Source organism: Arachis ipaensis, chromosome B3, assembly GCF_059453495.1.
Source record: "Arachis ipaensis isolate K30076 ecotype BB chromosome B3, ASM5945349v1, whole genome shotgun sequence".
In the NCBI taxonomy this organism is placed as follows: Eukaryota; Viridiplantae; Streptophyta; class Magnoliopsida; order Fabales; family Fabaceae; genus Arachis; species Arachis ipaensis.
Window position 1 is genome coordinate 25,308,060 of NC_142438.1, and position 72,089 is coordinate 25,380,148.

The 72,089-nt window shown below is 38.8% G+C and overlaps 3 protein-coding genes and 2 non-coding genes across 11 annotated transcripts; 1 reads left to right on the plus strand and 4 right to left on the minus strand.

The window, feature by feature from the left end:
• Nucleotides 1-7,661: 7,661 nt before the first annotated feature.
• Nucleotides 7,662-7,769, plus strand: LOC148570094 (small nucleolar RNA R71). Its single transcript, XR_015908545.1, has one exon. It is a non-coding gene; the product is annotated as a small nucleolar RNA R71 (small nucleolar RNA).
• A 17,632-nt stretch (nucleotides 7,770-25,401) lies between these two features.
• LOC148570095 (uncharacterized) lies at nucleotides 25,402-25,884 on the minus strand. The gene has a single exon (XM_088506838.1). The coding sequence runs from the start codon at nucleotides 25,882-25,884 to the stop codon at nucleotides 25,402-25,404; it is 483 nt and encodes a 160-aa protein (XP_088362964.1).
• Nucleotides 25,885-28,451: 2,567 nt separating this feature from the next.
• On the minus strand, nucleotides 28,452-30,239 carry LOC107632743 (uncharacterized). Its single transcript, XM_016336403.1, has one exon. It carries the CDS (start codon nucleotides 30,237-30,239, stop codon nucleotides 28,452-28,454), a length of 1,788 nt encoding a protein of 595 aa, XP_016191889.1.
• Nucleotides 30,240-36,356: 6,117 nt separating this feature from the next.
• On the minus strand, nucleotides 36,357-52,799 carry LOC107630024 (serine/threonine-protein kinase CTR1). 7 transcript variants are annotated; one of them, XM_016333018.3, is made up of 18 exons: nucleotides 52,245-52,760; nucleotides 50,409-50,451; nucleotides 50,051-50,307; nucleotides 48,114-48,317; nucleotides 47,560-47,748; nucleotides 47,236-47,480; nucleotides 46,465-46,578; nucleotides 46,130-46,219; nucleotides 44,046-44,141; nucleotides 43,344-43,439; nucleotides 40,644-40,764; nucleotides 39,739-39,985; nucleotides 38,883-39,006; nucleotides 38,761-38,780; nucleotides 38,325-38,481; nucleotides 37,292-37,580; nucleotides 37,084-37,156; nucleotides 36,357-36,804 (listed from the first exon to the last, which is right to left on the minus strand). In XM_016333018.3, the coding sequence occupies exons 3-18, from the start codon at nucleotides 50,294-50,296 to the stop codon at nucleotides 36,722-36,724; spliced, it is 2,394 nt and encodes a 797-aa protein (XP_016188504.1). In that variant the 5' UTR covers nucleotides 50,297-50,307; nucleotides 50,409-50,451; nucleotides 52,245-52,760; the 3' UTR covers nucleotides 36,357-36,721. The 7 variants fall into 7 exon arrangements, with proteins under 7 accessions (XP_016188504.1, XP_088364828.1, XP_088364830.1 ...); XM_088508702.1 differs by having other exon boundaries at nucleotides 50,051-50,451; nucleotides 52,245-52,799; XM_088508704.1 differs by lacking the exon at nucleotides 46,130-46,219 and having other exon boundaries at nucleotides 52,245-52,745.
• A 15,934-nt stretch (nucleotides 52,800-68,733) lies between these two features.
• Nucleotides 68,734-68,841, minus strand: LOC148570096 (small nucleolar RNA R71). The gene has a single exon (XR_015908271.1). It is a non-coding gene; the product is annotated as a small nucleolar RNA R71 (small nucleolar RNA).
• Between the last annotated feature and the right edge of the window lie 3,248 nt (nucleotides 68,842-72,089).

Below are 72,089 nucleotides of genomic sequence, written 5' to 3' on the forward strand. Positions count from 1 at the left end.
GCTCTTCTCTAACGTGAACTCCAAACACACCCTTAGCGGTGACCGTAAGAAGTGTTCAATGGAGTTATGACATTTTCTGTTCATCTTCAACAACCCAAGATGGGTAATCAATTTAAAAACAAAAACTTCTTAGAATACAAAAAACAATGTCACTTTTCTCTCATGATATAAAGTTTCTGTTTTGGTAATTTTGATTCTTTTAAGTCTTTTGTATATGATTTAACATCGTATTTCGTTAGTTTCATGAAGAGGTTGTCTTGTGAAAACTTTTCGAGACATACATAAGGCTTTGATTATGCAGAAAAAGAAGAATGTTAGTCATGCTTCATTTAGTTTATGACTTTATCAGCCTTTAACAATTAGCATGTAAGTACTGCTGTCTTAGATCCAACTTTCTGCCCTGTTTTATGTAATTAATCTTTCACTGTGTTACACCGTTGATGATAGCAAGGCTCTTATTATTTGATTTGTTATTATAATCTGTTCGTTACCTGATGTTCTCGGGTAGTCGGGTAGTGATGAGTAGGAGAGAGGGTAAGACCCCGCGCTGACGTGGAACGAGGGTCGGAGGGTGCTAGTGAGGTCATGGTTTGAACGGAGCGTGGGGGTTGGTCACCTGCAAGGATACTCCAACGATCAAGTCAGAGTCCGTACCAGAGGATAGCCGAATTAGGTAAAGAGTGACGTACCTCGAGGTGAGAGCTGTCCTCTCCCCTTATATACTATGTTGGGTGGGCCTAGTGATGGTCCAGCCCATTGGTGGAGGAGCTGTGAGCTGTCGCATTCCACGTGGGCAGGTCGTCCCGTACTTCGGATCGGGATGCCGGGCTCCGCCACGAGGACACCGACCCGAGCGATAGCGCGCTTTGGGTGGTAGGTTGGTCGAGCCTTGGGTCGAGTGTTGGGGACCGACCCGTTGGACCCCTTTGCTAGAGGTTTGAGCCGGGGCGGTGTCCCGACCCGGCGACTACTTAGGCTGGACTTGTCAATTCGTAACATTTCCCCAACGCGCCAGCCTTGAGGTTTGGGGCTCGTGGCTAGGCGCGTTTGTCTTATTCGCCAAGGCGGCAAACTTTTCTTCTTCTTCGAGAACTCGTTGGTGGCGTTTTGTTTCCTTCACGCGTGGTCGCCTCCACCCTTGTGCTCCTTTCTTGGCTTTCACGCTGGACATTAAATGCCCATCATTTCATTGATTTGAAATTTTGGGTGAAATGGCGAATATGCCTGGTGCACGGAATTGTGATCTCTGATAATGGCGCTAAAAACTTGGTACGCGCGATCGTGATTCACACTTTTATTCACAACTCCGATGCAACTAACCAGCAAGTGCACTGGGTCGTCCAAGTAATACCTTACGTGAGTAAGGGTCGATCCCACGGAGATTGTCGGCTTGAAGCAAGCTATGGTCATCTTGTAAATCTCAGTCAGGCAGATTCAAATGGTTATGGAGAATTGATAATTAAAAGATAAATAAAATATAAAATAGGATAAAGATACTTATGTAATTCATTGGTATGAATTTCAGATAAGCGTATGAAGATGCTTTGTTCCTCCTGAACTTCTGCTTTCCTATTGCCTTCATCCAATCATTCATACTCCTTTCCATGGCAAGCTGTATATTGGAGGATCACCGTTGTCAATGGCTACCGTCCGTCCTCTCAGTGAAAATGGTCCAAAATGCGCTGTCACCGCACGGCTAATCATCTATCGGTTCCCACTCATGCCGGAATAGGATCCATTGATCCTTTTGCGTCTGTCACTACGCCCAACACTCATGAGTTTGAAGCTCGTCACAGTCATTCCATCCCAGATCCTACTCGGAATACCACAGACAAGGTTTAGACTTTCCGGATCTCAGGAATGCTGCCCATGAAGTCTAGCTTATACCACGAAGATTTTAATATCTCGGACTCGGTTTTCTGTATTAGATATCTAAGAGATATACATTCAAGCTTGTTTTCATGTAGAACAGAAGTGTTTGTCAGGCACGCGTTCATAGGTGAGAATGGTGATGAGTGTCACATAATCATCACATTCATCATGTTCTTGGGTGCGAATGAATATCTTAGAACAAGAATAAGCATGAATTGAACAGAAAAACAGTAGTACTTTGCATTAATTCATGAGGAACAGCAGAGCTCCACACCTTAATCTATAGTGTGTAGAAACTCCACCGTGAAAAATACATAAGAACAAAAGGTCTAGGCATGGCCGTAAGACTAGCCCCAAAAACGTGATCAAGAGATCAAAAGATGAACTAAAGATAGTCTCAAAAATGATCTAAAGATGAAAATACAATAGCAAAAGGTCCTATTTATAATGAACTAGTAACCTAGGGTTTACAGAAATGAGTAAATGATGCAGAAATCCACTTCCGGACCCACTTGGTGTATGCTTGGACTGAGCATTAAAGCTTCCATGTGTATAGGCTTCTCTTGGAGTTAAATGCTAGCTTTTCTGCCAGTTTGGTTGTTTAACTCCAGCTTTTCTGCCAGTTCTGGCATTTAACGCCAGAAAAGGGTCTCTGACCGGCGTTTTGACGCCAATTTGGGCCATCAAATCTTGGGCAAAGTATGGACTATTATATATTATTGGAAAGCCTAAGATGTCTACTTTCCAACTCAATTAAAAGCGCGCCAATTAAGCTTCTTTAGCTCCAGAAAATCCACTTCGAGTGCAGGGAGGTCAGAATCCAACAGCATCTGCAGTCCTTTTTCAGCCTCTGAATCAGATTTTTGCTCAAGTCTCTCAATTTCAGCCAAAAAATACCAGAAATCACAGAAAAACACATAAACTCATAGTAAAGTCCAGAAATGCGATTTTTATTTAAAAACTAATAAAAACATAATAAAACTAACTAAAATATACTAAAAACATACTAAAAACAATGCCAAAAAGCGTATAAATTATCCGCTCATCACAACACCAAACTTAAATTGTTGCTTGTCCCCAAGCAACTAAAAACAAAATAGGATAAAAAGAAGAGAATATACAATAAATTTCAAAAACATCTATGAAGATCAGTCTTAATTAGATGAACGGGGCTCTTAGCTTTTTGCTTCTGAACAGTTTTGGCATCTCACTTTATCCTTTGAAGTTCAGAATGATTCGCATCTATAGGAACTTAGAATTCAGATAGTGTTATTGATTCTCCTAGATACAATATGTTGATTCTTGAATACAGTTACTTTATGAGTCTTGGCCGTGACCCTAAGCATTTTGTTTTCCAGTATTACCACCGGATACATAAATATCACAGACACATAACTGGGTGAACCTTTTCAGATTGTGACTCTGCTTTGCTAGAGTCCCCAATTAGAGGTGTCCAGAGCTCTTAAGCACACTCTTTTTTCTTTGGACCATGACTTTAATCGCTCAGTCTCAAGCTTTTCACTTGACACCTTCACGCCACAAGCACATGGTTAGGGACAGCTTGGTTTAGCCGCTTAGGCCAGGATTTTATTCCCTTCGGCCCTCCTATCCATTAATGCTCAAAGCCTTGGGTCCTTTTTACCCTTGCCTTTTAGTTTAAAGGGCTATTGGCTTTTTCTGCTTGCTTTTTCTTTTTCTTTTATTATTTTTTTCTTTTTTTCGCCATTTTTTTCTATTCACTACTTTTTCTTACTTCAAGAATCAATTTTATGATTTTTCAGATCATCAATAACATTTCTCCTTTTTCATTATTCTTTCAAGAGCCAACAATTTTAACATTCATAAACAACAAATTCAAAAATATGCACTGTTCAAGCATTCATTCAGAAAACAAAAAGTATTGCCACCACAAAATAATTAAACTATTTTAAAATTCGAAATTCATGTACTTCTTGATCTTTTTCAATTAAGACAAAAAAAAAATTTATTTAAGAAAGGTGAAGGATTCATAGGACATTCATAGCTTTAAGGCATAGACACTTAGACACTAGTGATCATGTAATAAGACACAAACATAAATAAAACATAAAGCATAATTTTCGAAAAACAAAAAAATAAAAACAAGGAAATTAAGGAACGGGTCCACCTTAGTGACGGCGGCTTGTTCTTCCTCTTGAAGATCTTATGGAGTGCTTGAGCTCATCAATGTCTCTTCCTTGCCTTTGTTGCTCCTCCCTCATGACTCTTTGGTCTTCTCTAATTTCATGGAGGAGGATGGAATGCTCTTGGTGCTCTACCCTTAGTTGTCCCATATTAGAACTTAATTCTTCTAGGGAGGTGTTGATTTGCTCCCAATAGTTTTATGGAGCAAAGTGCATCCCTTGAGGCATCTCAGGGATTTCATGATGAGGAATTTCCGCATGCTCTTGGTGAGGTCCATGAATGGGCTCTCTTGTTTGCTCCATCCTTTTCTTAGTGATGGGCTTGTCCTCATCAATGAGGATGTCTTCCTCTATGTCAATTCCAGCTGAATTGCAGAGGTGACAAATGAGATGAGGGAAGGCCAACCTTGCCAAAGTAGAGGACTTGTCCACCACCTTGTAAAGTTCTAGGGATATAACCTCATGAACTTCTACTTCCTCTCCAATCATGATGCTATGGATCATGATAGCCCGGTCTATAGTAACTTCAGACCAGTTGCTAGTAGGAATGATTGAGCATTAGATGAACTCTAACCATCCCCTAGCCACGGGCTTGAGGTCATGCCTTCTTAGTTGAACCGGCTTCCCTCTTGAATCTTTCTTCCACTGAGTGCCCTCTTCCCAAATGTCTATAACGACTTGGTCCAACCTTTGATAAAAGTTGACCCTTCTAGTATAGGGGCGTGCATCTCCTTGCATCATTGGCAAGTTGAATTCCAACCTTACATTTTCTGGATTGAAATCTAAGCATTTCCCCCGGACCATTGTAAGCCAATTCTTCGGGTCCGGGTTCACACTTTGATCATGGTTCTTGGTGATCCATGCATTAGCATAGAACTCTTGAACCATTAAGATCCCGACTTGTTGAATGGGGATGGTGAGAATTTTCCAACCTCTTCTTCGAATCTCATGTCAGATCTCCAAATATTCACTCTTTTTGAGCTTAAAGGGAACCTCGGGGATCACCTTCTTCTTGGCCACAACTTCATAGAAGTGGACTTGATGCACCCTTGAGATGAATCTCTCCATCTCCCGTGACTCGGAGGTGGAAGCTTTTGCCTTCCCTTTCCTCTTTCTAGAGGTTTCTCCGGCCTTAGGTGCCATAAGTGGTTATGGAAAAATAAAAAGCAACGCTTTTACCACACCAAACTTAGAAGGTTTTCTCGTCCTCGAGCAAAAGAAGAAAGAAGGACGGAGAAAAAGAAGAAATAGAGGAGATGGAGGGGGTTTAGTGGTTCGGCCAAGGTGGAGAAGTAGTGTTTGTGATATGTGGAAATGAAGGAGTGAAGGGGGTTTTATAGGGTAAGAGAGAGGGTGGGTTCGGTCATGAAGGGGAGGGTTTGGGAGGGAAATGGTTTGAATTTGAATGGTGAGGTAGGTGGGGTTTTATGAAGGATGGATGTGGGTTGGTGAAGAGTTTATGGAGAAGAGGGTAGGATTTGATAGGTGAGGGGTTTTTTGGGGAAGAGGAATGGAGGTGATTGGTGAGGGGTATTTGGGGAAGGGTGTTATGGGAAGGTGTGAAGAAGAGAGAGAGAGTTGAGGTAGGTGGGGATCCTGTGGGGTCCACAGATCCTGAGGTGTCAAGAATTTCTCATCCCTGCACCATTTTGGCGTGTAAACGCCCCCTTGATTGCCAATCCTGGCGTTAAACGCCAGGTTGCTGCCCGTTTCTGGCGTTTAACGCCAGCTTTTCTCCCCTTTTTGGCGTTTAAACGCCAGCTCTGTGCCCCTTTCTGGCGTTTAAACGCCATAAAGCTTCTCCTTCAGGGTGTGCTATTTTTAATACTATTTTTCATTCTGTTTTTACTTTTTCAGTTGTTTTTGTGACTTCACATGATCGTCAACCTACAAAAAACATAAAATAACAATGAAAAATAAATAGATTAAATAAAATTGGGTTGCCTCCCAACAAGCGCTTCTTTAATGTCAATAGCTTGACAGTGGGCTCTCATGGTGCCTCACAGATGCTCAGAGCATGATGATGGCCTCCCAACACCAAACTTAGAGTTTGAATGTGGGGGCTCTGTTTGACTCTGCATTGAGAGAATCTTTTCATGCTTCCTCTCCATTGTTACAGAGGGAGATCCTTGAGCCTTAAACACAAGGGAGTCCTCATTCACGTGAAGGACCAATTCTCCTCTGTCAACATCAATCACAGATTTTGCGGTGGCTAGAAAGGGTCTGCCAAGGATGATGGATTCATCCATACTCTTCCCAATGTCCATGATTATAAAGTCAGCAGGGATGTAAAAGCCTTCAACCTTTACCAAGACATCCTCCACAAGTCCATAAGCCTGTTTCCTTGAATTGTCTGCCATCTCTAGTGAGATTCTTGTAGCTTGCACCTCAAGGATCCCAATTTTCTCCATTACAGAGAGTGGCATGAGGTTTATACCTGACCCCAGGTCACACAGAGCCTTCTCAAAAGTCATGGTGCCTCTGGCACAAGGTATTGAGAATTTTTCAGGATCCTATTTCTTCTAAGGTAATGTCTGCCTAATCAAGTCGTTCAGTTCATTAATGAGCAATGGAGGTCCATCCTCCCAAGTCTTATTACCAAATAACTTGGTATTCAGCTTCATGATTGCTCCAAGGTACACTTGCTCTTCAGCAATGTCTTCATCCTCTTCAGAGAAAAAAATACTCATCAGAGCTCATGAATGACAGAAGTAGGTTCAATGAAATCTCTATGGTCTCTATATGAGCCTCAGATTCCTTTGGTTCCTCATTAGGGAACTCCTTAGAGGCTAGTGGACGTCCATTGAGGTCTTCCTCAGTGGAATTCACTGCCTTTTCCTCCTCTCCAGGTTCGGTCGTGTGGGTTACGTTTATGGCCTTGCACTCTCTCTTTGGATTCTCTTCTGTGTTGCTTAGGAGAGTGCTAGGAGGAGTTTCAGTAATTCTCTTACTCAACTGACCCACTTGTGCCTCCAAATTTCTAATGGAGGACCTTGTTTCAGTCATGAAACTTTGAGTGGTCTTAGTTAGATCAGAGACTATGGTTGCTAAATCAGAGTGGCTCTGCTTAGAATTCTCTGTCTGTTGCTGAGAAGATGATGGAAAAGGTTTTCTATTGCTAAAACTATTTCTTCCACCATTATTGTTGTTGAAGCCTTGTTGAGGCCTCTGTTGGTCCTTCCATGAGAGATTTGGATGATTTCTCTATGAAGGATTATAGGTGTTTCCATAGGGTTCTCCCATGTAATTCACCTCTTCCATTCCAAGATTCTCAGGATCATAAGCTTCTTCTTCAGAGGAAGCTTCCTTAGTACTGCTTATTGCAGGTTGCATTCCAGACAGACTCTGAGAAATCATATTGACTTGCTGAGTCAATATCTTGTTCTGAGCCAATATGGCATTCAGAGTGTTAATCTCAAGAACTCCTTTCTTCTGATTTGTCCCATTATTCACAGGATTCCTTTCAGAAGTGTACATGAATTGGTTATTTGTAACTATTTCAATGAGTTCCTGAGCTTCTGCAGGCGTCTTCTTCAGATGAAGAGATCCTCCAGCAGAGCTGTCCAATGACATCTTGGACAGTTCAGACAGACCATTATAGAAGATACCTATGATACTCCATTCTGAAAGCATGTCAGAAGGATACCTTCTGATCAATTGCTTGTATCTTTCCCAAGCTTCATAGAGGGATTCACCTTCCTTCTGTCTGAAGGTCTAGACTTCCACTCTAAGCTTACTCATCTTCTGAGGTGGAAATAATTTGGCCAGAAAAGCACTGACCAGCTTTTCCCAAGAGTTCAGGCTTTCCTTAGGTTGTGAGTCCAACCATATTCTAGCTCTGTCCCTTACAGCAAAGGGGAAAAGTAATATCCTGTAGACCTCGGGATCAACCCTATTGGTCTTGACAGTGTCACAGATTTGCAAAAATTCAGCCAAAAACTGATGAGGATCTTCCAATGGAAGTCCGTAAAACTTGCAATTCTGTTGCATCAGAGAAACTAATTGAGGTTTAAGCTCAAAGTTGTTTGCTCCAATGGCAGGGATAGAGATGCTTCTCCCATAGAAGTCGGAAGTAGCTGCAGTAAAGTCACCAAGCACCTTCCTTGCATTATTGGCATTGTTGTTGTTTTCGGCTGCCATGGCTTCTTCTTGTTTGAAATTTTCTGTTAGGTCCTCTCCAGAGAGTTGTGCTTTAGCTTCTCTTAACTTTCTCTTCAAGGTCCTTTCAGGTTCAGGATTAGCTTCAACAAGAATGCCTTTGTCTTTGTTCCTGCTCATATGAAAGAGAAGAGAACAAGAAAATATAGAATCCTCTATGTCACAGTATAGAAATTCCTTGAGGTGTCAGAGGAAAAGAAGAATAGAAGGAAGAGGTAGAGAGGAGAGAATTCGAACGTATCAAGAGGGAGAGAGTTCGAATTGCACATTGAGAAGGAGTGTTAGTCCCTTAAATAGAAGAATGTGAAAAAGGGGGGAAGAATTTTCGAAATTAAATTTAAAAAGATTTTGAAATAATTGAAAGAAATTTTGAAAAATTGGTTGATGATTTTCGAAAATTAAAATTGAGAAAGGAGTTAAATGATTTTGAAAAAGATTTTGAAATTAGCAATCAAAAAGATATGATTGAAAATTAATTTTTAAAAAGAGATATGAGTGGGAAGATATGATTGAAAAGCTATGGTTTTAAAAAGATATGATTGAAAGGATATGATTGAAAAATACTTTAAAAAGATTTGATTTTAAAATTAATGACTTGGCTAACAAGAAGTTTAAAAGATATGATTCTAAAATTCAAATATTGAAACCTTTCTTAACAAGAAAGTAATAAACTTGAAATTTCTGAATCAAGTCCTTAAGTGTTAGCAAGGATTTTTGAAAATTGTGAGAAAAAAATTGGAAAGGATTTGATTTTGAAAAGATATGATTGAAAAGATATGATTTGAAAAGGATTTGATTTTGAAAAATTATGAAAAATTGAAAAAGATTTGAATTAAAAACTAACTTACCTCCCTTATGCTGTGTTGGCATTAAACGCCCAGAATGTTAACGCCCAAAATACTACCCTTTTGGGCATTGAACGCCCAGCCAAGTACCCTGGCTGTCGTTTAAACGCCAGATTTCCTTCCTCACTGGGCATTTTGAACGCCCAGCTTTTTCTCTGTAATTCCTCTGCTGAATGTTCTGAATCTTCAATTCTCTATATTATTGACTTGAAAAGACATAATTTTGAAAAAAAAAATTGGATTTTTTTTAATGAGAAACAACAAAATGAAACTAATCATGGAAAACTAAGATCAGATAAGCAATGCATGCAAGACACCAAACTTAAAGATTTTCATATTAGAGACACTAACAAATTGAGAATGCACATGAGAAACAACAAAAGACACAAAACAAGAGAATTTAAAGATCAGAGCAAGGAAATCATCAAGAACAACTTGAAGATTAATGAAGAACATAATTCATATATTCGAAAATGCAAGGAAATAAATAAAACATGCAAGACACCAAACTTAAAAATTGACACTAGACTTAAACAAGAAACACAAATTATTTTTGATTTTCATGATTTTATTAAAAAAAATTTCGAATATTATTTGGAAAAAGAAAATAAGGAATTCAAAATTCTTAATGAGAATTCCAGGAATCATGCAATGTTAGTCTAAAACTCTGGTCTAGGAATTAGACATGGCTTACTAGCCAGCCAGGCTTTTAGTGAAAGCTTCGGTCCAAAACACTAGACATGGCCAATGGCCAGCCAAGCTTTAGCATGTCATTACATTCAACAGCAAGATTGATAGAAATCAACAAGCTCTTGTGATGATAAGTTGAAACCTCGGTCCAAAAGATTAGACATGGCTTCACAGCCAGCCAGACTTCAACAGATCATCATGAAACTCTAGAATTCATTCTTAAAAATTCCGAAGAACAGAATAGAAATTTTTTTTTGAAATTTTTCGAAAATAAAAAGTAAAAAGCTTAAACATAAAATAAAATTACCTAATCTGAGCAACAAGATGAACCGTCAGTTGTCCAAACTCGAACAATCCCCGGCAACGGCGCCAAAAACTTGGTGCACGAAATTGTGATCTCTGATAATGGTGCTGAAAACTTGGTACGCACGATCGTGATTCACACTTTTATTCACAACTCCGATGCAACTAACCAGCAAGTGCACTGGGTCGTCCAAGTAATACCTTACGTGAGTAAGGGTCGATCCCACGGAGATTGTCGGCTTGAAGCAAGCTATGGTCATCTTGTAAATCTCAGTCAGGCAGATTCAAATGGTTATGGAGAATTGATAATTAAAAGATAAATAAAATATAAAATAGGATAAAGATACTTATGTAATTCATTGGTATGAATTTCAGATAAGCGTATGAAGATGCTTTGTTCCTCCTGAACTTCTGCTTTCCTATTGCCTTCATCCAATCATTCATACTCCTTTCCATGGCAAGCTGTATATTGGAGGATCACCGTTGTCAATGGCTACCGTCCGTCCTCTCAGTGAAAATGGTCCAAAATGCGCTGTCACCGCACGGCTAATCATCTATCGGTTCCCACTCATGCCGGAATAGGATCCATTGATCCTTTTTCGTCTGTCATTACGCCCAACACTCGTGAGTTTGAAGCTTGTCACAGTCATCCCATCCCAAATCCTACTCGGAATACCACAGACAAGGTTTAGACTTTCTGGATCTCAAGAATGCTGCCCATGGAGTCTAGCTTATACCACGAAGACTCTAATATCTCGGACTCGATCCCCTGTATTAGATATCTAAGAGATATACATTCAAGCTTGTTTTCATGTAGAACGGAAGTGTTTATCAGGCACGCGTTCATACGTGAGAATGGTGATGAGTGTCACATAATCATCACATTCATCATGTTCTTGGGTGCAAATAAATATCTTAGAACAAGAATAAGCATGAATGGAACAGAAAAACAGTAGTACTTTGCATTAATTCATGAGGAACAGCAGAGCTCCACACCTTAATCTATGGTATGTAGAAACTCCACCGTGAAAAATACATAAGAACAAAAGGTCTAGGCATGGTCGTGAGGCCAGCCCCCAAAACGTGATCAAGAGATCAAAATATGAACTAAAGATAGTCTCAAAAATGATCTAAAGATGAAAATACAATAGCAAAAGGTCCTATTTATAATGAACTAATAGCCTAGAGTTTACAGAAATGAGTAAATGATGAAGAAATCCACTTCTGGGCCCACTTGGTGTGTGCTTGGGCGGAGCATTGAAGCTTCCACGTGCATAGGCTTCTCTTGGAGTTAAACACCAGCTTTTGTGCCAGTTTGGGCGTTTAACTCCAGCTTTTCTACCAGTTTTGGCGTTTAACGCCAGAAAAGAGTCTCTGACCGGCGTTTTGATGCCAATTTGGGCCATCAAATCTCGGGCAAAATATAGACTATTATATATTGTTGGAAAGCCCATGATGTGTACTTTCTAACGCAATTAAGAGTGCACCAATTGGGCTTCTGTAGCTCCAGAAAATCCACTTCGAGTGCAGGGAGGTCAGAATCCAACAGCATCTGCAGTCCTTTTTCAGCCTCTGAATCAGATTTTTGCTCAAGTCCCTCAATTTCAGCCAGAAAATACCTGAAATTACATAAAAACACACAAACTCGTAGTAAAGTCCAGAAATATGATTTTTATTTAAAAACTAATAAAAACATAATAAAAACTAACTAAAATATACTAAAAACATACTAAAAATAATGCCAAAAAGCGTATAAATTATCCGCTCATCAATGCCCCTGCCTTTTGGTGCTCTTCCTTGGCAGTTACACTTTTCTCCCCTTTATTTTTATCTCATAACCCCCTCTCCCCTCTACTTTCCTTTTCCTCATCTTCTAGCTCTTTTGTGTTGCTACTGCTCCTGCTTCTGCTTCTTGCTGTTCTTCGAACACTCTTGCTTCCAGTGTCCTTTCTTCCTTTCTGGGTTCCTCGTTCCTATCTGTTTCTTACAGATTCTGATTTTCCTGGTAAGTTTTCATGGTTTTTCCCCTTTTGGTTGCTTCTTCCTTTTAGTTCTCATGCATTCTTGTTTGTGTATGCCTGGGTTTCTATTTTTCTTGTTGCTTTTTCTTCTAGAGGGGGTGCCACTGGGTTTTTCCTGAATTTTTACTTGCATTTCTGGGTTATAGGGGGCTAGAGGGTGATTCATAGTTTTTCTTTTTGCTTTTACTTTTTTGAGGGTTTCCGGCTTCCCGTCTTGACTAAGTGGTGCCCCCGCTGTAGGTATGGCCGAGCGCCTTGCTTCTTCGAGTCAGGCTCAGCGCCCTCTAGCCGACTTTGTTGACCACTACCCCTGGGTCTCTTCCGATGTGAGAGATACCCCTTCTAGAATTACAAAGGAGGGACTCCGAAAACTGCGCCAGTCAGGGCTCTTGTGTGGAGGGGGTCCCGAGGAGGCGCTTTATCAAGTTTACGTTCCTGCTGGTCGAGAGCGCGTATGCCAGAAAAACTTGGCTTCCCCTCGAGTTGTTGATTGGTTGTGGGTTTATGAGCCCATGTTCACGACCTTGGGGCTTCGTCTGCCTTTCTCCCCTTTCGTTATGGGTTTGTTAAATCGCTGCGATGTTGCTCCGTTGCAGCTTCACCCGAACAGTTGGGCTTCCATCCGATGCTTCGAGATAGTTTGTGAGTACCTGGAGCTGCCGGCCTCAGTGAATGTCTTCCTCTACCTCTTCCTGCTCACGAACCTTTCTAGCCAGGGGAAGGCTATGAAGGGATATATGTCTTTTAGGGCCCAACAAGGCCATAGAATCTTTGGCCTTTTTGAGGATTCCTATCATGGCTTTAAGTCTACCTTCTTTAAAGTTAGGCCAGTTGAAGGTCACCAACCTTTCTAGCTTACGGCTGAAGGAGCTAAGCGGATCCCGACCTACTGGAGTTTTGGGGCGGGATCCGACTATCTAATAAAAGTCTCTTATGATTGGCTGAGTCCAGAAGATCGCAATATTACTGATATTCTGTTGGCCATTTTTGGTGAAAAGAACCTTAATCCCCGTATGGTTATGGGGGATTGGGAGGCCGGTCGGTCGTATGTTGGTGAGCCCCTTTTCTTTTGTACTTTTTCGTGCTTTATCTTTTTATTATTCACACCTTTCCTTTTTCTTTGCTCGCAGTTTCCATGGCTGGCGGGAAGAAGACCTTAACTGATTTGATGAACCTCATCAAGGGGGATGATGAGGGTGATGACGACTCCCCGACGACTCCTACAGCGAGTCAGGATCAGGGGGAAACCGGGGAGGCTAGTGGCCAAGTTGACGGGGCTGACCAGGTTTAGCTGGAGAAGGTCGTTGCTCCTGAGAATACTTCAGGGTCCCATGGTGTGGAGACAAAATTTTTTGAGGAAGATTTTGGGTTTGGTGACGACGATTTGAAAGTCGTGAGCCACCCAAAGAAGAGGAAGCGGGACACCGGAAAGGCGCTCTCGGTTATGGAGAAAAACTTCGATGCTAGGGGCTTCATTGAGTCCCAGTTGCTCCATGGCACCGATGAATTCTTCCATGAGGCCGACCTTTCCAGGCAGGCTAGGTGGATCTACCGCAGTCTTCTCCGAGCTGCTGCTATTGCCAAGAAGGTGGGGCCTGTCTTGGGCAATTATCATGCTATGGAGGTAAAGCTTCGGAACTCCCAAAAAGATCTAACGGACTCACGATCTCGGGAGGAGTCCCTGAATACCAAATTGTCCGAGCAGGAGAAGAAGGCTGAGGAGGATGCCAAGGAGATCAACAGGCTGGTGGATCGGGACATGGCCTTGATGAAAGATCTGAACACCTCCCGTGGTGAGACTGCTGCTGCCAAGAAGAGGGTTGAGGAGTTGGAGGAGAAGCTAAAGTTGGCAGAGAGCTCGGTAGAGGCCGCTCCTCGGGAGATGGCTGCTCTGAAGAAAAAGAACAAGGAGCTTGCAAAGGGGGCCTGTTCATACCTTGGGTCGAGCTATCCGACCTGGGATGATCAACGATGCAGCGACCGACCTGTTAAGGTCAAGCGGACCGACTTCGTTATAAAGAACTCGACCATATCGACATGAAAGCCCAATAAAGGGCCCAAATAGAGGAACACGACCCAAATCTAAAGGCAATCCCAGCCTATAGAGATAAAGGCGGTTCCCCTGAAGATAAGCTGACTTCATCCAAAACAGGATAAGATAAGATAAGATAACTAACTTATCTTATCAGAAAGGTCAGCCCACACTACTATAAATACACTGGAGCACCCAGGTATAACTCATACTCTGATTCTACATAAAACCTGCTTAATACCCATGCTAACTTAAGCATCGGAGTCTCTTGCAGGTACCCCCCACCCTCCGGTGGCCAAGGATCAGCAGTGCAGCAAGTCCAACAAGTCGGACACAGCAGCTCCGGCCGCCACCAGCCAGCCGAACACGTCATCTCCGACCAGTACCAAGGATCTCATCCGAGATCGACCTCCAGTTTCAGGTAACCCTCGGAACATTGGCGCCGTTGCCGGGGAACCTGAGAGTCATCCCAAAACCATGGCGGACGGCCATGACAACGACCATGACTCGGATCTGGAGAACAGAACACCGCACAAGAACGCGGACGCTACACTAAAAGATACTCCGGAATCCAACGGGGACAAAAACTCACCAAATCCGGGAGCCATGGAAGCCCTTCAAAATCGCTTAAAGCAACTTGAGAAAGAAACCCAGCAACAACGGTAGATCGGAAAGGATCTACAAAGAGAGGTACGGCGACGCCGAGAACTGGAAGAAAAACTACATCAATTAGAGGCCGACCTCAAATCAAAAGCTCCTCGGACCACTCCTGAGGAAAATTCGCGCAAAGAACAGGATCCATTCACCAGGGAAATCATGAAGACCAAAATCCCAAAGGATTTCAAGCTCCCGGATATGGTTTTGTATGATGGCACTACAGATCCCAACCATCATCTCAGCAATTTTAGAAGCAGAATGTACCTCACCAATGCCTCAGATGCCGTTCGCTGCAAAGCTTTCCCAACAACTCTCACGAAAACGGCAATCAGATGGTTCGACAACTTACCGCCGAAATCCATCTCAAACTTCGACGACCTGGCCAAAAAATTCCTGGCCAGATTCTCCATCCAGAAAGATAAGGCCAAGCACGCACCTAGCTTACTAGGAATCAAGCAAGGAGATCGGGAGAGCCTCCGCAACTATATGGAAAGATTCAACAAAACATGCATGGACATACAAAATTTACCAACAGAAGCCGCCATCATGGGGCTTATTAATGGCTTACGAGAGGGATCTTTCAGCCAATCTATATCAAAAAAGTATCCTACCTCCTTAGACGAAGTACAGGAGCGAGCAGAAAAATACATCAACATGGAAGAGAACGCTCGGCTGGGAGAAACCTCAAAATCTGGGGCCTCCTACCAAGACAAAGACAAGGACCCCAAAAGGAAAGAAGATCGACAGGGTGAGAAAATCAAAAAATACCACAACTACACTCCTCTCAGAGCATCCCTGGTCGAGGTGTACAAAGAAGTCTGGCATACAGAAAAAATCCCCCAGCGCGGCCACTCAAAGGCAAAAGAGGAGGAGGAAATCGGAAGGAATATTGTGAATACCATCGAGTTCGAGGGCACTCTACCAACGAATGCTTCAACTTGAAAAATATCATAGAAAAATTGGTAAGAGAAGGAAAATTAGATCGATTTCTGGCCACCCGGGATGATGACCAAAGAAAAAGACGAAGAGACGAAGATGATGGACGAGCTGAACGGTCACCTCGGACACCAGAAAGACACGTCCACATGATACACGGCGAATTCGCAGGAGGTGGGATCTCCAAATCGTCCCGAAAGAGACATCTCAAAGAAGTATATCATGTTGAGGGAAAGGAGGAAGCATCCGACATCCCGGCGATAACATTTACTAAAGAGGACGCATCCGGCATCATCTCGGGACACGACGATCCCATGGTCATCACTATTATACTGGCAAATGCCAATCTACACCGCACACTAGTAGACCAAGGGAGTTCTGCCGACATCTTATTCAAAACAGCTTTCGACAAGCTCGGCTTAGACGAAAAGGAACTTAGAGCATACCCGAACAATCTGTTTGGACTAGGAGACACTCCGATACAACCATTGGGATACGTATCGCTACACACTACTTTTGGAAAAGGGAACCAATCTAGGACCCTCAGAATAGACTATATTGTGCTCGACGTAAGTTCAGCCTACAATGCTCTCATAGGTCGGACAACACTCAATCAACTCGGCGCAATAGTCTCAACTCCACACCTATGCATGAAATTCCCAACTACAGAGGGGATAGCCACGATAAAAGCAGATCAAAAGATGGCACGTCGCTGTTATAACAAGAGCTTAAACCTCAAAGGCAGAGGAGAAGAGTTTCATACAATTGAGCTTGGTGGTGGAGCTCAGCGTCGAGAAGAACTCCGTCCGCACCCAGAAGGCGAGGTAGAGAAGGTCCAGATTGGAGACACCTCGGACAAAACGACCAATATCGGCACGGTCTTAAGAGGAGATTCAAAAGAATTACTGATACGATTCTTACGAGATAATGTCGACCTCTTCGCATGGAAAGCCGCAAACATGCCAGGCATAGACCCTAAGCTAATGTGCCACAAGTTGGCGGTCTATCCAGGATCTCGGCCGGTGCAGCAGAAGCGAAGAAAACTCGGACCAGAACGATCCCAAGCTGTGGAAGAACAAGTACAAACGTTACTGGAAGCAGGATTCATAAGAGAAGTCAAGTACCCACTATGGCTAGCCAACGTCGTCTTGGTGAAAAAATCAAACGGGAAGTGGCGCATGTGTACCGATTACACCGATCTCAACAAAGCCTGCCCAAAAGATCCATACCCACTCCCAAGTATTGACGCTCTGGTAGATGCTTCCTCTGGATATAGATACCTCTCGTTTATGGATGCCTATTCGGGATACAACTAAATCCCCATGTATCCACCAGATCAAGAAAAGACCTCGTTCAAGGCGAACTACTGCTACATCGTGATGCCTTTCGGTCTCAAGAATACGGGAGCTACCTATCAAAGGCTAATGAATAAAGTCTTCTCGGATCACATCGGAAAAATCATGGAAGTCTATGTGGACGACATGTTGATAAAAACACAAAGCGAAGATACATGATTGTCCAACCTGGCTCAAGTGTTTGACACTATAAGGAAGCATAACATACGACTCAACCCCGCAAAATGCACCTTCGCAGTTGAAGCAGGCAAATTCTTGGGTTTCATGCTCACACAAAGGGGAATTGAAGCAAATCCAGACAAATGCCAAGCTATACCCAACATGAAGAGCCCAACCTGTGTCAAAGAAGTACAACAACTCAACGGGAGATTGGCCGCCCTATCCCGATTCTTAGCAGGAGCTGCGATAAGATCTCTCCCTTTCTATGCTACGTTAAGAAAGGGAAAACAGTTCGAATGGATGACAGAATGTGAGCAAGCTTTCCGAGACTTCAAGGAATTCTTAGGATGGCCACCTATCCTATCTCGACCACGAGAAGGAGAACCACTCATATTATATCTCGCAGTAGGAAGCCGGGCGATAGCTTCAGCACTAGTCAGAGAAGACGAAAATGGGCAACAACCCATCTACTTCATTAGCAAAGCACTACAGGGATCTGAGCTGAACTACCAGAAAATAGAAAAATTTGCCTATACTCTCATCCTAACATCTCGACGACTCCGCCCGTACTTCCAGGCTCACACCATTAAGGTTAGAACTAACCAGCCCATAAAAGGAATATTGCAGAAAATAGATTTAGCATGCAGAATTCTACAATGGGCAGTCGAGTTGTCAGAATTCGACCTCCAATATGAAGCTCGGACAGCCATCAAATCACAGTATCTGGCCGACTTCATCGCAGAATTCACAGATACCCTGAAAACCCCCCACAGAATGGAATCTATACGTGGACGGTTCCTCAAATAAAACTGAAAGCGGCGTAGGCGTGATAATAGAAAGCAACCAAGGAACCCAAGTTGAGCTCTCCCTCAAGTTCGGGTTCCCGGCCTCCAATAACCAAGCGGAATATGAAGCATTATTAGCTGGTTTGAAGCTAGCTAAAGAGGTCAGAACTAAAAAACTCAACATTTACAACGATTCACAAGTGGTCACATCACAAATAACAGGGAGCTATCAAGCCAAAGACCCCACCATGAAAAAATATTTGGATAAAACCAAGGAACTACTCGGACAAATCGGGGAATATAAGATCTGCCACATACCCCGCGAACAAAATGCCCGAGCTGATGCACTCTCAAAACTAGCCAGCACCAAACCAGGGGACAACAATAGAAGCCCCATCCAGGAAATGTTGCAAAACCCGTCAATCTCGGAAGAGGAAAAAGTCCTGGCCATAACAAGTCAGGACCAAGGATGGATGACCCCCATAATCAACTACCTCAAAGAAGGAACACTCCCCGCAGAAGAAAAGGAGGCAAAGAAGTTAAAAAGGGAGGCACAGTACTACACCATCATAAACAACATCCTGTACAAAAGAGGAATCTCAATACCTTTACTAAAATGCGTGCCGACCTCCAACACAAGGGAAGTGCTAGAAGAAATACACGGCGGCATTTGTGGCAATCATCTCGGAGCACGAGCTCTCGCCAAAAAAGTACTCCGGACGGGATTTTATTGGCCAACTCTACAGAAAGAAGCCACAGAATTTGTAAAGACATGTCCACCATGTCAAAAACACGCCAACTTTTACATCGCCCCGCCAGAGGAGCTCATCAGCGTGCCTTCGCCTTGGCCATTTGCAAAATGGGGACTCGATCTTCTCGGCCCCTTCCCACAGGGATCAGGACAGGTTAAATTTCTCATAGTGGGAGTAGATTAGTTTACAAAGTGGATCGAGGCAGAGCCCCTAGCCAATGCCACCGCTCAAAGAAGCCGGAAATTCTTATATCGAAACATTGTCACAAGGTTCGGGGTTCCATATTCAATAACCACAGACAACGGCACCCAATTCACAGATGCAGGCTTCAGAAAACTAGTAGCCGACTTGAATATAAAGCACCAGTACACCTCCGTCGAACATCCACAAGCCAATGGGCAGGCCGAAGCTGCTAACAAAGTCATATTGGCTGGATTAAAACGGAGATTACAAGATGCAAAGGGAGCCTGGGCAGAAGAGCTCCCACAGGTCCTGTGGGCATATCGAACAACGCCACATTCCACCACGAAGGAATCCCCCATCCGATTAGAATACGAAACAGAGGCGATGATTCCAATAGAGATTGAAGAAGGGTCGCTCAGAGTAGTTCACTACAATGAGGAAGCAAACTTCCAACTTCAGAGGGAAGAGCTCGACTTGCTACCCGAAATCCAAGAAAGAGCTCAGATCAGGGAAGAAGCTCTAAAACGCCGAATGGCTTCCAGATATAATCAAAAGGTAGTGCCGAGAAATTTCACAGAAAATGATCTCATACTAATCCGAAATGATATCGGAACAACTCGACCAGGAGAGGGAAAGCTGGCAGCGAACTGGAAAGGGCCTTACCGAATTGTAGAAGTACTTGGAAAGGGCTACTACAGACTGTCTGAACTCGATGGACGAGAGTTTCCCAGGTTATGGCACGCCTGCAACCTCAGAAGGTACTACAGTTAGAAAAGATAAAAGATCTCATCATTGGATGCACTCTTTTTCCTGAAAAGGTTTTTTAATGAGGTACCAAGTTGAGACTCAGACAATCTCATATGTATATACTTGCACTCTTCCTTTAAATAAAATATATTTTAGATATTCTACAAAGATTTCAAGACGCATTAATCTGAAGCATTCATCGTCCGATTATAAAGCAACAGATCGGCAGAAAGTGAAAAACAATTTCACTGCACAATCACGATAAAGACAACCGTCCGATAAAGGTGAAAACGCGATTCACCCAAAGGACGATCTAGAAATGACAACCACTTTCTACAGATCGGCAAAGATGAACACAGAATAATGTAAGAAGTTATCGAAAGCGATCCAAAAAAGAACCTGACGAGGTCTTACGGATTGCTAAAATAATAACATAAAGACTGGCCGACGTTGAGAGGTCGGACCAAGTCAACCCAAGTTATAAGTAATCCCTGGAAAGAGGTCTGGCCAACCCTATTAAAGAGGATTACTTTAACTTAGAAGGGCTCGACATGACAAAGTCGGCCCAAAATGAGAAGTTATCAAAGTAGTCCCTGAAAGAGATCTGACAAAGATCCAAGAAAGAGGACTACAAATAACTTAAAGGAGACCGATATAACCAAGTCGGACTCCTACTACTTAAAAGTTATCAAAGTAGTCCCTGAAAGAGATCTGACAAAGATCCAAGAAAGAGGACTATAAATAACTTAAAGGAGACCGATATAACCAAGTCGGACTCCTACTACTTAAAAGTTATCAAAGTAGTCCCTGAAAGAGATTTGACAAAGATCCAAGAAAGAGGACTACAAATAACTTAAAGGAGACCGATATAACCAAGTCGGACTCCTACTACTTAAAAGTTATCAAAGTAGTCCCTGAAAGAGATCTGACAAAGATCCAAGAAAGAGGACTACAAATAACTTAAAGGAGACCGATATAACCAAGTCGGACTCCTACTACTTAAAAGTTATCAAAGTAGTCCCTGAAAGAGATCTGACAAAGATCCAAGAAAGAGGACTACAAATAACTTAAAGGAGACCGATATAACCAAGTCGGACTCCTACTACTTAAAAGTTATCAAAGTAGTCCCTGAAAGAGATCTGACCAAGATCCAAGAAAGAGGACTACAAATAACTTAAAGGAGACCGATATAACCAAGTCGGACTCCTACAACTAAAAAGTTATAAAAGTAATCCCTGAAAGAGATCGGACAAAGATCCAAGAAAGAGGATCACAAAAATAACTTAAAAAAGGACTGCGAAAACAACTCGGAGGACTAACTTGAAGAAATCGGCTACAAATCGTCAGAAATGCAAGCTGGAGCGAGAAAGAAAAAAGCAAGTTAGACCTACCTAGTCACAACCACAAAGGATTCAAGATACAAAGTACAAAGCAATCCAAAAAAGGTTAAGCAGCAAGGTTCCAATATTCGCAGAAAGAGATACCAAAGTCAAGCACAAAAAGCGCAATATCATCCACAAGGTTATAACAGCCTCAGAGGCCACCAAAACCTATCTCAAAAAAGCTAAAGCATGCTACCATTTGTTTTTCATAAAAAACAAAAGTTGCTAGGCAAGCAACGGGAAAGTGTCAGCAAACTAACAAAACATAAAGAGTTTAAAAAAGCCCACAAGCCGGGCCAACTACATATCCAGAATAAAGATAAAGCTAAGGGTCAGAAGATTTTTTAGCAGCATCAGGCCGAGGAGACGGAGGCCGAGTCTGGAGAGGAATGGCATCTACAGTACTGTCATCCCGGTTCAAGATCTGGCAGTCGGGATCAGAAGCGGGAGGACCAACCTCGGCAGGGGCAGCAGAAGTCGACACCTTGGTAGAGGTTACAGGGGGAGGATCGACATCATCCTCATCCTCGTCATCAGGGACAACCTTGCCATCCCTGACAATGTTCTCCAAGCTAAAGAGGGTCAGGTCGGCCTCGGGAGCAATAACCCGAACTTGTTCCTTCAGGTTCTCATAGGCAGTAGTTACACTGCCAACAAGATGACCTTGGAGTTCAGAATAATTCTCCCGGGCATTCCCCAACTCTTCGCTCCTGTTTGGCCTCCTTCATAAAAGCTTTAGTGGCATGGAGAGGAAGACTTTGAGCAGTTCGATATAGGGCCACCCCCATATGTGCCAACTTGATACCACTCCGGGTGATATAATCAAAATGATGAAGAATCGACACATCGTCCATAGGAAGAACACCATAAGGGCCGATTTGTTGATCTACAAACTCAACCGCATCAAAGTCAGGAGCATCAAGGTTGAAAGGCTCAGTTGTTCTTTGCTTTTTACTAGGAGGGGCACCGGAAGCTGCAACGGACGATTGTGGAGGATCGACCAGACGGACCCGAGGAGTAGGAATTGCTCTCCTCGGCCCGGGAGAACTCGGTATAGGAGGTTTAACTAGAGGCTGAGAAGACCCCTCTCCGGCCGCCTTGGCCGAGATGTTTAAAGCAGCGGTCGCCTTCTTTGACATCTCTGAAAAACACAAAAAACAAAGACAAGTTACAACACAGGAGAAACAAAGCTCGGGAGCAAGTATAAAAATAAATCAGGCAGTACCCAAAGCAGCCCGAACCAAAGATGGATCACTCAAAAATCTCTTCGTGTCCAGGTGGGGTGGCTTCCCCCACAACTTCAAGAACAACTACAAAGGCCCGCTCAACCTCACTAAGCATTTTTCATGTGTAACGTGGCACTCTTACATTCTTTTGCCACTCCAGAGGAAAAGCAGGCTCATCATTTTCATCAAGAAAAAAGGGGCGAACCCCCTCAACGACACGGACTCGGAAAAAATAGTTCTTAAAATCTTTAAACGACTCATCATACATGGCAAAAACTTTATGCCCCTGGGCCGACCTGAAAGAGACCCAGGAAGCTTTCTTTTTGGAGGAACCTCCAGGTTTGGCCGAGACAAAAAGATAAAGGAAAAGAGTTTCAGAAGGTGTTATGTCCAACCCCTGACAAAGAAGTTGAAATATTTTGATAAAACCCCAAGAGTTTGGATGAAGTTGGGACGGAGCAACATTGCAGGACCACAACAAGTCAGTTTCAAAAGCAGTAAAAGGGAAAGTAACGTTCAGTTGGCTGAAGAAGTATTCATAAGCATAGAAAGAGGGACGCTCCCGCTCGACGGAAGTCGGAAAACAAGCTCTCTCATCGGAATCAGGAGCAACAAGCTCATAATCACCCTCGCAGGCACTGTTAGCACAAATCCTATGGCGCTTCCTCAGCTCTGTGCAAAATTCAACATCCACAATAGAAACACACAACAAAACAAGGGAGTCCAGCCAATCGGACATCCCCTCGGGAACTCTGGAAGACATCTCTACAATGTTATTGCGAGAAGACATGAGGCCAACTAATCCTACAAGTAAGAAAAGAAGAGGGGATTACTAAAAATATCTCGGACAAGGGAGAAAACAACTCAATACGATGCAGGTGATCACACAAAAAAGGAAAACCCCAAGACTCAAACCAAAATCTTGGGGCATCCTTTGGAGGCAGTAACAAAGCAAGGTTTCCAGGAAAATCTACAGCTCTCACCCCAGCATCTTACAAACAAGAAAAAGACTTCAAAGAAGCAAGCATTTCCAGAAGCATAAGTCATCACAGTCAACCAAGCAAAAAGCATTCCCAAAACATCAAAACACGTCAAATGGAAATCATCAAAGGTATGAACTTTTGAGAAATCAGACAAAAAGCAATCAAGCAAAGCAAGGAACGGATGCAGAGTTTCTATCAGATAGTAAAAAATCAGAAGCAACAAACAAAAACCATATAAAGCCTCGACAGGAAATGCCAGAGGAACACAAAAGAAAGCCAAGAAAAACGCATTTAAAGCGACAAACAGATGCAAAATCACGAAAAGGTTCAAACTTTCAAAACATGCAAATCCAAAAGCTTCACCAAAAAACTAAAGATGAAGCTGTGAAAGAAGCAAGAAAGTTAGTACCAACCTGAAAAGGCAGCAAGACTTCAGGGAAGGTGAAGAGGGACGGCAAAATCTGGAATCACTACCTCGAAGCAAAAGAAAAGACACGAGCAAAAGAAAATGTCGCTGGGCTGAAACGCGAAACCACGAACTCCAGGCAGAGGCTTCAAAAAAATCAAACAAACGCCGCAACACAAAGAAAAGTTGAAAGCGAGAATGAAAGGAAAAATGCGAAGAAGTTACAAAAAGGGCGAAAGAAGAGAAACCATTTCTGGGTTTTCAAAATTAAAGAGCCAAAAGGAAACGGGGCAATTAATGCTAAAATTAAAAGGCATTAAACCCTCGCACGTTCCCAAAGCACCGATATAAAAGCGCGCGCTTGTAGAGGAAAACGTTCTACATTCAAAAGCTGCTACAAAAGAAGTCGACAAAATGCTTGAGTTCGGCTTCGCTACGAGAAGGACCGAAGTCAAGGACTCGACCTCGACAAAGAAGACCGAGCTCAAGCAGGGGCACTGTTCATACCCTGGGTCGAGCTATCCGACCTGGGATGATCAACGATGCAGCGACTGACCTGTTAAGGTCAAGCGGACCGACTTCGTTACAAAGAACTCGGCCATATCGACAGGAAAGCCCAATAAAGGGCCCAAATAGAGGAACACGACCCAAATCTAAAGGCAATCTCAGCCTATAGAGATAAAGGCGGTTCCCCTGAAGATAAGCTGACTTCATCCAAAACATGATAAGATAAGATAAGATAACTAACTTATCTTATCAGAAAGGTCAGCCCACACTACTATAAATACACTGGAGCACCCAGGTATAACTCATACTCTGATTCTACATAAAACCTGCTTAATACCCATGCTAACTTAAGCATCGGAGTCTCTTGCAGGTACCCCCCACCCTCCGGTGGCCTAGGATTAGCAGTGCAGCAAGTCCAACAAGTCGGACACAACAGCTCTGGCCGCCACCAGCCAGCCGGACACGTCATCTCCGACCAGTACCAAGGATCTCATCCGAGATCGACCTCCAGTTTCAGGTAACCCTCGGAACAGGGCCCGTGAGGCCATTATGCTGACCGAGGAAAGGATTAAGCTCCAACTGGCCATGCTGGCTCCCGACCTCGACCTTTCCCAAGTTGGTGCGATGAAGACAGTGGAGGGTAGGAAGATCATTGACATCCTTAAGCGCTAGGTGGATATTTCCCGACTTTCATGCCCTTCGCTTTATCTTGTAACTTGCTTTTTATTCTGGGGCCTATTATAAGGCGCCCTTTGGTTGTATCGAATACTTTTGCCTTTATTTTAAACTGCCGTTTTTGGTTATTGCTTGTTATGTTCGGGCCGTCGTGGCTTTGCTTTACTGTTTTGTTTGCTCGGGCCGTTGCGGCCTTTTGGTTTACCGTTTTTCGTGGTATTTATTATTCTTGCTGCTTGTCTGAGCCGTTTTTTTTTGTCCCTACGGTTTCCGGGGTGATCAGTCCCGGATTTTCGTTAGGTCGATTGTTCGCCTTTTTACGTTTCTTGTTATGTTCGATTCGAGACTTATGAAAAGTAAAATTTATCATATTGTTAGGATTCTAAAACAAGGAAATAATGTAATGCATAATTAAATGAAAGATAATAGAAGAGGAAAATGATGTGACTGTAAAAAAGAGGAACATAAAAGGAGAATATAAAGTTGAAACAAGAGGGGAGTTGAGGTCGTCAGGTCGTGTGGTCGTCCCTTCTTATGGGTAGAACCTCTTGAGGTTTGCCATGTTTCATGTTCTCGGCACCTCGTTTCCATCCAATTTTTCTAGCTTGTAGCCTCCCTTGCCAAGGACTTCTCTTACTCTGTAAGGGCCTTCCCAGTTCGCAGCTAGCTTGCCTTCCCCTGGGGTTGGTGGCCCTATGTCGTTGCATCGTAAGACCAAGACGCCTTCTCCTAGGCTTCTCTTTAGCACTTTGCCATTGTACCTTAGGGCTACTCTTTGCTTTATTGCTGCTTCTGCTAAGTGTGCCATTTGCCTCGTCTCGTTGACCAGGTCCTTTTCGATTGCCTCACTCCCTCCTCCGAGGAGTAACCTTAGGCTTGGTTCCCCGACCTCGACTGGGATGACTGCGTCGACCCCATATGTGAGTCGGAAGGGGGTTTCGCCGGTAGATGATTGGGGGGTGGTCCTATATGACCACAAGACTGAGGCTAGCTCGTCTGCCCATGAGCCATTCTTTCCTTCAAGTCGCTTCTTTAACCCTTTTAGCATAACTTTGTTGGCTGCTTCCACCTGGCCGTTGGTTTGGGGGTGCTCGACTGAGGAGAACCTCTATCTGATCTTTAGTCCTTCTAGGAATCCTTTAAACTTCTTGTCGGTGAACTGTGTCCCGTTGTTCGATATGACGGTCTCCGGGATCCCAAACCTAGTGACCACCTGCTTCCACATAAACTTTTGGCAATTTACTGCGGATATGCTAGCTAGTGGTTCTACTTTCACCCATTTGGTGTAATAGTCTATGGCTACTATCAAGTACTTCACTTGCCCAGGCCCTGGTGGGAATGGCCCCAAGAAGTCGACTCCCCATTGGGCGAAAGGTCGGGGAGCCATCATTAGACTGAGCTCCTCGGGAGGTGCTTTGTGGAAGTTGTCATTTTCTTGGTATTTTTTGCATTTTTCTCACGAACTCCTGGGCGTCCGACATCATTGTAGGCCAGTAATATCCTGCTCGGATGATCTTTCTTGCTAAAGATCTTCCCCCGATGTGGTGACTACAGCACCCTTCGTGGACTTTTTTTAGGACGTAGTCCATCTGGTCGGGGTGCAGACATTTGAGTAGGGGCTGGTGGAGCCCTTGTTTGTACAACTACCCCTGTATAATTGTATATTTGGGAGCTTCCCTCTTGACAGCTTGTGCTTCCTTCTCATCTGGGGGTGTTTTTGCATGCTCCAGATATCGGGAGATAGGATCTATCCATGAGGGGGGGTTCGGCACCTGGGTTGTGCACATGACGATTGCAAGTTCCGTTGCTAGCCCTTGGATTAGGGATCTGTTCCCTATGCCGGGTTTGGTGCTTGCTAGCTTACAAAGGAGGTCGGCTCGGGCATTTCTTTCTCTGGGGACGTGCTGGATTATGACTTCTTCGAAGCTTTTGCATAGCTCTTTTACCTTTTCCAGGTATTTTTGTAGTAGCACGTCCCTGGCTTGGTAGCTGCCATTTACCTGGGAGGTGACGACTTGGGAGTCGCTACTGACTTCCACCCTTGATGCTCCGACTTCTTTGGCTAGTATCAGTCTCCCTATCAGGGCTTCATACTCGGCCTGGTTATTGAAGACCTGGAAGTCGAACTTGACGGATTGCTCGTAGGCTACTCCTGCCGAGTTTTCGAGGATGATTCCGGCTCCTCCGAACGCTTGGTTAGATGCTCCGTCAACGTGGAGTTTCCACCGTGTGTTCGGTGTGTCGGGAGTCTCTCCTGTGACTTCTACGAGGAAGTCTGCCATGGCTTGGGCTTTGATTGCCTGTCTTGGCTCATATTGCAAATCATATTGGGACAGTTCTATTGCCCATGCCATCATTCTTCCCGCCAGGTCGGGTTTTCGGAGGACTTGTCGGATGGCTTGGTCGGTTCTTAGAATGATTATATGCCCTTAAAAGTATTGCTTTAGCCTTCTAGATGAGATCAGTAGGGCGTAGGCCAGCTTTTCCAACTTGGTGTACCTCATCTCTGCCCCTTGGAGTATTTTGCTGATGAAGTACATTGGGCGCTGAGTTTTGTCCTCTTCTTGGACTAGGACTGCCACCATCGCTTGCGCAGTCACGACCAAGTACAAGTATAGGGGCTCCCCTTCTCTAGGCTTGCTGAGTACGGGAGGTTCCGAGAGTATCTTCTTGAAATGGCTGAACGCTTCTTCGTATGTCGGGGTCCACTCAAAGGTGATTCCTTTCTTCATTAGGTTGAAGAATGGGATGGCCCTTTCTGCCGATGCTCCGAGAAATCGAGACAGAGCCGTGAGCTTTTCGGTGAGTCGTTGCACATCTTTGATGCACCCAGGGCTTGTCATTTTGAGGATGGCTTTGCATTTGTCCGGGTTGGTTCTACCCCTCTTTGTGTTATCATGAACCCCAGGAATTTCCCTGCTTCCATGGCGAATGCGCATTTAAGCGGGTTAAGCCTCATGTTGAATTTCCTTAGTGCCTTGAAGACAGCCTGGAGGTCGTCTATTAGTTTATTTAGCTCTGCTATTTTTACCAGGATGTCGTCGATATACACCTCTATCGATTTGCCGGTGAGGTCGTGGAAGACTTTGCTCATCAGTCTTTGGTAGGTGGCCCCTGCATTCTTCAGTCTGAAAGGCATTATTTTGTAGCAATAGGTTTCCCCTGGTGTTATGAATGCCGTTTTGTCCTCATCAGGTCGGTGCATCGGGATTTGGTTATAGCCGGAATAGGCATCCATGAAGCTGAGGAAATGATATCCTGCCGCCGAGTCAACCAAGGTGTCAATGTTGGGGAGGGAAAAGGAGTCTTTTGGACATGCTTTGTTCAGGTCAGAGTAATCGACGCACATCCTCCATTTTCCACTGGCTTTTTTAACTAGGACAACATTGGACAGCCATGTCGAGTACTCGAGTTCCTTGATGAACCCTGCTTCTAGCAATTCTGCTGTTTGTTTGGCAACTTCTTCAGCCCTTTCTTGCAACATCTTTCTTTGCCGCTGGGCTACCGGTTTGGCCTCGGGCTTTATGGCTAGCCGGTGGGACATGACCTCGGGATCCAATCCCGGCATGTCTGATGGGGTCCATGCGAAGAGGTCACCGTTTGCCCTTACGATCTCTATGAGGGGCCCTTGAGTTCATGGGGTAGGTTCCTGTTTATGAAGGTAAACTGATCTGCTGATTTTCCTATTTGGAACTTTTTCATGTCCCCTTCTGGTTCATGTCTTGGCTTGTCCTCTATCCTGACGTCCAAATCTGCTAGGAATACGCCAGCTACCCTCTTAGATTCTTTCCTTAAGGAGAGACTTGCGTTGTCGCAGGCAACTGCCGTCTCTAGGTCTCCCCTTATGGAACCAACTGTTCCCTTGTCCGTTATGAACTTCATTGTTAGGAACTTGGTGCATATTACAGCTGAGAATTTATTGATAGTTTTTCTCCCTAGGATGATGTTATAGGCAGTGGAGTCTCTGAGGACTACGAAGTCTGTCATAACCGATTTCCTGGTGTCACCGGTTCCTAGGCTGATTGGGAGGGAGATCGTCCCGTCGGGTTTGATGTAGTTATCTCCTAGTCCCATGACTCCATGCTGGTGATTTTTGAGGTCGGATTCCTTGAGCCCCATGGCGTCGAATACGTTTCTAAATAGGATATTAGAATCGGCTCCCGTGTCGATGAGGATGCGCCTAACCAGTCCTGTCCCGACCATTGCGGTAACTACCATGGGGGGGTTTTCGGGGAGGTCATTGAACCATTTATCTTCTGAGCCAAAAGATATTGTGGGATGCCTTTTGTTGGCGGCGGGACCATCTGTCGAGATGGAGAGTATGCGGGTGTCCCTTTTCGCTGCCGACTTGGATTTAGGGGGGCTGTCGCGCCCGACCACAATGTTGACCACAAAAGTTGGGGGGTTACTGGCATCCCATGTGGGTTCTTGTCTTGGCTTAACAGTTCGGCTCCGGTCTTCCTCGGAGCGTTCCCTTTCCCGCCTCCTCGGTTCCCTGATGAGCCGGGAGAATTTGCTCAGCTTTCCCTCTCTGATGGCCTGTTCCAAGGCATCTTTGAGGTCGAAGCAGTCTTGTGTTTTGTGACCAAATCCCTTGTGGTAATCACAGTAAAGGCTTTTGTTGCCTCCCGTTCTCTCTTTCAATGGTCTAGGTCTGGATAGGATTCCCTTGTGTGCAATTTGTTGGTAGATTTCTACTATAGGCGCCGTAAGTGGCGTGTAGTTCGTGAACCTTCCTACCCGTGGATGCTTGGGTAACTTGTTTAGGGTGCCGTCCCTGGGAGCTTCTTTGTACCTGTCGACTTGAGGGGCCTGTCGGGCTGGCGGGTTAGGGAGCTGCCGTTTATTGGCTGCTACAACCTGACTGACCTCTTCATCATTGATGTATTCTTTGGCTACGCTTTGGATTTCCTGCATGGTCCATACAGGCTTGGTTGTGAGGTGCTTCCTAAAGTCTTCGTTTAGCAGGCCATTTGTTAGGCATAAGCTAGCGACTAAGTCCGTGAGGCCGTCGATCTCCAAACACTCGTCGTTGAACCTATCTAGGAACTTTCTAGTCGGCCCCCCAGGTTTTTGGGTAACCCCCAATAAGTTGATTGGGTGCTTTGCCTTGGCTATGCGCATCGTGAACCGAGCTAGAAAGCTCTGGGATATGTCTGCGAAAGTTGTGACGGACCCCTGTGGGAGGGCGTTGAACCATCGGATCGCTGGTCCGGCCAGTGTCACGGGGAATGCCCGGCATCTGACCGCGTCGCCTACCCCTTCCAAGTTCATCCTTGCTTCAAAGGCTGTGACATGCTCCTGGGGGTCCTTGGTCCCATCATACCTCATGTCCGTCGGTTTGTCGAAGTTTCTCGGGAGCCAAACCTTGAGGATTGAGGGGTGAAAAGGGGTGGCTCCCATGATAATGGGATCTTGTTGTCTCCTGGCCTCCCCCTTCTGAGATCCCCAGCGGCTTTCCGACTTGCTTCGAGTAGGCCTGGAAGTCGCTTGCGTGTGCGCCTCTTCGTGCCTTGCTAGACTTCTCCCTTGGCTGTCGTGTGCTCGGGAAGGGGAGCAGGTGTGGGCGTGGGAGCGGCTGACGCCGCCGTGCGAGTGGCTGGCGTCTTCGCGAGATTAGCCCCTCGCCGCCAGCTCCCGTTCAAGATTTTGTACTCTATGCCTGAGCTCTTGCATGATATTGGCGCTGTCGGCCCCGTCCCCCCGAAGGGGCGTCTTTCGGGGGTCTTGGTGTACATTTGTTGGTTGGTTGAACGGAGGATCTCGGCTGTTTGGCAGCGCGGGCTGTCGAACTCGCCCTGCTCAAACGAGCCCCGCCTCTTTCACGGAGCTCCTCCGAAGTGATGGGTCGCTCCATGTCTGCGCCGGGTCCCCACAGACGGCGCCAATGTTCGTTACCTGATATTCTCGGGTAGTCAGGTGGTGATGAGTAGGAGAGAGGGTAAGACCCCGCGCTGACGTGGAACGAGGGTCGGAGGGTGCTAGCGAGGTCATGGTTTGAACGGAACGTTGGGGGGTGGCCACCTGCAAGGACACTCTGACGATCAAGTCAGAGTCCATACCAGAGGATAGCCGAATTAGGTAAAGAGTGACGTACCTCGGGGGGAGAGCTGTCCTCTCCCCTTATATACTATGTTGGGTGGGCCTAGTGATGGTCTAGCCCATTGGTGGAGGAGCTGTGAGCTGTCGCATTCTATGTGGGCAGGTCATCCCGTAGTTCGGATCGGGATGCCGGGCTCCGCCCCGTGGACACCGACCCGAGCGATAGCGTGCTTTAGGTGGTAGGTCGGTCGGGCCTTGGGTCGGATGTTGGGGACCGACACGTTGGACCCCTTTGCTGGAGGTTTAGGCCGGAGCAGTGCCCCGACTCGGCGACTACTTGGGCTGGACTTGTGAGTCCGTAACATAATCCATTTAATCTTTCTTTATAATTTGAAGTCGAAATCATTATTTTTTGGCAATACTGATAAAACATCCATGGAGTCACTGCTATTTGGTGCACTCATATAATATCATTTTTTTTTCAATTTGATGAGAATAACTACATGAGTTTTGTATAGTTAAATGGATGAAACTTTGGTGGCCTTATATAAAAACTTTATATCAATTATTCTCTTTTATTCTCATATTTACTAGTGCATTTATATTTGTATTACTTTGATATCTATATTCTTTGGGTTCATCTTTGTGATCTTTACTTTATTGACAAAAATGATTTCAAGTCTTTAGGTATGGTGATTTTTTGGCAATTTGTTTGGTATAAAGAATGGTTACGTATGCCTATTTTCAATGTTTGTGGATAATTTTTGTAATATTTTAAAGTTAAAGCTAAACTTCATCATTTCTGACAAACATCTTGGGGTCAATATAAATTAAGCTGTAAGAAATTTATTAGCAAAATATAAGAAATGGGCTATAGTAACGGAGGAATGTGATTGATCTCTTAGCAAATAATATATCATTGAGTTATTTGAATTCTTTCTAGAACTTGTATGTTATTTTATGTTTGGTATTTTTTAGCTTGAGGTTTAGAATACTGTCTCCTATTTGAATGAGTATTTTACTAAAGTGCTAATTGTTTTCAACAAATCATGTTAAAGACCTTATTACCTGCATCTCAAAGTATCTAAGCCAGATTGTTACTGTAGACAACAATCTCTTCATCTTGATAAAATTGTGAAAGAATAAGAAAAGAGAGAGGAAGAATATTATACTTTATATTTCTTGATTGAATTGAATTGAAGTATGAAGGTAAAACTATATATATATATATATATATATATATATATATATATATAAAGCATTAGTCTAAGAAAGATAAAAGCAAATAAAGATAAGATAAGAACAAGTGAACAACTAAAGATAAGATAAGATAAAATAATAAAGACTAAAATTGTAATTGAATTATGTATTCTATTGGGTTGAATTTGTAGACCACAAGACTTCTTTATTGTTGTTATAGGCTAAGGTGGAAGAATAGTTTAATATATCTTTTCATAACCAATGAATGGTATTTCATGCATTGCCTTTTTTGTAGGACAACTACATGACACACAGGTACAAAGATCTTTGCTATTTAACATTGAAATTTAAAGTCTTCAAAGTCAAAAATATAAAAAACTTCAAACCTCCCATATTAAATTGTGAGTAATTTTGAAGCACAAACTTTGATAAGAAGCAAACGACAATAGTGCAGTATCTGTTGCATTTGGAATTTTGGAAAGTCATATAACATTTAGTTGTTATAGTTTTTTTTCATTATTATTATTTTTGGTAGTTGTAGTAGTAGCAGTAGTAGATTAATATTATGAAAAACTTAGATGTCCATAAAAGTTACATGGGATTAGTTTTATATATGTATAAAAAAGGTAAAGATTTTCATTTTTCAAGATAAAATTGATATTGATTTTAACATGGTCTAAATAAGGAATTAATTAATAAATATTTTCTAGAACATTTGTTAAGTAGATAATAATAGTAACTTTTGAATCACCAACAAACAAAGTGCTTCTTTAACAAATTTAACAAGCGCATAGTTTGTTAATCAAACTCTTGAAAACATATTTTTTCTTTGCTCAAATAGAGTCCATACGTCCATGCCTATGAAGAACATATTAGTGTTAATAATAATAACAGTTCCTTAAGACTTATATTTATTATCTTTGAGTGATCTATGGATATTCACATTTTGGTTCCCCATCAAAAATCCAATTTTTTCCCTCTTTTTTTGGGTCGTGCCATCAAAGATTCGATTAAACTAGAGAATGATGTTAGGTGTAACAATTATGTACAAATATGTATAGACTTCTAAGATGAGAGTTTGGACCATTTAAAAAAAGTTTAATGAACAAAACGGGCTAACGAGTTTAGTTTTTATTTTTCTTTTGTCTGAATTGGTAATTTTTTATTTAAATAAAAAAAATTATATTACGGACTAAAAATCTAAAATATTAATGTTCGAATAATTTTTTTGCCTTTTAATAGATAAGATTGGAATTTGAGTTGTTTTTTATTAGAAGTAAAGATATCTGAATTAGATTGCTAAGAAAAAAATTGTTAAGAAATTAACAAAAATAGGAAAAAAGAATAAGAAAAAAATAAAAAAAATTAAACGAGTAAATAAGTCAATTCATTTATTTCGTAGACCAACTGTTTGATCAAGCACCTTAAACAACTCTAAATGAGCCAATCCTAATGGACCCAATCCATTTTAACTGTTCTAATTAAAATTTCGTAATGTTATGGTTAAGTAATGTGAACGAATTCGGTCTTAGTGTTTTAAAAAGAAAAAATAAAGAGGAATATAGTTCTAATTAACGAAAGAAAATATAATTTAAATCTTAAGTGTAATTTAGTTTTATTTTTATGAACAAAAAATATTATTCTATAATACATCAAACTTCTTTTATTTTGTGCTTAATATATATTTAGACTAACATTGAAAATCTTTAGTACAATAGAATATTTTATTAACATCGAACGAACTCAGATTTTGAACGAACTCAGATTTTGAAATTATACCTATGTACGACATTTTGATATAATGAAAAGTTAAAAATATTATCTAAAATAAATAATTTTTGTGGTGAAAATAAATTCTGTAGTCTTGTGTTGTTGCACCGGTCAAATGCTAGTAGACATTGAGAAAAGGAAATTTGAATCAAGGTCTTCTTTTTCAAGTACAAAACGGATTTTGATATCATTGACTCATTGAGTGCAAGAGCCTTTTTCATTTTGTCTAACAAATCTGAACGAGTAAGAACATAAGGCAAAAAATAAAAGTGAATTCTATGGTGTAGAAAGAGAGAATCTTTTATACCTATATATATTTATTGTCAATAGAAAAAACTATTAAGTGTTTAAAAAGAAAAAACTTAAAAGATAATATCTGTCATTGTTTTAATAAGTTGCGAAATTTTTTTTTTTATTTTTTTTTGCTATTCCTTAAGACACGTGAAGGGATTTAGTAACTAAATGTAGTAAATATTTATTTAATTAGTGATTATAAAAATGATGTTAGACTTTTATTTGTTTTTTGTTTTTGTTTTTGTGAATTTCATTTATTTTGGTCAGACCACATTTATAAATAAAAATTAAAAATAGACCTAATATATTAGTATTTTTTCACAAAAAATACATAAAAAATTTCATGGTAATTAAACACATTTTTTAGAATAATAATTAACAAAAATTATATTAAAATACTAATTAAATTAAATAATTATTTGAAATAACTGTCAAAATTTATTAGAAATATCAAAAGGGTAATAATTTGGTTAAAAATTTGAGAAAGTAATATATATTTTAAAAAATAATAATGATTACGGTTTAAAAGGTTAAAACATTTTCATAAATAATAATTATAGTAAACAATATAAAATTTGTAATATACGTCAATATAATTCTTAATTAATATGTGCGATTTGAATACTAATTTAAATTTAAATTTAAATTTATCTACTTTATAATATTAAACTGTATTTTATACCGTATTTTGATTTTTAAGTTGATAAATTAATAATTAATTATTTTTAATTTATTATGTACTAATTTTTAATTATGAGATAAATTTGATTATTTTACATATCAAGTGTTAAACCTAATCAGATTTTAATACCGACAATACAAAATTTTAAATTCACAACACACTTTTTTTTCTCTTAGTAGTGAACCTTGCACCATTTATCTATTAGTAATATATTAAAAGAGAGCTAAATGTAGCTTTCTAAGAGGCTAAGAATGAATATGAAAGTTTTCTTTAACTTTCTTTTAATATATTACTAATAAATAGATGGTGCAAGTTATTTTCCCTCTCTTGAGTTCACTACTCTTTAAGGTAGTAAGAGAAAAAAAAAAAAGTATCTTGTGCTTTGAGATTTGGTGTTGTCCGTATTAAGATTCAATACTTGATATGTGAAATAATCAAATTCATCTCACAATTAAAAATTAACACATAATAAATTAAAAATAATTAATTATTCATTTATCAACTTAAAAATCAAAATACAATATAAAATACTGTTTAATATTATAAAATAGATAATTTAAATTTAAATTAATATTCAAATCACATATATTAATTAAAAATTATATTTACGTATATCACAAATTTTATATTATTTACTAGAAATATTATTTATGAAAATTTTTTAACCTTTTAAACCTTAATCATATTGTTTTTCTAAATATATATTACTTTCTCAAATTTTTTAACTAAATGATTACTCTTTTGATATTTCTAATAAATTTTAACAGTTATTTTAAATAATTATTTAATTTAAGTAGTATTTTAAAATAAATTTTGTTAATTATTATTCCAAAAAATTATCTAATTACTATAGAATTTTTTTATGTATTTTTTGTGAACATTTTGGAAAGACTTTTTTTTCTTCCTGCACCATACTTAATACATGCTTTAATACATATAAAAAGTTAATGAATTTTTTTTATAAGTCTTGTAATTTATAAAATTTAGGTCTGTATTTTCAATTTTTATTTATAAATATGGTCTGACCGAAAATAAATAAAATTTTAAAAAAACAAAAAAAATTTCAAATAAAAGTCTAATATTATTTTTATAACTACTAATTAAATAAATATTTATTATTTCACGTACATCAAAGAATAAAAAATAGAAAAAATTTAGCAACTTATCAAGATAATGTCTTTAAATTTTTCTCTTTGGACACTTGGTAGCTTTTTCTATTGACAACAAATATATATACACTAGAAAATTCTTTCTTTCTACACTATAGAATCCACCTAAAAATAATATTGATTCAATCCACCACTTTCTGAAGGTCCATAAGTGTTAGCTTTTGAAAATTTCCACTATTCACATCAAAATATTGTAGTATATTTGCAAATTCAGATTTTGAATGTATTTGTTAAATAGAAAAAATAGTATTTCTCACAATTTCTTAATTCATATACCTTATTACCAAAATAGAATTGTTACTCCTATTTTGATAATGCTATTCCTTTTTTAAAATTTATGTAAACATACAACACACACAAAAATTACTTGTGAAAAAACCGAATGGTATTATTACTTCTCAAAGTTACATAATCCGTAAAAGATTATAGAATCTCTCCTTTTAGACCTGGACCAGAAATATTTTTTTCTTATTTGTCGTAAAGACGAGGCGAGAATAGGATAGAACGCAACTTTCTTTATTACCCCCGCTTAACAGATTTGGTTGAAAAAACACAAAAAGAAAGTTAAGGTAGGGAATCCGGGAATGAACTGACCGATGCAAATTACATGTTTCCCCACCCTCGAGAGAAAAACAGAACAAAATTCATTAAGACGACGACAACGTTAGCCTATGTAATAACTCTACCCAAGTTCACTATGTAGTATGTACAAGACATGAAGCAATGCGTCAAGACATTGAGTACTCAATGTCTACCAAACGAGAGAGGATCTCCTCGCAACTTGGTCGCTCATGCGGTTCTGCCCAACAATCTGCACGCAAGAAAGAACACAAGGAAATACCGAGTTAATCGATGGAATCAAAATAATGCCATTAACATATATTTCATCCATTTCTTTTTATCCAGCACCGTCATTGTCACTTTTTGGTACATCTTTTTACACTGATCAAAGATATGAGATATCCTAAAAGTGATAAGTGCAGTGGTAGTGAAACACCACCCCCACCCCCCTTTTCTCGCTTGCTCTCGCTCTCTCGAAAAAAAAATTGAGAAATAAAACAAATCATTAATGTTTTGCACTTTTAGACACCTGATATCAGCCTGCCCATTGGGCCTTCAGGAAGTTCCAATCTGGAACCCTCGTGAGCTACAGCATAAACAACCTAATCAGAAGAATGAGAAAAAAATAGAAGTCAATAAAAAAAATTCTTAAGAGTTTGATGAATCAATAAAGAAAAATTCAATGAAGCAGCATGACAGATAGAAGATCATGAAAAAGAATAAATCTGTCAACATACCCTCTCTGGCGGTACACCTTCCCATGGCCTACTCAAGGTGCAGAGCTCCCACATTATCACCCCAAGACTAAAGATGTCACATTTTTCAGTGAATGGTTCATTTCGAATGAGTTCAGGAGCCATCCACTCTGGAGTTCCGGCTGACGAAGAATCTCTCATGGGAGTCTCTGTCACTATTCTTGAGAGTCCAAAATCACAGATTTTCACTGTCCAATGCTTGTCTACAAGACAATTTGCACTTTTTACATCACGGTGAATAATCTTCATACGATGGATGTGCATCAAGCCCCTGTATGCCGCCAAGGTGTTCTTTTCAGCATTAACATATCAAAAGAAATCTCACAAATATTGATATTTCAACGAAAATGACAGTTACAATCCTTTTGTTGGCACATTACGTCACATCCTATGGAAGGAAAGTGGGGAAGGCGAAAGAAAGACTGTATATTGAAACTTTTATTTTGCTGTTTGTTTCAAAAAATGAAATAGCACAAGAACGGTATAATAAAAATTGTGTGCAAATGCATTTAATCGGGACAATCGAGGTCGTACTGCACTTGAAAATTTCTTGTCTTGTGATGCTCAAAGTTCCTGTCTTTCCGATAGTGGTAAATTCCATTTATCCTGATCTGACAAAAACTTCCAAAGTAAATCTTTCCATTTGTCTTATGCTTACTAAAGTAGGGTTCATCTCACTTTTCCAATTTGTTGATTGAACAGATGTTATCTTCCTAAGTCTAGTCTTACAAATATTGCGGGTTTTAATGGAACCAGATACAAGTCCAGTCTGTCCAGTCAACAATTGAAAATAAGTAAATAAGTTTTGGCCCAGTATGTGAGTTTGCTTAAATGATTTATTACACTTTACTATCATAAACTGTATTGAAGAAAAGAGTTTGAAAGACAGAAGCAAGAAGATGTATCACATACTCACATCAACATGAACGGACAATACAAACCATATAGCTTCGTAGAAAACTAAGGCGTTATGATGGAGAAGAGATATTGAAAGATGCAGAAACAGAATACTTACCGGCATATGCCACGCAACATCTTTAGCCTTTTCTTCCAGTTAAGCTTCTTCTTTTGATCACTCATATGAAGCAAGAAATACAAAGATCCCACCTCCATATATTCCGTAACCATTGACAAACGTGGAGGCTTTGTGCATGCACCAAGAAACAGAATAACTGCATAAAATTTAATCACCTGATAAATATTAGCAGATTCCAAACAAAAACAGACTACCTAAAGAATTTACAACTATATGAACAACATTGTCCTTATAATTGAGCGGTGAAGAATTTGATAAAATGATTACTCCAGTCTTCGTCATCATAATTTTTTTTTTTAAGGATTTAGTTTGTCTTGTATCAAATACCATCTATATACCCCCCAAAAAAAAGTGCAGGACCAGTTAGTGAGAGACCATAACTGTAAAAACAACTAGTTTGGATGTTTGAGAGTACCGTTAGGATGTCGCAGCCGGCTAGAGGAAAACAAAATCACATACAAAAAGGAGAGATGAGGCGTCAGCAAATACTCTCAAAGTACCAGAATTGCCGAGGAACAGAAAAACAACACAAAATACCTGAGAATGCTTATCTCATTGCAGAAATCTTCCATATTTTCAGCAGTTAAATCTTGCTCAAGAAAAACCTTGATTGCAACATTTGTGCCGTTCCACATGCCACGGAAAACCTCGCCAAAGAACCCTGGGAAAGAAGGATACAGAGAATAAATCCAACTAAATTTGTCAAATATGGTGCAGTTTTTATGGGAAGGGGAGTCTTGGAACAACTAAGTTGTTTCCATTTGACCCAAGGTCATAGATTCAAGCCGTGACTTGTATTAGGTTAAGTTTGCCAACATTTTACCCTTTGGGTGTGTGTGCAGCCCTTCCCCGAACCTTGTATACACCGGGATGCTTTGCACCGGATTTGGGATGCTTTGCAGCCTTTTCCCAAACTTTGCATACAATCGTCAATTGTATCATATTGTGAGTTAGTAACAAATTGAAATTAGCTAAAATAGTGTGTTCATAATTATAACAGGATATCCAAATTTCTAATTTTACTTTTTATTTCTCAAATGCTGAGGCTCCTATTTCTATTTCGTTTTTTGCATTAATTCCAAAACTTCAATTCTTTTCCTTCCTAAGAATGAATAGTTGTCAGGTTGAAATAAACTAGGGAATTTTTCAATCTGCTATGACAAATTTGCTCCAGAGCAGTCTAGATCTGTCACAACCAAGCACAAATATGTGGTGGGAAAACAAAGTCAAAAATTAATAAAAGCCAAGTGATTCATAATCAATTCAAAAAACCACCATGACTAACCCTTGTAAACAATCTGTAGCATATACCATGAGAACGATACTGAATAACACCATGAAAATTATAGATAGTATAACTTTAATAATCTAATAAATAAGAAGCAAAACATACCAATCCCAACACGAGTTCCAACGGTTAATTCCGAGAAGTCAATATTCCATTCTTCAAATGGTAACAGAGGTTTATTGTTGAACATTTGTGATTCGAGAACTTTATTCCAAGTCAACTCCAGTTTAGCATTCACTCCATATCCAGATGGCCCACCTCTCTCAGGCGCTTGTCCTCTATAATCATGCGGTGAAGACGGTAATGACATTGCTTTCTGAGAACTGTCACCACGACCATGGAAATTTGACAGCTGTGATAATGGAGAGGGAATGACGTGAAGATATTGGAAGCTAGTTAAACTGAAAGGAATGATACACCCTTTCCTCTTCTTTTTCTATTAAAAGAATCACAAGGATGGAACACGTAGAAGCTAGTCCATATATTAGGCCAAAGTCACATATAAACACCAGCTCTCTTTAAAATTCTAGCATTCTGCCATATTAAAGGTATATCTGCCTAAGTACTCTGCTACATGATATATAATAGAGCTAGAATCACATGAAAAACTCGGAAAGATCAAGAAAGAACACATGTAGAGGCTAATCCAAATGTTCATTTAAAAAGAGTGATTATTATATATATTTATTTTAAATCAAAAGTAATTCTTTTGTAAGAAAGAAAAGAGTAGATAGAGGATAATGTGATGTAATCTTTATAAAATGATGAAATTTGCAGATATTGTAATTTAAATCATTTGTAATATATTCATGAACAAATAAATATATGTAATGTTTTTTTCTTTATATAAAAAAGATCATTATTGCAATAGCATATTGCTCTCTTATACTTTTAATTATGCAATAAAATCTTAGCTCTGTTGCACAGGAGATGCTGAAAGATGCATAGACAGAGAAAGAAGATTAAAAAGATAGCATACTCCATTGTTAGGGGAAAATTTGCGGACATACATTTCTCTGAAGATCTGGACCACTAGTTCTATCATTCAGAGAATTGGACAAAGAACTATGATCCCCATGTTCTCTTAGACGACGAGTTTGCTTAAGTGCTTCATTCATTGCCCGTACAGCCCTACAAAAATCAGATCCTGTGTTATCACAGTATTAAAACAGCTTACAAATCAATTCCACACCTTGTTTTTTGTTGTTCTATGGTGATTTTCTTTGGGTTACATTGGCTGGTATCCTTAGTGTGTGTGCTGAGTGTGGCAGAAAGCTTTGGCCCAGTTCTTGTTGACTAACATTGTTGGTTTGGGGAGAATGACAGAAACTTGATCTTTGAGGAAGTGTACTATCTGTTTGACCATGCCATTATTTGGGTATTTGATTGGAGCTCAATACTCACATTTATAATGGCAAGCATTCGGACAAGAACTCCTTATGGGATAAAGTTAGCATCTTGCTTCTGTTTCGAGCAAGGTAAAGCTTTCCTCTCTTAAATTGTTTCCCCTCCTTATATTAATCATCTTATTAGAAGTCTGTAAGCTAGGTACCACAAATACTAGGACTAGGCAGTGACAACAGAATAATAACAGAATGTGTAAGAATGGATATAGAATTATGAAAGGTAGAGTAGAAGAAAGAGTAGAAGAGTGCACGGATAAGAAATAGAGGAGCTGAAGATATCAGGGTGATACTCTCCAGTCTCTGATATATTATAATGGAAGAGCAAAATACTTAAAAGTAGATAACAATGTAGCATTAGAGAGCCACCACTCTCCTCAGGCCCTGCCCAGCCTAAATCCTTCCTTTCTCTATTGCCTTCAGCCCCCTTAAAGTCCCACTTTGATGAAAGATATGATCTAGATAGAGATAGAGATACTAAGGAAAAATCAAAGTCCTAAAGACTTCATATAATTCTATTAGTGTCTCATCTATATTAGACATAAGACCTAAAGAGCCTTAGTAAGTTCTTGGACAACCATCCCTCATAAGTGCATGCAAACACTATATTGGGTTATTAGTAGATGTTTGGTCTTGCAATAATAGAGTAAGTTAGCTTAGTGATAGTGAAGCCTATGGAGAATAGAGTAGAGGCTATTAGTTGTAACTGCTGAGTCCACTAGGAAAGGACAGCTCCGAATACCTAACAGTTTTCATGACTAACTTAAGATATAAAGGACTATTTGACCCCTTAGGATAGATTGTACAGCAAGCTATTAAAGTATTAATCCTTGTATAGTTGTATATAAGCACAGTTCAGTGTTAAACTTGGTCATAATACAGATTACACATTTCTGAACTACTCTCTGTTACTCTAAATTCTGTCATCTTAACTATTATGGTGTCCAGAAATTATAAGAGCTAAAGGATGGATCCTCCCCTTTGTCTCCACCTCCAGAAAACTCATCATCTTTGGTGGTTCCTCCTCTTCCACATTTGTGCCCTATCCCGAACATGTTACTCAATCTTGATGATTGGTGCTTTGTTCTTTGGTGCCATCAAATTCTTGCAGCGACCAACTGCAATCGCCTCCTCAGTCTTGTCTATCATTTTGCGCCTCATCCAGCGAGTATGAACTCTGTGAAGAGAAGGATCGAACTCTCCTCACATGGCTCATGTCATCCATTACTGAGTTGGTTCTTACTCTAATTGTTGATTCCAAGTTCTCCTGACACGATAGTGAAGTGATAGTAAAGTCGATAGAAAATAAAGTAGAGGCTATTAGTATTAGTTGTAACTGCTGAGCCAACTAGGATGGAACAGCTGTAACTACTTAACAGCTTTCAAAACTAACTTAAGATGGAAAGAACTATTCTGCCCCTTAGGCTTGCTTGTACAACAAGCTATTCATCCTTGTATATATGCACAGTTCAGTGCTAAACTCATTCATAATGCACATTACACATTTCTGAACTTCTCTCTGTCTCTCTCAAAACTCTAATAAGCAAGCTTCACACTTTAGATGTCTAGTCTTGGGTGTGATTGGGCGTGTAAGTAACTTTGGATAATACATCCACTAGAGACATGGTCTGAACAGCCTTTCTAGGTTCATGAGCAAGTTTTTACGATTGATTTAGAACTTCTAAATTCAAAGACATCTAAAAGCAACTACATACTTGATAAACATGGTTGCTATAGTGTCACCATTAATTTTCAACTAATGTGATCCAGGATCAGGTAGTAAGGTCTCAGTTTTGCTATATATGATTAACTGACAACATGATCCAGGCCGCCAGGAAATCTATCATTTTTAACACAATAAAAGATCTCCATGAGCATGCATATGTCCAAAATAAATGAAACATGTGCTGGTAAAACATAAATATTAAAATATAGGAAATAGACAATTCACTCAACAATTGAAAACAGAAAACAAAATGAATCATTAAAAATATGAAGGAACCAGAGCCATGGTAAGGGTCATATATATGTTATCTTATTTTGCTTCTAAAAACACTTCTAATTAAACATTTAAAGATAGAATTTGTGCATTAAGTTGCCATTTCACTTACACGAGAGATTTTGGCTGAAAAGCCATTTTTTAATGTAAACTACCATCATACTGGGGGAAAACCGTGTAATCAACCAAATTCATAAAAATTAAAAAAAGTTAAAAGAAAAAAAAAACACAAAATAAATCTGATCAGCACCAAGGATGGAACACTCAACATGTACAAAATTGAGAAGCATAATAGAATAATAGTCAACCTTACGATATCATCACCAATCTCAGGAGTAACACTGACACTTCTTCGTATCCTGCGAGCTTGTGAAGATGATGCACCATCTGACCTATAGCTGGATCTGAAAATTTTTACAAATTCATCTATTCAAAAATTAGGAAAAATATACTTGCATAAAGGTGCAAAACAACATATAATGAACTTAATAAACATATGCATGGCAAGTAACAACCCACATTAACCAACGAAAAGTTGAGAAGGAAATAGATCCCTAAGCACCAGTTCACCACGACACTTGGTGATGGAAATCTATGTCTATCCATTTTTCTGTTCTCTCTATTTTTATCAGTTTACAATGGCAGCTCTTCTAGAATGAAATCAAACTAAGCAACATAATTACTTCATCAAAACTTGAACTGAAACCAATTCTGAAGCTACTTATGATATACCCAACAATGTTTCGATAGAGGAAAGTAACTTCATAAGTCCAGAACCAACAAAAGTGAAGTACATGCTGACGTAAAATTGTTTCATATACACAATATAAATAAAAAATGTGAAAAACATGATATCACAAACTGGGATAGAAACAAACTAGAAAGGTTAACAAGCAACTATTTTTCATTTAGTAAATAATGAAACTTTAGAAGCCAAAAATGAAGAACAACAAAAAAGACCTGCCATCACAAAGTAGAAGAAAATATAAAGGGAACAAAAAGGAATAAACCTTAATGTGCTCTGGTCATCAGCAAAATCTCTAAATCCTAACCTATCACCGCTAAGCATGGATCGCCGATGTGCTCGAAATGATTGATGTTCTGGACTGTGAAAGCATAAACGTTTACAACACAAACAGAAAAGTGAACAAATTATTAATTATAAGGGATTTTTGCACATGAAGTTTTGAGATCAAATAGATAGGTTTGCCACTAATTTCACAAAATGATAATGCACAGACCGATTTTTGGGAAGACAGTGGCCAAGGGCTCCATCAATAAGTGATGTGCTTGTGATAACATTTCCATCCATTAGCAATCGTAAAACATTATTATTAAATTGGTTCTTAGATATAATTGGTTTCAAAGAAATATGGTCACAACAGCAATACTATAAAAAAGTACTACTCTGCTCCTCATAAAACTCAGACAGCAGCAATGTTATTTGTGCTGCAAATTTGTACCAATTCAACATCTATTATTGCATTGTTCTATGTCTGACATTTTATAAATGCTTTAGTTAGTATATGGTAATTGCTGGGTGAATCCTATGACTTCATACCAGTCATTGTTGACTAGTTTTGCTAGTTTTGGGAGAAGCACAGAAGCCAAATCTTTGTGACGGTATTCAGACTATGCAATTTCTTGGTGAAATTGAATGGAGTATAACCCTTGCATCTTTAACGGCAGGCATTGTGAATTTGTGACAACTTCGTGTGTGATATGATTAGGCATTTGACCTCTACTTGCTATAGAAGTGTATGATCATTTCAGAGGAGTTTCTCTCCCACCCTTAAGTATGCAGAGAGATTAGAAAAACTTGCACTTTTGACGTCTTCTTTTGTTAGTTCATGATTTTGTGATGAGGACCTCTTCTCCTTTTCTCTTTGTAATATTCTTCTCTTCCTGTTCATAAAATTATTTTATCCCAAAAAAAAATGTAACTGCGTTCTTGGTTTCACTTTGTTAGTTCTAAAAAACTACTTGTCATTTTGTGCCAGATCCCATAGAAGTCAAAAGACATTCAGAAGTCTCAATAATCTAACCAAGATTATAGTGACTGTACAGTCACTTCCAAATCACAGATTTCTCAAGACAAATAAAACCTTTTCCCTAAACTAGCAATAGTGATGTCTTTCAGAAATAACCCTTTTCCATTTATCATCATATTCTACTCTCTATCAATTTTTTTTCCTGGCCAAACCAAGTATATCATTATGTAATGTAAGGAATCATTTTGAAAACACAATTAGGTCCAGGCAGAGGAATAACTAATTTCATAAATAAAGACATACCAACCAGGAATATTTATAACTTTAAAATATGAGAAGTAACACATTCAGAAGGACTAATCATTGATGACTTCGGGGCATCAACAAATCTATCACAACCTTGGTTGTTCCTTGCCAAAAATATCATGTAGCTAAGCATAGTGTCTAGTACTTAAGGCTATTGACAGTCCTATACCTTAGAATTCTGACAAATACCAACAGTCAATCTGTAGTCAAGAAAATACTCATAGTGCTCGCAATCAAACTTAAAATGTTTATCTTATTAGATCCTTAATTGGAGTTCATCTTTTGTTGCATTTGCCTATGGTGAGATCTCTTTATATCAACCCCTTGGTTATCTTTGAGGAATCATGAGTTTACCCTACAGGGTTATATCAGTTTCTATTTTCTACTCACTAAGCAGCAAAGTTTCTATGGCTATTCCAAGTTTTTAGTGCTTTGCTGTACTTGGCTGGAAAAGAATTCTAGGAACTTTGGTGATTCCTTTTAAACTATTGATTTTATTTGGAAGGAACTCTAATTGCTAGGCTTCCCTTTGAAGCTCAGCTGATATCCTGTCACATAGTTTATTATCCCTTTAGGACACTGGACATAGTTGTTTCTTTTGTATATATGACAATTTTTATCCTCTATGTATATTCTCCTCTCTAATAAAGTAACCCGTTCTATTAGAAGAAGGTGAAAAAAGGTCATCATGATAAACAATGTATACAAAATCAAGGTTATAAATACTATCAATAATTTCTTCTTAACCTAGCATGTATACTCATATTCATCTTAAACAATAGAGAATAATGAATAACCTTGAATTAGCAGTCCTCTGTTCAGCAATGACCTTTCTCCTACTATGCCGACCAAATGCAGTTGCAATGTTGGGTTCACTATGAGACAAACTGAGAGAATTGACAAAACCATTCAACAATAAACAGTTGGTATTCTACATCTTTGAGATATTCTAGGCAAAAGGGTTCACATATGATACCAAGAAAAGAAAAAAGTTATCCTAATCAAACAAATTGAAGTAGAACAGGGAAAAGAAACAAGCGAAACTAAGAGAAGAAAACCTTCAACTGAAAGGAAAACAATGAATTAGTGAAACAGCCAAACAGAACATCTCTATAAGGAATGGAGTTATCACCTCATTTTCCTTTCAAGACTGGGATATCGTAACATCAAATTTCTCAAGGAGAGGCCTGACACATTTGAAGACCCTTCAAATTTTCTTCGGAACTGAAAGTTTTCCCTTTCAACACTACAAGAAGTTACCAAGAAATCAATACTCGCCAGTTGACAATACTTATAACTATAACAGATAGAGAAGCTAGTCACAAATTGCAACCAAAAAGAGGGGGGGGGGGGGTTGAGGAGGCTTAATTATAAGTCCGGTTCTGTTAGTTTCATGATGACCAGTTTTAGTCCAATAATGTTATCCTTAGTTCTCAATTTGTTGAATTAAATCGCTCTGTCAGTTTGATGCTGATGTGACTAGCTTTGCCGATAGCTGTTTTGCACACATGGCATAAATTTGGTGATGTATCATTCCTTTTATTCACCTCACTAACTTGGATATGTGGTGCAATCCCACATGTGTACCATATCAATCTAAACCTCACAAAAGGGTTTAATTGCATAAAAGGGCAGCCTAGTGTACAAGCATCCAGCGTTAAGTAGGTTCCAAGAAAATGTCGCACCCAAAGATGTAATGTAAGCAACCTAACCTAATAAATGCATCAATGGCTATTCCAAGGCTTGAACAAAACATAAGAACTTGCATGAATATGAAAAATAGGACAAGATTGTTACAACTAAAATTAGTGAACAGGTGACAACCAAAACACTAAAGAAAGTAAAAGGGCAGTTAAGCCAAGGGCAAAAATGACAATAGGCTGCAAACTTCTCAGGATCTAACCTCTCTGAAACCCCATACAAAGGACTGTTTGGTTCCAATGGTGAATCACAAGAATCATTTTCGGCTGAATCACTCTCTCCTGCTGCAGATATATGTGTCATAAAAATTGACTTGGTTGATCGTGGTAACAATTGGCCAGGAAAACGCATGAGATCAACCAGCAGCTCCACAGAATTTAATACAACCATCACAGACATATGCTTGTAAGAGTCTATACATTCAGCAGCTCCATCATTTGGGAAACCCTGATAAGGAAATTGGTGAAACAAGACATATTGACATTGTAGAGAACAACTGCAACAGTGAAAAGAAAACATAGCTTACCATCATAAGCCTACTTTCAAGACCTACAGTGTCTGCTAATACTTTAAATAAGATAGCTCGAGGACGGCATGAACCATGCCTTATCTGCCCCAGCAACTGGACACCACAATTTTCAAACACATGGGAGGGCTCCTCTAGTGCAGCTTTTGCGGGACTTTCTGCATTTGGTCGCTTATAAAAATCAGAAACCTGTATAAAAATCAAGGTCAAAACAAATTGACATCACCGTTTACTATGCATAGGAAAACTGAATAATGCATGTAGGCAATAAAAAGAAAGTCCAGAGAGTGAATGTACACTAATCTCATTAATGCAGGCCAACAAACTTGTATTTTATAATTAACATTGAATGGTTCATTTCAAGAAAGGTGGCAATTGATGTTATTGAAAAAGCAGAAAGCATGCATAACAGCATCGAAATGAACAATGTTTCTTTCAACCTAATACTGGAAAGTATTTGACATTGTACAATACATTTTTATACAGCAGAGAATCTTAATGCTGGATAACAATGATCAATAATCTAGGATAGAAGATACAATGAGAGTACTTACTAATCCAGCTATCTTCTTAATCGTTGCAGCTGGATTTGAGTTCAATCCTTTGACCAATGTCACAATTAGTTGCTTCAACATGGATAACTTTCTATCTTTCTCTGTGTCCACAAGAATGATATCAGCCTTAAAACCATCTATACTCAAAGCCTGAAGCTCATCCAAAGTAGGAATATCATCGAAATATTTCTTGAGTCTTTTCTCCTGCATCGTAGCAGATTAATCAATGATAATAAATGTGTTGGAAGAAAACATTTTACCTATGCATGAGAACAAGCATACCACCTGTGAACTAAAACAATAATGCAAACCATAACTTAGCATAAGGTTATTGCAAAGCATTTATTAGATACTAAATAACTAAAACCACTCATAAGTCTTCGCATAACATGTTATCTCCTAGCATGGTACCAAAACCTCTATGGTCAAGTGGTTAGAAGTTAAATATTAGCAACTTGTGTTTTTTCCAAAAACCTAAATTTCAGCATAATATAAGGTAAGCCTCTTAATTATTCACGTTTCAAGTGAACTATATAAAAACCAGTCATAAGTGTTGACCTAGCAACCTAAAGAAGAGTTGGTTCCAGATTAATAGGTAATTCTAAATGCAGCAAGCCTAAACATTTCTACCACATTTTCCAGTTTCTCCACTCTCACACTTCTCTTTTATTTCAGTAAGCCTAAACTTGTACTTATTCTTCAATGGATATATATACTGTTGCTGCTGCTATCTATGTTAAGAAAGAATTAAACCTCAACATTTCTATCAGTGCTAATCTTTTCTCGATTTTCACTTCTAGCTTCTCTTCCATTTCCTACAAATTCACAATAGCAATCATGATATATGTACTAAAAAATAGTTATCAATAACGGAAAGAAAAAAAATTATTAGAAGGGAATAAAAGAGCACAAAAGAGGATAAGACATCGTCACAAAAATACAAGACCAAGTCCTATAAGGACAAAAACATGCAACAAAGTATGAGAACCCCTTTGTATATCATATTGGCCAAAGGAAAACCATCAAACCAATCATGTGGAAAGCACCAAAAGCATTCCAAAAAATTAATCCCCTCCAATAAAATCAAGCGAAAATGGAATCAATTAAAACTATTGAAAATAAGCTAGATGCACCAAACCGACCAAGCTATAAGAAAAGATGCAAGGCCCATAAGGCCAACCGCAACACTCCCAAGATTTCAAAAAATCCTTCAAAGGAGATCTAACCATAGGAATTACAAATTGATAAGTCCCTGATTCTGAATCTAAATCACACAACTTTTAGGGACAAAACAATGAGAGGCCTACAATTCTTTAGCAAAAGTAAATTGAGTCAATACTATTTTATATGTATAAAGTATAAATCCCATCTTATGGAATGTTGAGTTGAACATAATTAAGCTTGACCCGATGAATGAATTCAAATCCTTATCTCGAGCTTGATTCTTAAGCCCAGCTTATTAAGGTATTAATTGAATTGCAAATGATATGATATGGCCTGACTCACTTTCACTCCCACAACTAAATAACTTAAGAATTTAATATGGTATATATATTAATTGAGATAACCCAAGCGTGAATATTTGTACCATGAATGAATCAAAATGTGTCATGCCAAGAAAGAAAAAAAAAAAATATATATATATATATATAGACACACACACTCTCTTTAAATTGTAAAGAAAATGCAAGCACTAAATTAACACAATAATATTTCTTCTAAAGAATAAATGCCAAACACAAAAGAAAACTTCAGGGGAAAATTTCACTTTTACAATTCAACCTTGGTATATATCTCTACTATCTAAAAGTATTTATTTCACTTTTCTGCAATGATTATTATTTACAATTCAACATAATAAATTATTATTTACTAGAAACTTTAGAAGATAATGTATATATCCACATTGAGAGGGTAAAGTATGAATCAATCCTCACCGGAATAACTGAATAAAAACCATTTGGTATTGGTTCTGAAAGCATTCCAGTGTGCCAGAGAATCTGTGATGCTTTATGCGGTGACATGACATCTTCATTAGAATGTCTATGTGAGTCACTATCATTTAAGGTTTCTTGAGAACCCAAAGAAACAGATCCAAATTTTCCAGCAAAATCTGAAGGCCACGCTGACATGCTGGATGGCCTTTGCGTTGCCTGCCCTGCATCTTCTTGTGTCTCCTCCATGTTCTTATATACTTGGAATGAAAAACCATTTTGCCACACTTCTTAACCCATAAAAGATGTACGAAAGTTTAAGGAAGTTATTAAACCACAAATCATTGAATTGAATGCCTACTTGTTTTGTAGCCTCAACCATTTCAAGTTGAGGGCCATGCAACCTGCATCAACCAAATAAAAAGATGTCAGGAAGTTTAGGATGAGAAAACCATATCACAATATAGCATCCAAATCAAAGAAATTTCAAATCATTAAATGATAAATACCAAATAAAACAAAACATTTCCTACCATGAGCTGGTAAAGTTTCACCTTAAAAAATAAGAGAGAATTTTTTTAAAATAGCCTAGCTCCTCCTTTGCAATAATCTCTCTATGAACTATACATCCACAAGTCACAACAGACACTACTAGGTAAGCCACTAAAATTGATCCCAAGAGTAATCACACAAGGCAAATACAAAACAGAATTTATCAATAGTGACGAGCTCAGGGGAAATAGAGAACAGGGATGACGCGAGTCTAAAACATGCAAAAGACAAGTAAACATTAAACAGTCGTTAGTCATGGATAAACCCGTCTGCATGTTTGGCACCCCCATCATGTCTTTTCTATGGGTATGCCACAGAGAAACAAAATATATTGAAGCCAGAATCTATCCTCACAAAACAGATTTAGACATCATATGAGTATAAGAGGACCAAGACACTTCCATTAACAGATTCAATTATCTAGGTTAAAAAGTAGCACTTATCTTCAATACTAGGCTTCGATAGAATTATACTATGGTTATGGTTATATCAAATAGCATTCTTGTGGGTGACAAAAATGTAACATTTGATCCTTGCAGATCTTGTTTTGAACCCTGACAGTATCATTTTATGTATTAATCATGTAAAATTGAAACTCCAAGACACATGCATCTATATTGGAATTCCATACATTTTTTATTTAGATTATTTTGAAAACAAAATATAAAACTCCCGCGACAAAATTGGTAAAATGTGTGTTGCCTTTATTTGGTATATCAAGATTCTCTACCAAAGTTTCTCCATTCAGGTTTTTATTATATATAAGCTTCATTCAAGATTTTCAATTTCAATTTTCTTTCCAAACACAATTTCTACACACAATTTGGTAAAATGGCATAACAAAAGGGAAAGATTTTTCATATTAAATCCTCTCCTATTTATATTTCATCCTTCATTCATTAATGTATTTTTAATTTTCTATGATTTATTGATGCATTTCTAGGATTTAGTGTATGTTTGGATTAGCTTACTTTACATTCAAAAAGGCCTACAAAAAATATCTTATGGACATAACTTTTATATACTGCATGATTCTTTTGTAATCAAGCAATCTAAACAAAAAGTTAGGGAAAAGAATAACACCACCACTACCATGCATCTCGTGAGGGGAAAAATCATAAAAACTAATTACTCGGACATCAAAGGCGCAGCTAGCACCCAGGATTTGCAAGAACAGCAGAAAAATCAAGAAATATAAACAAAACTTCACAACCACGCAATGTCAAAATTCCATGTTCTACTAGTCATGTTTCAAAATTGACAGTAAGCAAGAGTGACAATTTCAAAGTGCATATATATATATATATATATATAAGGCAAATAATATCTTCTTTTTTCCTCAATTGAAACTAAAGCAAGCTTAACCCCAACGCGGGCTCAACTTCATTCAATACAAAATCTAAATCACTAATAAGCATGCTTAAAAATAAAAACGGAATATAAAAAATTACAAAACCACATCAAGGATTATACGAAAAAAAAAAAAGCATCAATGATCAAACATCCAATGCAGAAAAGGAGGATAAAGAAATTATGAAGGTAACTGAATTAAAATTGCCGCCAACAGAATCGCTAAAATCCAAAAGGGGATAAATGATGATTATTACAAAGAAGAGAGAGAGAGAGAGAGAGAGAGAGGTTATACCGCCAGGCACGAGATCCAAGCATTCGGTTTGAAACGCAAAACGGGGTTTGTCCTTCAGTGGCATTCGATTTTCAGTGGCTAATCATTATTCTAACGACGACTTGCGGCCAAGGCATTAAACACGCGTGCGGACGCCCAAGTGAAGAGTGGTTATAGAAAACGACAGGAACAAGGTGTGATGTGATGCAAACAAGGAAACGTATAGAGAGAGAGAGAGAGAGAGAGAGAGAGAGAGAGAGAATTGTTTGTATGGGTTAATAACGGATTTGGAATTTTGGATTAATGGAAAGCGATGGGCTTTTGGTGGGTTTGGGAGAGAAGTCAGAGAACAGAGAAGTAAATAACTAATAAGATTGAGTCAAGAGAGAGCGAAAGGGGTGGTGGCCTGCTGGGGAGCTGACGGGTGGTGAGTCACGTGCTTGGGGTGATTGGAGTCTTGGAGATGTAAGAGGGAAGGGATCTCCCATGCCCATTGCCCAGCCAGCTAGCTCAATAGTCAATAGCCGCTGCTTCATTAGCGTGAAAATTGAAATACTGGTTATTAAATTCCACTTCGTAATCCGTGATCAAGTTATTGATTTATTGACTATTGACTCCACCACTGAATTATTAGCTAAACGGACAATAATTAAATAAATATATAAAATTATATAACTTTTAAAATTAAATAATAAAAATAAAACATTTCGATAGTAACTTAAAATTGAGAAAGAATATTTATTTAAATTGGTGTCTAAGAATTTTTTTTTTTTTTTTGAAAGAAAGAATTTAACATTTGAAGCGGAACATACAAAGACAAAGACAAAAAAAATAAAAGACGAACCAACTTTTATGTTATCTTTGGCATAACCATCAACAACATGAGTTAGTTACCACACCACTCTATAGCACATAAAAACGATTGAGTCGCACAATCTACAACGTCTGTTGTCTTGTTCTGGAATATTACATCATTCTTTCGTAGCCAAATGTTCTATATAATTGAGAAAAACCCAACTAACCAATACTTGCGCACCTCCTTTCTTATAGGCATGGATCTCCAACTCTCAAAGTGATCTTTCAAAGTGCCGGGAGCTGTCCACACCTGACCAAATTCCGTGATCCATGCATACTACACCTACCAAGAGTACTCATAAATAACAAACAGGTGCCGAACATTTTCAATTTTTTTGTTACACAACACACACATATTATCATTTTGTTATAGGATTCCCAACCTACTCAGTCGGTCCTTTGTATTGACCCGATCAACCAATGCAAACCAAGTGAACAACTTAACTCGAAGCGGAACTAAGCCTCTCCAAATTTCTTTTGTGAATCTGTAGCTGAGAATCTCCTCGTCCAAAGTCGCTTCCTGAAAAACCTGCACAAATGAGTTAGTAGTATAAACGTCTTCCTTGTCAAATTTTCACACCACTTTATCTTGCACTTCTGCTATCAGTCTAACAGATTGCACTTCTGTTTCCCATTGGCTGAGCTCCCGCCTCCACTGAAAATGTCAAACCCACTCTATCCCATCCCAAAACCCACAATCCCCAATTGATGATCCTTTTTTGCTTGAAATCAAGAAGAGTCTCGGATAAAAGTCTTTCAACTTTCCCACTAGGAGCCACGTATCCACCCAAAATCTGGTGGTCCTACCATCCCCTACCTCTATAGCAAGGCCATCAATCATCTTCTACTTTACTTGTTGCTCCTTTATTTGTAGTTGACATATGTCTCTCCATGGGCCACCTCTCTCTGGTAAAGTCTGAGTAAACAACAACTGATTTGGGTTCAAACTATTACAAGAACACACAATCTTCTTCTAAAGCGGACAGTCCGCCTTTGAGAACTACCACCACCATTTAAACAGTAAAGCAGTATTACAAACCACTACATCACCCACCCCCAGTCCTCCTAACTTCTTTGGTGCCTGGATCCTCTCCCACTTTACAAGAGCTATACTAGGTCGTCCGTCATCCTTCCCCTAGAAGAACCTCCTCTGCAAAGAGATGATTCTTCGTGCAACCGCATTTGTCATCTTATACAAGCTCAGGTAATAAGTTGGTAGGTTATTTATGACAGATTTAATGAGTACCAGCTTTTCAATCTTACTTAGGACCTTCGCTTTCTATAAGCTGAGCTTCTCTTCCACCTTATCTATCACCGGCTTCCAAGGTTTTACTAATCACGGATTCGCTCCTAGGCTAATACCAAGATACCTCACCAGTAGGGCTGCCTCCTGGCAACCAAGCATCTGACACATCCGACTAGTCCACTCCTGACTGCAATTCACTGGTATCAAGCTGGACGTCTCAAAGTTAATGCTCAATCCCGACATAATCGCGAAGCACCTCAGAAGTCTCTTATAATTTCTCATTGTCTCCTCCTTGGGCGGACAAAATAATATTGTGTCATCCGCAAATTATAAGTGTGATAACTCAATATCATCCCTACCGATTAAAAGTGGAGATATTCGACCATTCCTTACTGCCTCCCTGATCATTCTGTTGAGCACATCCACCACCAGAACAAACAAAAACAGCAATAATGGGTCGCCTTGACGAAGTCCCCTCTCCATTTTGAAAGCTTTTATTGGTGACCCATTAACCAGAATAGAGATAGATGCCGACCTAATACACTCCTTGACCCGTACCCTCCATGTACTACCGAATCCCATCTTCTCTAACACAGTATCGACAAAGCACCATTTAACTCTATCATAGGCTTTGTGGAAATCCAGTTTGATAATCGCTGATGCCTTTCTTTTCAGTTTTAACCAGTGCACAATTTCACATGCAATTAAAGCTCCATTGTGTATCTTTCTCCCCTTCACAAAGGCACTCTGGAATTCTCCAACTAAACCTGGCATGACACTCCTCATTCTTCGTGTCAGCAGTTTAGAAATAACTTTATAAATACATCCAACCATGCTGATAGGTCTGAGGTCTTTTATCTCTTTTGCCCCAACGAATTTCGGAGCCAACACTACCCATGTGACATTGGAGTTTGTTGGTAGTCTTGCAGTCGCAAAAAAGCTCATCACAGCTATAGTGAATTCCGATACAATCTCACTCCAACACTTTATAAAATTTATGTTGCATCTATCACTCCCTGGAGCCTTAGAAGATTTGCAGTCCCATACTGCCTCTTTCACTTCCTCTACTGATGGCATCACCTCTAGGGCTTCAGTTTCCTCCCTCTCCAAACGGTTGACTAATCCATCCGTAAAGCTCAAAGCTGGGGAGACTTCCTGGTGGTACAGACGTTTATAAAAGTATCGAATCGCCACCTTGATTCTCGCTTGATTCCTTACTAGTCTCCCATTAATAACCACTGACTCTATCCTGTTATTCTTTCTTCTTGCCGAAGCAATATTGTGAAAATACCTTGTATTCCTATCCATCTCATTAGCATGCCGAGCCCTAGACATTTTCTTCCAGTGAACATCCTGTCTGACATACCACTTCTCACAGCATCTCACTAATGCCCTTCTTCTTGCCTGTTGTACCATCATACACTCCACACTACTAACCATATCATCCACCTTCTTTATCTCTTCCTCAAATTTCCTTATCTTCTCAGCTATATCCCCAAAATGCTGCTTATGCCATCTCCGTAGTGGTACTGATAGCGCTTTCATCTTGTCTAAGAATTGCACATCACCTGATTCCCCTCCACTCTTCCTTCACCATTCTTAGAAAGCCTTCATGTGTGAACCACGAGTCCAAGCTTCGAAAAGGTCTTGGGCCATCAAACTTTCTGCTATTTTTCATTATCAATGGATAGTGATCTGATAAGCCTCTTAGACCTCCCTTTAGTCGTGTCCCTGGATACATCTCAAGCCACCCTAAGGTAACAAGGCTTCTATCAATACGACTGCACGAATACCCCCTAAATTATGTATACTTTCGATCATTTAACGCCAGATCAACCAGCTTCATATCATTTATCCATGCTCTAAAATCCTCAGCAAACGCTGATAAGCTAGTCGCTTCTTTTCTTTCTTTCAAATGCATAATTTCATTAAAATCACCCAAATAACCGAACGGCACTGACGGAGGAAAAATGTCGGTAAAGATTTTCACAAAAATAATGCGTTACAAGTATAGTTTTAAACTGACAATAAAACCTCAGTCAATATTTAAATTGTTTGTCACTTAAGCAAACCCAATAAAATTAACCGAAGTATTCAACCTCGGGTCGTCTCTCAAGAAATTGCAGGGAAGTGTACTTACTATTGATTATGGGAAAACGTTTTTGGGGTTTTTGAATTAAGAGACAAGAAAGTAAAAATGGCAAGAAAATAAAGTAATAACTACGAAAGCTCTTAACAAGGAAAGAGGATTAGAAGTCCTATCCTTATTATCATTATCAATTGTGATGGTAAATGTGAATTGCCTTCACTTAGTTAACCTCTAACCAATGGAGGAAGGTCAAATGCATACAATCAACTTGAGTTCACAAGTCCTAGCCAACACATAGTGAGAGACTAGCTTTGGTGAAGTTCAAGCTAACCGGCAATCTTCAATCACCAATCAACAAAAGACTTTTGATAACTCAAGAGTCTCTAAATAATCAATCCAAGTCAAGAACGTAAAAAGTTAAATTAAAATCCACCCAAGCATTTTATCAAACAATTGGTAGGCACAAAATAAAAGTATGATAAAATTAACAAGGAATATTAAATCTAAACAACTAATTGCAAACATCAATGGCTAACAATTAAAGAGAGTAACAATAAACATAGAAAATATAAATTGTATTAACAGAAATCAAATGTAACAAGAGCTCATAAACATAAAAATGACAAAAAAAAAGAAAATTAACAAGAGAAGAAGATGAACTAAAGTGGTTAAACAAATAAAAGTAAGACAAAAACTAAATTAAAGGAAAATTGAACCTGAACCTAAAGAAAAATTGAAAGAAGAAACCCTAAACCTAGAGAAAGGAGAGAGCATCTCTCTCTAGAAAACTATATCTAAAAACTAAATTTGTGTGAATGAGAAGTGAATGATTGATTCTCCCCTTCTAGCTCTACTCTACAGCCTCTAATCTGTATTTTTGGGCCTGAAACTGGGTCAAAAACAGCCTAGAAATCGCCCCCAGCGAATTCTGTAAATTGCAGCACGTGACGCTCATCACGCGTACGCGTCAGCCACGCTTGCGCGTCATTTGGACATTGGCTCGGTCACGTGTACGCGTCATCCACGCGTGCGCGTCGCTACTAGATTCTCAAAACTTCACTTTTCTGTGTTCCTTCCACTTTTACATGCTTCTTTTCCATCCTCTAAGCCATTCCTGCCCTAGAAAACCTGAAAACACTTAACAAACATATCAGGACATCGATGGTAATAAAAGAGGATTAAAACTTAGCAATTTTAAGGCCAAAGAAGCATATTTTTAATCATAGCATAAAATTAGGAAGGAAAATGTAAAACATGCGAATTATATGCATAAGTGTGAGAATAATGGATAAAATCCACTCAATTCAATACAAAATAAATCGCAAAATAGTGGTTTATCAATCTCCCCACACTTAAACATTAGGATATCCTCATGCTAAGCTCAAAAGAAGCTATAAAGAAGGTGAAGAGGAATGGTAGAATTTATGAAATACAACCTATCTATATGAATGCAACTAAATGCAAAATGCTTTTACCTACTTGGTTAAAAGTAAATAAATCTTCCAAAAAAAAAACAAATATGAACTCACTAATTCAAATCATAAAATGAAGTACAAATAGACTTGCAAGAAGAAAGCTCGTGAAAGCCGGGAACAAAGAATCGAGCATCGAACCCTCACAGGAAGTGTATACACTCTAATCACTCAAGTGTTTAAGGTTCGATTCTCTCAATTCTCTACTAACCTTGCTTTCTAAGGCTTGCTCTTCTTCTACCAATCAAAAAAAATTTAATGTACAAATACATATCAAGAGGTCTTTTAAGGGTTGTAATGGGGTTAGGGTCAAGGTAGGATTGTATTTGGTCAAGTGGACTAAAATCTGAATCCTTAATTAACCTAATTTTTTCACCTAACTTAAGACAATCCATGTAATCAGAATATAAAGTCTAACTACCCATTAACTATGTTTTCCACATATTCATGCATTCCGATTTGAGTACAACTCATATGCATTGCTACTACCGTTTACTTTGGGGCATTTTGTCCTCTTTTATTTTCTTTTGCTCTTTTTCTTTTCTTTTTCTCTGTTTTTTTTCTTTTTATTTTTTTCTTTTCTTTTGTTTTTCTCAATATATATGATTAAGATATTGAATGCATGAATATGTCCTCAACATTTTTTTCACATTTTCACAGAAAAGTCTAACATACTCAATTTTCAAACCAAATTTTTCTAAACCCAACTTTCCCACACTTAAATCATGAACACTTTCACTAGTTTAAACTAACTAAGGATTCAAATTAAGGACATTATTATTTTTCCGCTTAGAGTTAGTGATGAGCTAAAGTAAAGAATAAATGGGATAAAATAAGCTCAAATTGGTTTCCAAAGGATAATGAAAGGGTAAGGCCATATGGATATGTAAGCTTAGTGAAACAAGGGCCTCAATCAAGTGTATGCATACATCAAACAATGGAAATATAGAATCAAGCAAGACAAATATCACAATTTTAGAGAGAACAACACACACCAAAAATAAACATTGGTTGATAAGAAGCAACCAATCAAATAGGTTCAAAATCTCGCTGGTTTTGTGTGTTCGAGCTCTAAACCATGTTCCAAAATAAAATTCTTGAAGCAAGTTCAAAAAGTTTTAATTCAAATTAGTGAAATGCTATAAAATAGTTTCTTGGAAGAGAATTCATCACTTCAACCAAGTAGTATATACATACAAGCAACTAACTATACATGAAATCTATCATGCAATGCAACAACGAATCTAATAAAGAAAAGTAAACATTAGTGTTGGAAAGAAAGTAACTAACCCACGGAAGTCGGTATCGACCTCCCCACACTTATAGATTACACCGTCCTCGGTGCATGCAAAGATGTGCAAATGGACTAGGGTTGCTACAACTGATGCTTTTTTCTCCAAAGATTGTGCACAAAAACTTGTTTGTCCACCCCATTTAGAAGTTTTCCGCTTCCCTTCTTGGTGGCCATCCTGAAAGAAAAGGAAAAGGAAGAAGAATAACCCACAAACAAGGATATGCAAACAAATAAAATATGGGTGGGCGAATGTCAAATAATAATGAGGTTCTCAACTACATGGTAGCTACAACATGCAAGTGAGAAAGCAGTATAAGCAAATGGCATATCAATAGTGCAAGAATTACAACAATAAGGGAGAGAGAGGGGGTCATGAAAGACAATATAAGTTCATATCAATGCAAAAGGAATACAAGTGTGATAAAAGATTAGCATTGACCTACAAATAATATCACCCAACAATATAAAACAAGTCACTAAGCACCAAAACAATGCCAGAATATTTAACAGGTGAGTAAGAAAATTTAACACCAATGAAAAAAAAGCAAGCTTAGAAAAGAGAATAAAAATATGCACAGAGTTAAAATACAATGAATGAAAGTATGCAAATGCAATAAGTAAAAGAGAATAAGGATGAGAAAGGGGGAGAAGAAAGTGAGAAAGGAATGGGGTAGAGAAGCGACGCGTGGGTTGCAGAATGGGGAAGCAACGCGTACGCGTGAAGAGCAGAAATTACAAAGTGACGCATACGCGTCAGTCACGCGTACGTGTGGAGGTGATTTGTGCTCCTCGCACAACACTCGCATAGTACCCGCAAAAATCTTGGGTTTTAGTACTGGAGGTGGCATCATTAACATACGATGTGTGCGCGTTGTCCACGCTCACGCGTGGGTTGGGCTGTGCGCCTGGCACCCCACCAGCGTGGTCCTGGCACAACTTATTGTCCAGGCCACGCTGTCATGCTGTTTCAGCACAGTTTAGGCACAAACCAAATTCAGGCGTTGACGCGTACGTGTCGGTCATGCGTACGCTTGACATCCTCTTTTTTTTTTAATATAAGAAACTAACAAGCTATAAAAGTAATGCCAACCATTATTAAACAAGTAAAACCATAACTTAAACTAAATAAACCTAACGAAAAATAAAAATGCAACTTATTACCAATATAAACAAAAACGGAAAATAGGAAGAATTTACCATGGTGAGGTGTCTTCTAGCTAGCACTTTTAGTTAAAGTCCTTAAGTTGGACATTTGGTGAGCTCCTTGTCATGGTGGCTTGTGCTTGAACTCATTTTGAAACTTCCACCAATGCTTGGACTTCCAGTAAGCTCTAACATTTCCAAATGAGTTCACCAAGCCTTGATGAAGTTTCTCACAAGCTTTGAGCTCCCAAAGTTGATCCTCTTGTATGCCAGGATCCCAAATCTTGTTTCTACACTCCTCTTTAAGTTGACCATCATTGTTCCAACCGGGTGACAAGTAATCCGAATTCTCAATGAAGTACCAAACTCTTCTCTTAGATCCAACCAATTGATCACTAGTCCAACCCTTGCATCTACCTCTTGAAATCTCAACCTCGATGAGTCTTGATTTGCAACTCCAACTACTAAACATCCTTCTCTTATGCTTCATTCCACAAAGCCTCCTAAGTTGGCCATTTGTTTCAAGAATACCATACTCAAGTGGGATAGTAAAGCTAATAGAGATAAGTTTTACCCACTCAAATGAAGGAGTAGACAACAACCTAGGTAGAGAAGTCTCCAACGATCTTGACAAAGCATATTCAACTCCCGTCTAACCTTTCCGAAGGACTTTCACCTTTTGAAAAGATTCTTCACTTTCAAGCTCTTCATCACCGAATTCATCCAACTCTTCTCCATCACTCAAATCATAAATATGAGGTTGAGAAGAATCTACCTCAACGTCGCTTCCAATGTCACCGGGAGAAGGCTCTTCTAACTCAAGGGGTTCACTTGTGGATGCAAATTCATTACTAGGATGGCTTGATTCATGATCATCATCACCAAAGGAACTTGCCATTTGATCTATTCTGTCCAATTCTTCATAGGAAATATGCCTTGGAGGTTGTGCACTAGCCTCCTCAACATCGATTTCAAGCTTCTTAGAGGAATACTCTGCAACTCTAGATTCCCATGGAGGTTCAGCATCTCCTAAGTCTTCAACCACATCTTCCTCTTCAACAATTACGGCCTGCTCCAATTATTCTAATACAAAGCCACATTCCTCACTTTCCATCAGAGTTTCTAGTATCTCCTTCATGCTACACTCTTTTATTGATTCTCCACATGCGGCCATAGAAGTACTTTGAGTGTTAAAGTACAGTGAAGCTAAATTATCTACTACCTCGGTCAAGGTAGCTATAAATTCCAGTGGCGTCCTTTGCATCTCTCTTTGCCCTTGAAGTAGTAAAGTGAGAGAATCATCTATTGGGGCTTGGGGTGGATAGGAGGGTTCATTATATGGGAGAAAGGGTTCATGATAGGAAGGTGGTTCATCTTGATAAGGATGTGGCGGTTCAACACTCTATCTTTTCCACTTGTTGTACAACACACTCCAGTCCCTTGTTCTCAAGTCGAGATTTGTTAGCCATGAGAGCTTCGTGTGCTTTTCAACTTTCCTTACGCTCCATTTGATGGATGGTTACTTGAAGTCGATCCATTGCTTCCTTAAAATGATCCCGTGGCTCTTGTTCTACTTGGCTAACATAATTAGGAACATATTGCTCTTGGATTGATGGATATGGACATTCCCTTATGGAGGGTTGCGGTGGAAAGAAAAATTCATCTTGTGATCGAAAGTTCTCATACATTAGAGGTGGTGTATATTGAGGTAGTGGTTCTTGGGAGTAACTAGGTTAGAATGGTGAGGGTTCTATGTGTGGTTCATATGGCTCATAAAGTCGTTGGTATGGTGGATATGAGTATGGTGTTTGGTAAAATGGAGCTTGTGAGTATGGTAGTTGAGGGCTATATTGAGGAGGGGGTTCATAGGTATATGGTGGTTGTTGATTGTCACGAAGAAGTCCACCATAACCATTGTCTTGGTATGCATCATGGAATGGTTGTTGCTCATAGTACATTGGAGGAGGTTGTTGCCAAGAGGGTTAATCAAATCCTTGTGGCTCCTCCCATCTTTGATTGTCACAACCTTGATGCATATTCTCATTGTAGTTTTCATTCCCTACAACATAATTTGAACCAAACTCATAGCCAAAGAGGTGAAAATTCATAGTAGCAAGAGAAAATAAAAACAAAAACTAATAAGAAATAATGAAAATAAACTCCTAAAATTAGAAACAACTAACAAAGAAACGAAAAGGCAAACATATTCACAATATTCACAATAACCAATAATAAGGCACACATTTGCAATTCCCTGGCAACGGCGCCAAAAATTTGACGGAGGAAAAATGTCGATAAAGATTTTCACAAAAATAACGCGTTGCAAGTATAGTTCTAAACCGACAATAAAACCTCAGTCAATATTTAAATTGTTTGTCACTTAAGCAAACCCAATAAAATTAACCGAAGTATTCAACCTCGGGTCGTCTCTCAAGGAATTGCAGGGAAGTGTACTTACTATTGATTTTGGGAAAACGTTTTTAGGGTTTTTGAATTAAGAGACAAGAAAGTAAAAATGGCAAGAAAATAAAGTAATAACTACAAAAGCTCTTAACAAGGAAAGAGGATTAGAAGTCTTATCCTTATTATCATTATCAATTGTGATGGTAAATGTGGATTGCCTTCACTTAGTTAACCTCTAACCAATGGAGGAAGGTCAAGTGCATACAATCAATTTGAGTTCACAAGTCCTAGCCAACTCATAGTGAGAGACTAACTTTGGTGAAGTTCAAGCTAACCGGCAATCTTTAATCACCAATCAACAAAAGACTTTTGATAACTCAAGAGTCTCTAAATAATCAATCCAAGTCAAGAACGTAAAAATCTAAATTAAAATCCACCCAAGCATTTTATCAAACACTTGGTAGGCACAAAATAGAAGCATGATAAAATTAACAAGGAATATTAAATCTAAACAACCAATTGCAAGCATCAATGACTAATAATTAAAGAGAGTAATAATAAACATGAAAAACATAAATTGTATTAATAGAAATCAAATGTAACAAGAGCTCATAAACATAAAAATGACGAAAAAGGGAAATTAACAAGAGAAGAAGATGAACTAAAGTGCTTAAACAAATAAAAGTAAGACAAAAATTAAATTAAAGGAAGATTGAACCTGAACCTAAAGAAAAATTGAAAGAAGAAACCCTAAACCTAGAGAGAGGAGAGAGCCTCTCTCTCTAGAAAACTACATCTAAAAACTAAAATTGTGTGAATGAGAAGTGAATGATTGATTCCCCCCTTCCAGCTCCACTCTGCAGCCTCTAATCTGTATTTTCGGGCCTGAAACTGGGTCAAAAGCAGCCCAGAAATCGCCCCAGCAAATTCTGTAAATTGCAGCACGTGACGCTCGTCACGCCTACGCGTCAGCCACGCTGCGCATCATTTGGACATTGGCTCAGTCACGTGTATGCGTCGTCCACGCGTGCGCGTCACTACTAGATTCTCAAAACTTCACTTTCCTGTGTTCCTTCCACTTTTGCATGCTTCTTTTCCATCCTCTAAATCATTCCTACCCTAGAAAACCTGAAAACACTTAACAAACATATCACGGCATCGATGGTAATCAAAGAGGATTAAAAATTAGCAATTTTAAGGACAAAGAAGCATGTTTTCAATTATAGCATAAAATTAGGAAGGAAAATGTAAAACATGCAAATTATATGCATAAGTGTGAGAATAATGGATAAAATCCACTCAATTCAATACAAAATAAACCACAAAATAGTGGTTTATCAGGCACCTGGAACAACCTTGCAATATAGCTCAACTCTTTCCACACTGAGATCTTCTCAGCTCTCACATGTGGTCCATACACCAAACAAACAGCACAATAAAAATTATCTTTTATCACAACCCCTTCTACACATATCCATCTATCCCCTTTATAGCAATCAGTCAATTTGAACACTGATTCATCCCATATTAATATTAACCTTCCGGTAGCCCCAACTGAACTTCCAAACTCCCAGCTAGCTCCGTCACTACCCCAAATATTCATTACTTCAAAATTAGTCACTAACTCCTTTTTTGTTTCTATCAATCCAAACATTTCCAATCTAAACTTATTTTTAAAATTCTTTAGCATACTGAATTTTCCAGCACCACCCAAACTCCTGATATTCCAAGAACTTATAATCATTTAACATTATTAGTACACACTGGCTTGCGAGTTTTTAGCTGGCTTCTTCGTATTTTTTCTTTTTTTTCTTTGCCTGTCGTCGCTTTAGGGCCATTGCCTCGTTTTACTCCTATAGGATTGCCATAATATCCTCCTCATCACGGCACTGAGCATCGGACTCTATAGCTAATTTCTAAGCCTCTTTGTTCTCAGCTATTTCTTCTTCCCAACTCAGTCGTTGTTCCTCCTTGTGAGATCCATTTCCACCATCCAAACCAGCCTCAGCCTCTGATCCTACTTCTGTACGGCTCTTGATGAGCGGATAATTTATACGCTTTTTGGCATTGTTTTTAGTATGTTTTCAGTATGATTTAGCTAGTTTTTAGTATATTTTTATTAGTTTTTAATTAAAAATCACATTTCTGGACTTTACTATGAGTTTGTGTATTTTTCTGTGATTTCAGGTATTTTCTGGCTGAAATTGAGGGACCTGAGCAAAAATCAGATTCAGAGGTTGAAGAAGGACTGCAGATGCTGTTGGATTCTGACCTCTCTGCACTCAAAGTGGATTTTCTGGATCTACAGAACTCCAAATGGCGTGCTTCTAATTGCGTTGGAAAATAGACATCCAGGGCTTTCCAGCAATATATAATAGTCCATACTTTGAATAAGGATTGATGATGTAAACTGGCGTTCAACGCCAGTTCCATGCTGCATTCTGGAGTCAAACGCTAGAAACAAGTTGCAAAGTGGAGTTCAAAGCCAGAAACACGTTACAAACTGACGTTCAACTCCAAGAATGACCTCTCCACATGTAAACTTCAAGCTCAGCCCAAGCACACACCAAGTGGGCCCCGGAAGTGGATTTCTACATCATTTACTTAATTCTGTAAACCCTAGTAACTAGTTTAGTATAAATAGGACTTTTTACTATTGTATTAGACATCTTGGGACGTTTAGTTCTTATATCATGGGGGCTGGCCATTCGGCCATGCCTGAACCTTTCACTTATGTATTTTTTAACGGTAGAGTTTCTATATACCATAGATTAAGGTGTGGAGCTCTGTTGTTCCTCAAAGATTAATGCATAGTACTACTGTTTTTCTATTCAATTCAACTTATTCCGCTTCTAAGATATTCATTCGCACTTCAATATGATGGATGTGATGATCGTGACAGTCATCATCATTCTCAACTTATGAACGCGTTCCTGACAACCACTTCCGTTCTACCTTAGATTGAATGGATATCTCTTGGATATCTAATACAGGGGACCGAGTCCGAGATATTAGTGTCTTCGTGGTATAAGTTTGAACCCATGGATGGCCATTCCTGAGATTCGAAAAGTCTAAACCTTGTCTGTGGTATTCCGAGTAGGATCTGGGAAGGGATGGCTGTGACGAGCTTAAAACTCGCGAGTGCTAGGCGTAGTGACAGACGCAAAAGGATCAATGGATCCTATTCCAGTATGATCGAGAACCGACAGATGATTATCCGTGCTGTGACAGAGCATTTGGACCTTTTTCACTGAGAGGATGGGAAGTAGCCATTGACAACAGTGATGCCCTACACAAAGCTTGCCATGGAAAGGAGTAGGATTGATTGGATGAAGACAGGAGGAAAGCAGAGATCAGAGGAACGAAAGCATCTCTGTATGCTTATCTGAAATTCTCACCAATGAATTACATAAGTATCCCTATCCTATTTTAATTTTCATTCACTATAATTTCTTAATACAATTTAATCCGCCTGACTGAGATTTACAAGGTGACCATAGCTTGCTTCAAGCCGACAATCTCCGTGGGATCGACCCTTACTCACGTAAGGTTTATTACTTGGACGACCCAGTGTACTTGCTGGTTAGCTGTACGAAGTTGTGAAACAGATATAAGATCATGAACGTACGTATTGAGTTTTTAGCGCCGTTACTAAGGAATGGAATGATCACGATTTCGCACACCAAGTTTTTGGCGCCGTTGCCGGGGATTGTTCAAGTTTGGACAACTGACAGTTCATCTTGTTGCTCAAATTAGGTAATTTTCTTTTTGTTTTATTTTCAAAAAAAAATTTCTTCAAAAATCTTTCAAAAAAAATTTTTTCCTTTTGTTTTCAAAAATTATTTTAAAATTTTTAAGAATGAATTCTAAAGTTTCAAAATGCTATGCTGAAGTTTGGTTGGCCATCAAGCTTTAGACTAACCTGGTATGATTCCTGGAATCTTGATTGAGGACTTTGAATTCATTACTTCCTTTTTTCTATATGTTTTCGGAAAAAAAAAATATACAAAAATCCAAAAAAATTAATAAAATCATAAAAAAAATCAAAAATATTTTATGTTGTTTGTTTGAGTCTTGAGTCAATTCTTAAGTTTGGTGTCAATTGCATATTTTTATTTTTCTAAAAATTTTCGAAAATTCATGCATTCATAGTGTTCTTCATGATCTTCAAGTTGTTCTTGGTAAGTCTTCTTGTTTGATCTTCATATTTTCTTGTTTTGTGTCTTTTCTTGTTTTTCATATGCATTTTCAATTTGTTAGTGTCTGAAGTTTGCAAATTTCTAAGTTTGGTGTCTTACATATTTTCTTTGCATCAAAAATTTTTTTAAAAATATGTTCTCGATGTTCATCATGATCTTCAAGGTGTTCTTGGTGTTCATCTTGACATTCATAGTGTTCTTGCATGCATCACATGTTTTGATCCAAACTTTTCATGCATTGAGTCTTTTTGTTGTTTTTCTCTTTCTTCATTAAAAATTCAAAAATAAAAAAATATCTTTCCCTTATTTTCTCATAAATTTTCGAAATTTGAGTTGACTTTTTCAAAAACTTTTTAAAATCTAGTTGTTTCTTATGAGTCAAATCAAATTTTCAATTTAAAAATTCTATCTTTTTCAAATCTTTTTCAAAAATCAAATCTTTCTCATTTTTCTTTCATAATTTTCGAAATTTTCAAAATTAATTTTCAAAAAAATCTTTTTCTTATTTTCATTTCATATTCTCGAAATTAATGCTAACAATTAATGTGATTGATTCAAAATTTTCAAGTTTGTTACTTGCCTAGTAAGAAAGGTTCAATCTCTAAACTTTAGAATCATATCTTTTTAGTTTCTTATTAGTCAAGTAATCAACTTTAGTTTTCAAAATCAAATCTTTTTGAATTTCTTTTTCAAATTTTTTTCAAAATAAATTTCAATCACATCTTTTTCAAATTCAATTTCAAAATCTTTTCTAACTTCTTATCTTTTTAAACTTGATTTTCAAATCTTATCTTTTTGTTTCAATCATATCTTTTTAAATTTCAATCATATCTTTTTCAAAAACAAATTTCAAAACTTTTTCAATCAATCTTATCTTTTTGTTTCAATCATATCTTTTTCAAAACTACCTAACTAATCCTCTCTCTCTTATTTTCGAAAATTCCCTCTCTCCTTTTTCAAAATTTCTTTTTAATTAACTAATTGTTTTAATTTTAATTTAATTTCAACTTTAATTTTCAAAATCTAACTTTCAATTTTAATTTTTATTTTAATTAAATTTTAAAATTCTCTCTCTCATCTCCTTCTATTTATTTATTCATCTACTAACACTTCTCTCCCATCCAAAAATTCGAACACCACCTCCCTCTCTGTGTTCAAGTTTTCCCTCTTCCCTTCTTTACATTACATTCTTTTCTTCTTCTACTCACACAAAGGAATCTCTATACTGTGACATAGAGGATTCCATATTTTCTTTGTTATTCCCTTCTTTGTCATATGAGCAGGAGCAAGGACAAGAACATTCTTGTTGAAGAAGATCCTGAACCTGAAAGGACTCTGAAAAGGAAACTAAGAGAAGTTAAAATACAACAATCCAGAGACAACCTTACAGGAATTTTCGAACAAGAAGAGGAGATGGCAGCCAAAAATAATAATAATGCAAGGAGGATGCTTGGTGACTTTACTGCACCTAATTCCAATTTACATGGAAGAAGCATCTCCATTCCTGCCATTGGAGCAAACAATTTTGAGCTGAAACCTCAATTAGTTTCTCTGATGCAGCAGAACTGCAAGTTTCATGGACTTCCATCTGAAGATCCTTTTCAGTTTTTAACTGAATTCTTGCAGATCTGTGATACTGTTAAGACTAATGGGGTTGATCCCGAGGTCTACAGGCTTATGCTTTTCCCGTTTGCTATAAGAGACAGAGCTAGAGTATGGTTGGACTCTCAACCTAAGGATAGCCTGAACTCTTGGGATAAGCTGGTCATGACTTTCTTAGCCAAGTTCTTCCCTCCTCAAAAGCTTAGTAAGCTTAGAGTGGATGTTCAAACCTTCAAACAGAAAGAAGGAGAATCCCTCTATGAAGCTTGGGAGAGGTACAAGCAACTGACCAAAAAGTGTCCTTCTGACATGCTTTCAGAATGGACCATTCTGGATATATTCTATGATGGTCTGTCTGAGTTATCAAAGATGTCACTGGACCATTCTGCTGGTGGATCTATTCACCTAAAGAAAACGCCTGCAGAAGCTCAAGAACTCATTGACATGGTTGCTAATAATCAGTTCATGTACACTACTGAAAGGAATCTTGTGAATAATGGGACGCCTATGAAGAAGGGAGTTCTTGAAATTGACACTCTGAATGCTATATTGGCTCAGAATAAAATATTGACTCAACAAGTCAATATGATTTCTCAGAGTCTGAATGGAATGCAAGCTGCATCCAACAGTACTCAAGAGGCATCTTCTGAGGAAGAAGATTATGATCCTGAGAACCCTGCAATAGCAGAGGTGAATTACATGGGTGAACCCTATGGAAACACCTATAATCCCTCATGGAAAAATCACCCAAATTTCTCATGGAAGGATCAACAAAAGCCTCAACAAGGCTTTAATAATGGTGGAAGAAATAGGTTTAACAATAGCAAGCCTTTTCCATCATCCACTCAGCAACAGACAGAGAATTCTGAGCAGAAGCCATCTAGCTTAGCAAATATAGTCTCTGATCTATCTAAGGCCACTTTAAGTTTCATGAATGAAACAAGGTCCTCCATTAGAAATTTGGAGGCACAAGTGGGCCAGCTAAGTAAAAGGATCACTAAAATCCCTCCTAGTACTCTCCCAAGCAATACAGAAGAAAACCTAAAAGGAGAGTGCAAGGCCATTGAATTGACCATCATGGCCGAACCTACAAGAGAGGAGGAGGACGTGAATCCCAGTGAGGAAGACCTCCTGGGACGTCCAGTGATCAACAAGGAGTTTCCCTTTGAGGAACCAAAGGAATCTGAGGCTCATCTAGAGACCATAGAAATTCCATTGAACCTCCTTATGCCCTTCATAAGCCCTGATGAGTATTCTTCTTCTGAAGAGAATGAGGATGTTACTGAATAGGGGTGGCAGTGGGGCGGGTAGGGGCGGGTTTTTGGCCTACCCGACCCCGCCCCGCCGTCCTTTTATTCAGGTACTACCCGCCCCATCACTACCCGCGGGTAGTAAAATGCAGTACCCTAACCCGTCCCTGCGGGTACCCGCCCCACCCCGCCCCTACCTGCCGTTATAAAAATCAAATATCATTTTAATTTTTACATATTCATATATAAATAAAGACAAAAACTTAAAATTCATTGATAAATTAAAATACAGACATAAAATTCATACAATGTCATTAGCTCAAATAACTTGAATTAAAAAAAAAATCTAGTGTTAAATCACTATAAATTTAACAACATAATAAAGAAATTACAATATTAGATATAAAATAGCCTTCGATCCTTATTCTTGATCACTTTTCACATCTTCATAAAATATCCTTCAATACAAACAAACAAAAATAATTCAAGTAATATATGATGACAATAAACAGCATATTAGTCTTCTTAATATAAGTTGAAACAAATAATAACACAACACACCACTATATAGTATTATAAATTATAAGTATTTGGTCATTCAAGCACATGAGGGTAAATGTAAAGCAGATGGAAAAAATTAATTAAGTGCTATTATAGTATAAGACTTTAAATTATTAGAATGAATAATTGTCCAGATTCAGTTGCCAATAATAACTCATAAGCACATGACTCAGATAAACAGAACAATAATAATTCAAAGTACATGATTTGTCAATAATAAGAAGAATCTTTTCTTTCTTTGATGCATATCATTCTAGAATGAAAATATAATTATTATTATTGTCAAATGTTGTCATTGAAGTAGGAGTGACAATTATTAAAAGGAGAAGCTATAATGTCATTGAAGAAGAAGAAAATAAAAAGAAAAAATGTAATGAATTTCTGCCAAGAGATAAAAAACACAAAATAACAAAACAGAGGCCCTCGTGCAAATTGGATATCTCAATGTACATCACAAACTTTCCTTTGAATAATTGATAAATGAAGATTGAATCGAAGCCAAAAGGGAACAATAATATAGCTCATTATATAAAGAAAACAATAATAGTATTTCATCCCTATCCATCAACTATTTATTTAGAATGATGTATATTGTTAATTAATAATTAATATGTAAATGATGAGTTAACAGTTATTAATAGAGAAAAAAGGAAAAGGTTCTTTGTTCGTGTGGGTGTGGGTAGCGACATTCTTCTACCTCTGTGTTCTGTAGCCATTGCATATATCATTATGAAATTTTAATGTAAAACCAGAAAATCCAGAACAAACATTATATATCTAGCCACGGATTAGAAACAATATAAGTATGAACGTTGCAAACACCTCCTAACATGACTCAGATAAACAGAACAACCTGACCCATCAACATCAAATAGTAGGAAATTAACTCACAGTTACAAAGTTCTAGTTACAGATCCAGTGTTCTAGTTCCGGGGTTTAGTTGCAGATTCATAATATGAGAGAAAGAGAAAGAGAAACTTACAGATCTAGTGATTTGCAGGATGCAGAGACAACGACGGACTCACAACAACAGCGACGGCGACGGCAACAGGCTCACGGCGAAGGATGGCGAAGCTTTGCTCTCAGATGCAGGTGGGTTGCGAAGCTCTTCTCTCAGACAGAAAACGGCGGCGAAGTTGTGCTCTCGAACGGAGGACGGAGGCGAAGCCCTTCTCTAAGATTGAGAACGACGGCAGCCAGGGGGTTGGAGAAGAAGAAGCTCAACTGGAGAAGAAATTAGGATTTTAACTTTGAAGAGTAAGAGTGAAACTCTGAACGTGAAACCCTAGCCACAAAGCCCACAAGTATAAAATTCTTTTATATATTTTTTATATTTAATAATTTTTATATATTTATATTATATATTTTATTTTATATTATAATATATATTATATAATATATACTCCGGGGCGGGTAGGGGCGGGTTCATGGTGCACGAATTGTGAATCACACTTTTCACAACACGTACCACTAACCAGCAAGTGCACTGGGTCGTCCAAGTAATACCTCACGTGAGTAAGGGTCGAATCCCACGGAGATTGTTGGTTTGAAGCAATCTATGGTTATCTTGTAAATCTTAGTCAGGAAGTCAATTATGTTTATCAGTTGAATTGCGAATAAACAATAGAGCATGGATTAAAGGTTACTTGTTATGCAGTAGTGGAGAATATGTTGGAGTTTTGGAGATGCTTTGTCTTCTGAATCTCTGCTTTCCTCTGTCTTCTTGTTCACGCACGCACGTCCTCCTATGGC

Bases quoted from the DNA above. Each gene is read 5' to 3' on its own strand.
- LOC148570095 (XM_088506838.1), bottom strand. From the start codon at position 25,884: ATGCTAAAAGGGTTAAAGAAGCGACTTGAAGGAAAGAATGGCTCATGG.
- LOC107632743 (XM_016336403.1), bottom strand. From the start codon at position 30,239: ATGGGAGCCACCCCTTTTCACCCCTCAATCCTCAAGGTTTGGCTCCCG.
- LOC107630024 (XM_088508702.1), bottom strand. From the start codon at position 50,296: ATGGAGGAGACACAAGAAGATGCAGGGCAGGCAACGCAAAGGCCATCC. The intron at 40,765-43,343 runs GTTGACTATTAT...TGATTTTTGTAG, and splicing joins ATTGGTGATGATATCGTAAG to GGCTGTACGGGCAATGAATG. The intron at 39,007-39,738 runs GTATGTTTTGCT...CTTCTTTCCCAG, and splicing joins TGGAACTCGTGTTGGGATTG to GGTTCTTTGGCGAGGTTTTC.